This window comes from Colius striatus, chromosome 1 (assembly GCF_028858725.1).
Source record: "Colius striatus isolate bColStr4 chromosome 1, bColStr4.1.hap1, whole genome shotgun sequence".
Lineage (NCBI taxonomy): Eukaryota > Metazoa > Chordata > Aves > Coliiformes > Coliidae > Colius > Colius striatus.
The window spans coordinates 21893913-21966001 of NC_084759.1; the positions used below are offsets into that span (position 1 = coordinate 21893913).

Below are 72089 nucleotides of genomic sequence, written 5' to 3' on the forward strand. Positions count from 1 at the left end.
TCCTCAGCTCAAGAGTGAGAGAGAACTTCTGGAGAAAGTCCAGTGCTGGGACACGAAGATGACCAGGGGACTGGAGCATCTTTCATACGAGGAAAGGCTGCGGGAACTGGGGCTGTTTCGTCTGGAGGAGACTGAGAGGAGATCTTATTAACATTTATAAATATCTAAAGGATAGGTGTCAGGAGGTTGGGACATCCCTTTTTTCTGTAGTAGCTAGCAACAGGACAAGGGGTAATGGGATGAAGCTGGAACACAAAAAGTTCCACTTAAACATAAGAAAAAACTATTTCACCGTGAGAGTGACAGAATCCTGGCACAGGCTGCCCAGAGGGGTTGTGGAGTCTCCTTCCTTGGAGGTCTTCAAGACCCGCCTGGACATGTTCCTATGCGACCTGATCTAGGTGACCCTGCTTCTGCAGGGAGATTGGACTAGATGATCTCTAAAGGTCCCTTCCAACCCCTACCATTCTGTGATTCTATGATTCTATGATATCAAGATGGCAATTCCTTTTTTCCCTTGCCTCACTGGGTGACTTGCTGGTGATCTGGGTTAAGAGACCAAACAGACTCAGGTGGCGAGAAAGGTTGCTGAAGAGGATCTGTCTTACAAAAGAGACCGAAGGAGCTTGTACGATCTAACAAAGCACAAAGTGTTGCCGTATGTGGTGGTTCTATAAATACATTCAGGGATGTAGGATAAGTATCAGAGAGTGAGAACTACATGTTAGAAGATGACATTAGCACAAGATCAGACAGATATGTCTACTAGTAGAAAGTTTCCAAGTCACCTGTGAGAAAACAAAACATCCAGATACACCACAGAGGTGGAAAAGGCCTCTTGGATCAGCAGCCACGGCAGGCTCTACTCTATCTTCAAACTGGTTAGTTTTTCATTTGTTCCTTTGTTTTCAACTAAGTTTCCTGCTCTTCTCCCATCCATGTCTGTATTGCATGACTGGGGGAGTGCTGTTCCCTCTCCTCACCATCAGTTTCCCCCTGTCTGGGCCGGGTGGGCATGCAGGGGGGCAGCCCAGCATGGCCAGCATGCCGCCCTGCCCCGCACTGCCTGGCCTCCTCCTCACACATCCTCACGTGAAGCTGTGTGCTGTGATGTGTGTGGGGGCCGTGCCTTGCAGCAGCACAGCTGCCTCGGTGGGTGAAGGTGGTGAGCCTGGATGGAGTGCCCAGCATTTGCTCAAGCTGGGCAGGTCCCCAGTTTAACTAAAGCTCTCAGTTGCCAGGCTCCAGAGAGGAAGGCTGAGCCATGGAGCTGCCAGCAGCGGAGGGGATGGCTGTCTGCCCTGAGCCCTGGCAGCATGTGGCTCCTTCAGGCAGGGGAGGAGGAGTATGCGAGTCACAGCTCTCGGCTCCTCAGTGGGGGAAGGAGCCCGGCCCCCAGCACCTTGGTAGAAATGTCTAATTGGATACAACAGGGGAAAGATATGCATGCTCAGGGACCTTTCTACACAGGCATAAATTAAGGAAAGCCAAATATTTATTTTAAATGTCTGTGCCATATGCTGATGAAATGCTAAGCTGCACAGAAAAAACCCTCACTGTAAATAAACTTCCCAGAAGCACCTCACATTCACTGAGTTTCATCTCTTGTAGCAAACTAACAAGAAGAAAATAAGATCGTAGATTCCCTCCTGTAAGAAATTCAGACAAGCTTAGGATGACATGGGCCAGTGCCTTTCAAAGAATCATCTGCACCCTCAGGAACACCACAGGCTATTTTTTAAGGGTCTGCAGAAGGTATTTAAGAAAATCAAGCTTGCTGTGTTTAATTCACAATACAGGGACCTTCAGCCTCAGTAGAAAAAAATGCTAGGGGGCTGCAAATAAAAAGCAGATGAAAAACACTGTTTTATGCTTTTGGATCAAGAACTGGGAGTCAGAGGGACAGTTTTGCCTCCTCTACTGATCCCAGAATCTCAGGTGAGTGACCTCACTTCCACCTCTCTCCTCAACCTTCTTCCACCTCAACTCGCCACAAGCATTTGTGGTATTTCCTCTCGTGTGCCCAAAGGGTACAATAAAGCCCCAGGACCCTACAGAAACACATGGCTATTAACATCCCCTTACTCTTCTAGCCATCCAAAAACACTCTGGGCTGCATGCGTCCCAAAGTTTGAAGACATTTCGAGATGGGAAGTAAGCTCTCAGGAATTCAAATGTGATGATCTAAAATGCAGTGTTTGTAGTGGCCATAACAACCTGTCCCTGGAGAATAGTGTGTTTTCAGGCAGCAAGGGTGGGCGACAAAACCAGGCGGCAGCGCCTGCAGTGAGCCTCCTTTGTTCCCTGAGCCACTTCCCCCCTCTTACATATGTTCTCCTCCCTGGCAAAGACGCAAAGATCACCGTTTCTATCAACACGCACACTGCAGCGCTGTCAGCAGCTCCTTAAGGTTATTCCCTTTTTCTTCTTGGTTATATTTATAAACCTCGGGCAGCGTTGCTATGGTTCCTGTCTCTGCCAGTCCAATTGGTATTCAGCGTGGTTCCCCTCACCTTCACCATTTGGGTGACCTTTACTTCACAAGGAAGATCTCATGCCATCAGCCCGTTCAATTAGACGTCGCGCAACACGCTGTGCACCACCACCAACTGCTCAGCAAAGGAGGGCTCTGTGGAACCGCTTCATCCGCAGAGGCAGTCTGAGAGATGGATAAACAATGGTAATTATTTCAAAACAAATTGGAACCAGAAAGTGCAACCCAGCAGTGTAACTGCGAGACAAAAAGGAGAGACACAAAAAGAAGAAATTTTAGCTCTCAGTGTCTTCAGTTCTCTGGTATCTTCCTCTAGGGAAATAGTTTTTTACCTTTCTTGCTCTCCAAAGTCAAGTTAAAACAAATTCTTCCAAGAGAGTTTCTTTTACATCAGTTGAACAGCCTTTGCAAGGGACCGCTCATGAATGGGAGCAACACAGCTGTAAACTGGCAATAAGAATTTCTCTTTGCCAAACTAATATTCTAAATATTGTATTTAAGGGACATGCAAAGCTACACTGCTTGCTGCACAGCCAGCCACACAATAGGGATGCATGATGCTTTCCTCCAAAAGCAAGCATACTGGGAACAGGCTCAACAGCTTCACGTACCAACCCCATGCCAGGATCCCCAAAACCCAATGGGCCCAGCAGCTTCATGTACCAATCCTATCACAGGATCCCCAAAACCCTAATCCAGACACTGAACAAAAGGCCCGTGGCTCCCCCCTTACTCTGAGAAAAATGTGCCTACTAAACAAAGAAGTCACAAATACAGAAAAGACAGAAAACAGAACCTGGATATGACACAACACGACCCTAACTCTGCCCATGCAGTACGCATGGAAACATCCCCACAATTTGCCTCTTCATAACAAAGCCAGAACTTTCCTTGTGGCACTTCTACAATGTTAAGTGTTCTTGCAACAGGCAACTCGGCTAGCCAAGACATCTCATCCCTTACGCTTTTTATGACAGTTGGGGCCTTCTTAAGAAGAGGAAAATTGCCTGGATCTTTCCAAGGTCACCTAGGTGCAGACATGTGTAGGAGTACGTCGCTGTAGCTGATCAAAAGACAGCTCTGTATCATGCAAAAGGAGCTCCTCTATTGTAGGTACTGAACAATCACATATGCAGTAAGTGGGTCAGAAGAACAGGTCACAATCAGCATACAAAACCAGGCTGGGTTTAGAAAGCAGAGAGGGTCAAATGTCCCTGTGCTGTGGGAGGCAGGAACGTCACATACTGCTGCAGCTCTGTTAGCTAAGGCTCGTGTGGAAGTTGGGCTCTGAAACGGGAGCTTGAGGCACTCGCAGCCACGGCCAATTTCTCACACAGCGCTCTCACCAAACACTTCACATGAGCAGGGAAAAACACCATGTGCCACATTCTCAGAAGCACCTCTCTGCCATTGCTATTACCAACATGAGTGGATTTATGCAGTCTGCTTTATCCCATCAGCAGGCTGCTGAGGCTACTCCTGCCTGGCCTGGCTACAGTCAGCACCTGCAGCAGCGGCCGGCGGGCTTGCACACAGCGAGGCCTCAGCTGCCCACCTGCTTGAGGCCAGCGTGTTGCTTTAGCACTCCCAGACTCCCTGCTTGCTCCTCAGCAGCACAGGGTCACCTGCGTGTTCATCATGTACCTACCTGTCACTACACAGCCGGAAAATCTTCAGTCCACGATTTGATTTGGGGAGGCTTATTCCAAAAACAGACAAAAAGCGCTTTGCTATTTCCTCTGCTGCTTTCATCTCCTCCTGCCTGGATTGTAAGTCTTTGCTTGCCTGATGGAGGGCTTCTTTACAGCACACAAGCACTTTCATCTTTATCATAATCAGAACAAACCAGTGCACCTTTGCTATTTCACAGCCTCTTTTAAACTGGGAGTGAGTTGAACTTTATATGCAAAGATTTTACCGCTCCTGAAATGCCCTGATCAGCAATTTCCCTTGCTTGCTCTTTCATGTTTCAAGCGTTATGAAACACTGGAAACTATACATTGTTTCACAAGGAAGTTAGTGAGAAAATTCAGATAATCAAGCCCGTTCCAGGGGACTTGGGGTCTCTTTTCCAAGTTGGAAAGCTCTTTCCTAACAGAAGTTTTGCTCTTGAAAGTCTTCTGGTTAGCAGGCAGCTGATGCTATAGCTTCTCTGGAGCCTGATTATACTTACAGCCCAGAGGCAAGTAATAAAAAAGCCTGCCTGGCTCTGTGAGGTCTGAATCAGGTGCTAACACTGAACATCTGCTGGGGCCTCTGTTCTGCTCTGCTCTCCTCTCCCCCACCCTCCTCCCATGTGCTGGGCATTGGAGCATTCTCCACTTTATAGCTTGTGGCAACAAAAGGCAAATTTAAGACAGAAAGCATTACTGACAGTGTTATCCAAAAAAACCCAGCCTCTGCTTTAACTGCTCTCCATTGAGGACTTTGGCGAGTCCAACACCACTGCGACATGCTGAGAAGATCTACATTGTATGGCAGCCTCTGGAAGCAGCAGTGAAGTGCTCACAGCCCAATCCCAGCGGGACAAACAGACTCTACATATATGTTTATTACTTCATACGACCAGATTGCTTACTGTACAAAAATTAACAGTGCCACCCAAGAGGGCCTTCACAGATGTTTAGACAGCGACATGTAAACACAGCTTTAAAACATGTTTTTCTGTAGTTTAGGTACAAACTAAAGCACCACACATCATGTGTGTACATATACACATGCACACAAGTGTATTTCCATACCCAGACTGAACAAACTGTGGCAGCAGGCTGTGATGTGCTCCAACGCTGCCTTCTGAGGAATCCAACGTCCCTACACAAGGGTTTCCACCAGTGTGAGGTGAGTTGGACTTGGGCTGAGCTGTAAGTTCATGATTAGGGCCTTGAGTTGCTGCCACTGTCGGCCCAGCCCTCCTTCCCTGCTTCCTCCCTCTGCACCCTGCTCCTGGCTCCCCTCTTGAGTTAATAACCCAAGATGTAAGAGTCAGTTCCCTATCCTGAAAAGTCTCTTCAGTGAAGGGATGGTTGCTGTCTCCCAGGGTGTCTGATCTAGCAGGCTGCAATGCTTGGGCACAGCCTTCGTACACAGAAACATCCAGTGCCTGGAAAATTGTGTGTCTCTGTTCTGCACCAGCAAAGGATGATGGACCTGTACAAGAAAAACATAGCTGGGGTAGATATCATGACCTTTAGAGAAACAACCACAGCACCTGAGTAATTCCTACTAGAGGGAATGCCCAGTACAATGAATTTTGCTTAACATCCAAGAGGGAAGTTTAACACCTTAAGGCAGAAGGTCCATCAGAGCTAAGGACTGATGTTTTTGCTAAAGCCTGTGCTTTCATCAGCAGGAAGGACACTGCTGCTTCCAATATGAAACTGAGAAAAACAGTACTTAACGCATTTCTAAGCAGCAGCTGTTGAATCCCAGCACTGCTCCTGGGCAGCTCAACAGGGTAAGTTATTGACATTCATGTCTATTACCTTCTATATCTTGTTTGTGTGTACTGAGCTCCTCAGGCAGCAATGACCTTTCTAGTGAGAGACCCTGAAGTGCTAATCTGGCATTGGCTACAAAAGATTAGCATAGTTTTCCTAATTTCTACTGCAGTAAACAAACAAAACAAACAAAAACATCGAGCGAGGCTGCAGCCTACACCTTTCATAAGGAAGAAATGACAGGCTGTAGCAAAGCTTTTTTTTTCCAAAGTTTTCTCTCTAACAAAGGTCCAGCTGTTCCCTGGGAAGAACAGACTGACCCTGGTAGGATTTTTTCAAAAAATTACAAAGTCAAGATGGCTTCTGGTGCAAAATAGCCAGGAAAGAAGCATTCATTCTCCCTGCAGGTGAAGAGGGTAAAAGCTGGTGTTCTTCCTGCACTAACCTCCCTGTCCAGGAATGTAACACGCCCTAACACTAGGCAGCAGAGATGCTCTGTCCTTGGAAAGAAAAGAACAGCAGCTGTGTCTCAACCAGTCTGGGGGCCCCAGAAGACATTTCTCTGGACTACAACATGGAAACACGCTTCTGAAGCCCTGGCTCAGTTTCGTGTCAAATGCAAGGTTGGCAGAGTCTCTGTGGTGTTTCTCCATGCAAATTGGAGCAGCCCTTTGTAATGACAGGATCAATCTGAGACATTGTCTTTGCATAAAAAGAAAGAAAAGGGAATACCCACAGACAAAGCAGCAATAGCTAAACAGCTTCAAAAGTCACTCATGTCATCAGATAGATGCTGCAGAGCTGTTGTGCGTGTAACCTGACAGTCCTTGCCACTGAACAGTAAACACATTTGAGCAGCATTTCCCTTAGTGGTTCACATGTCATCGCCCAAGAGACCAGCCTGCTGAACTACTGGCATTACTGGGAACTTCCAAGAACTAGCAAATCAGGATATACTCTCATTCAAGAGCCAAGGTGCTGTTGGTTTCTTACTCCAGTTTGCCATATCTGGCTATGCCACCAGGAGGCTCAGCAGAGAGCCAAAGGGCAGAATACCTACCAGACCACACAGCAACTCACATCCACCAGGATACTTTGCGCCTAGCTCACAAAATCACCTAAAATTTGAAAACCTGCTGTAAGTTCGACTTTTCCTTCTCATTCCTACCACAGGAAGCCTTCATATGTCAGACTTGCAGCCTGAGTTAGTGAAAAGCACATACAGACAGCATGATAGTTATATTTTGAGAGAGGGTTGTCATGCCAAAGTTTATAACCCAGCCCTTCTCATCCCTGCACATGGAAAAGGAAGAAACAAGTAAGAATATAAATGAGATTGTACACATTATTTCCCCCTAAATCAGTAACATTTACACATTTTTGAGAAATCATCGTTTAAACAAAAAAAAGAATGACTACAACATAAACAGGTGCAAATCCCATCGGCTAGTAAAGCCAGGAAAGAGTTCATGACTAATCAGAATAAGTGGAAGTTCACAGCTACATATTTTAAGGACAGTTTTCTGTTTTAAAGATGGTCTTGTTATTAGTGTTTTTACTGTAATACAGTCTTGGTACTTAAATAATTACAATAATAATAATAACAATAACAACAACATCTAGACAGCACAGGCGAAATATAGGATGAGACATAAGCTTAAAAGTGCAAGATGAAACTAAAGTCAAAGTGCCTACTGGTCAAACTGTTACAAACTATGTTCAGAGATAAACCAGACTGAGAGTGATCAAGGCCGTTTTCTTTTCCTCTCATTTTCACCAGAAGTCATCACAGGCAATATCAATCCAGTCAAAAGTTACATCAATTCCAAACAGGTGTACATAAGAGAAGAGCCAAGCCCATGTCTTGATGGGAACCTGATCCTCATTTCCTCTGTGTAAGGTCAATCAATCCACAGGCTTTGCTCTGAACATCCGAGCAGAGAGAGAGAAAACAGTAACTTCGATGCCACATTCAAAGGAGGTAGAGTCAGCAGCTCAACAGAAATGTAGCACTTAAGAGCAGGGGGTACCACAGGCCCTTGTTAGCTCCTCTGGAGTCACATTCTCCAGCTGCTCTATTGATTCCAGCCATGAAAGATAACTATGAGGAGGTTAAGTAATACTGCTCTTCATAGGAAAAATAAAAAGATTATCCTCAGAAGTATAATTTTTCCTTTCCTCTTTGTCTTACTTTACTATTTCAGAGATAAAACATCTTTTACAATATGAGCTCATTACTGTGTTCATTCCCTTTAAAGGCAGATGGAGTTTAAAAGATCTTGTCACCAGAAAAGGGTGGGATGGGGGTAGAGGCAAACCTGTTAACAAACCTTTAAAAAGATTTCTAACTCATTTTGCAAGTGAAAGCAACAAAAGCCATAAAACTCTTGCAAAAGAGAGCCGTCTCTGAGACTAAGCGGATCCAAACTCCGCCATCCATTTTTCATACTTCTCCAGGTCTGCAGCAGAAACTGATTTGGAGATTTTCTTCAGAGCCAGCTCAAAGTCCCCCTTGGTAACCGGCATCTGAAGCTCCTCTTTAGAAAGTGCACGGATCTCTTCTGGAGTTAAGCCATTAATACGCCGTCTCATTGCCATTAAAGAGGCATCCCTGGAAATACAGGACAATGTATAGGAGATAATTGCTAGCAGCATGTGCTGTAAGCCTATGAATTTTGATTGTATTCTCTTGCTAGAAACCACTGGCAGGAACACTTAAGAATGCATTTATTTACCACAGAAGATGCGGTTCACATCTTTCTTTGCTTCCACGTTCCCAGATCACCACATTAATTCAACGTAAAGAATGCACTGGCACCAAAACCCATCTCAGCATATGGCAAATGTGCAGAGATAATTAAAACTATAAAACTGAAAACCTTTTACAATGATTCATAGAGATGAAACTTTACAACTTCAGGGCAGGAAAGGGCAGAGTGGGAGTGGAATTGCACTCAAAGACTTTTTTTAAGTAGTCTGGATTTTGCACCCCATCTTCCTGTATTTCAACCTTTTCCCCACCACGTAGCCCAGAAGGATCATCAATAAGTGTTTGGAGTGCAGCCCAGCTCTGCTGCCTGCTCACACACAGTACCTGAATCTGTAAAGGGCAGTGCAGGAGGCATTAGACACTAACATCATGTGGTCCTCCAGGCCAGACACCATTGGTGCCTCTGGGTCCTCATGCTCTACCTGCTCCCTTGACTCCTCCCCAGCTCGGGTGCTGTCAGTGTGGCCCACTGGCTGGGAGAACACTGCTCATTTCTCACACCACAGCCCACATGCAGTCTGGAATTACATTTTCTCTTTCCCCAGGTTTTTCCCAGCAAGGGATAACAGAGGCCTCAGAGAGAACAGGTAATTTAACTATTGCACTGTGTGACACACACCAAGTTTTCAAAACCATGGAGTCATTTTGCAATTTCAGCAAGCCAGCAGGGGAAGAAAAAATAAGTCCCAAGCCATGTTCTTAAAGGATCAGTTTCCTCTGGCAGGGATCCTAATGTTGTAAGGGACATAGGCTTCCAGTAAGTTTCTTCAAATACTTATCCTCCACTAGGAAAGACTAATTTGTCAAAAAATGAACAAAATTGTGGGAAGGGGATGGAAAGAAATCCAATACTAACGCTATAAACTATCTGTATCACCCTTCCACCTAGAAGATTCAGGAAGAAACCAAGACCACGCTGCACATGAGGCTGTTCAAACATACAGCACATAGGAGCCCCAAAGAAGTATTCTGTGAAAGATTCCTTTGTGTCCCAAAATTCTAGCTCTTAAACTCATGGGATTTAAAAACCAAAAAAGCTCCAAACCTGTTTTGCATTACATTAACAAATGCACAGAAACAAGAGATTTGCGCAGAGGAGTTTTTTCTTTTCAGATCCCATAAATCGCAACCATGTCTCACAGAAAGACTCCGTGGTCTCTACATTGCTTCACAGCGCAGTAATACATAGTTCCAGGAGACCTCAAACACAGTCACTGTTAGCATGGCTTCAACTGCAGTGGGCATTGTACATAATGCATATGTACATAATACATATACATATACATAATACATATGTACATAATGCATAATGCATATCACATAATGCAAATGATAACTTTTCACAAAGTTTCCTTTGCAAATTAAGGGGAATGAGATACCTGCAAACATTAGTGATGTCAGCACCAGAATAGCCTTCGATCTTCTCAGCAATTTCTTCAAGTTTGATATCAGGATCTAGTTCTACTTCCCGAAGATTAATTTTAAGTACCTCTGCTCTGCCTTTTGCTACAAAATAAAAACACTTGTTTGAATATTTGCAACAGCAACATTAAAAATATAGAGATATAAACACTATTTAGTTTTTTTCAGTGAGAACTGCAAACAAAAGGGTTTAATATAAGAAAAGAGACAGAAGAAATCATATTAAATTGTGCAATCAGATATAGTAAAATATATGGTTAAAAGCAGTATATTAAATTAGCATGCTCTAGAGACGTTTTCCAAAGCCACACATCATTAAGAACGTCTGTTATATCTCAGGTGACAAAGCATTTGGTCACATACTACCCAAGGGCAGTAAAGCACCATCCTACAAATGTCTGCTTCTTCTCACATCCCATTGGATTCACTCACAGTTCAAGTGTTTGATTGCATATCATTCACACAGTTTCATTAGACCCACAATGAGGATCTTATTAACAGAGCTTCAGACAGCACAAACCACTTAACAATAAGCTGAACTTTAAGCATACGTTTAAGCACTTTACTCAGTTGGGACCCAAGGAAGCTGCTAAAGCTTGATAGAAAACAGATACATTAATATAGTAAGCATAAATTAATACATTTATGATACAAATGTCCTGGTTTCCCACCCTTAGACCTAGATACAGTGCACACATGGTGATAACCAGCTGTGTAAATGAGGACTTATGCACCCAATTAACCATTTTTCTCACAGAGCGCATGTGCACATGTGCATTTGGGTACATATGCTGAGCAGCCTAGGCTTCTGAGAGGGAATCCACATTGGACAGCTTAGGCCTCAAGTGTTCTCTGTACAAGAGTGGTAAAGAAGATGAACGCTTCCTTGGCTTTTACAGTACAGAAAAATATACCCGCTCAGCAACTTTTTTTCCACAGTGCCAATTTTTATGACCTAGTAAAGCAGACAAGCACAACGAAAGAAGCAGCAGTAGGAAAGGCTAAAAGTCTTAAGGAAGTGTCCACACATGTTTTATTTATTGATGTCCCTAATCAAATCTGTTTTAAATTGGGGAGGGGGGGGGAATATTTAAAAAAAAAAAGGTTTTATAAAGCTGCTGGTTTTGTGTGCCTTGCAGAACTGCCAAGAATATAAAGTTATCAGTCACACACAACTGGCACTGGCTGTAAAGTGGGGATTTATTATCTACAGAGTACAATGCACACATGGCGTACCTGCAGAGAGCATCCTGTACCAGAGAACATTCTTGTAACCTTTGCTGTGGGGCTAAGCAAGGCCTTGCAGCCTTTTGAAGATGAAACATGGCAGAATACATACTTCCATTAAATCCCATGATATACAGGTCAGAATTTTTTTTTTTTTTCAATTAAAATGCCTGACCACATCAAATCCCACAGTACAGTTACAAATGCATCACTTAGACTTGCCCTTCTTATTTACAGAACTGGTGTAACAGAACTTAGGACTGGAAACAGAACTGGGGCACATCTCTTACGTTGTCCAGGGTGTAATACACTGTGTCAAAATCCAATCTGGTTTAATTATAAACAAGAGCAAGGGCTGATAGGATTTTAAACTAATTGGTCATAAAGACAGGCATCCTGTTAGGAGCTGTTACTGCTTGTAAGCTGCAAAGACAAGCTGTAGAACTATTAAGCGTCCTTATACCTGCTAAACTCAATCACAACTGCTGTCACCATGAACACGCATCTTGTTATCTTGAGTGTTCATGCAGGGAGATGAGGCATCCACCGTACCAAGAAGAAAGGAAGCTATGCAAACTGCAAGTGATAGGAATCTCAAAATTAATAGGACAGGTGAATGACAGCCAGGAAAGACAACACAAGACGAGATGTCTTAGGGCAGGAAAGCAATCAGCCTGCTGCATTCCGAGTGACTCAAGCACAGTCATAAAGGCGAGCAAGCAGTGATTTACAATGAACTAAGCCTGTAAGTGAAAATTCATGGATCCACTTCTTTGCATTTGTCTGCAAGGCCATGGAGTGCATTTGCAATATTTCTGAACATGTCCAAAGGCTGCCTTTGATGATCACTCAAGGACTGACTGCTAAACATTTAAAATAATTCCAGGCTCATTAAAACTAACTCTCTTTCAAAATGTATGAACCCATCAATAGGCTTGCAATGAAATGCCACAGTTCTTTGTTTTTAAGCCCTCAAGCAAGTAGTAGGTTTTTTCTTTCTCTCAATCTCTTTTAAAAATAAAGCAACCCAGACAAATGATTAACCCCAGAATTTCACTGCTCATCACAAAAACATCAATATTCCTCTCAAACCCAATAGTTCTGTAGTAATCCTAAGCTAGTCTTTTAAAGGCCATTTTAAAGGAAAATGCTCGTAGCAAACATACCTGTGGGCAAAGGTATATAAATCCTCTTCTCCAATCTCCGTCGGAGAGCTTCATCGATATCCCAGGGAAAATTTGTAGCAGCTAATACCATAACCATCTTGGAAGGATCATCATTTTCCAGAGCACCACCTACCCCTGCAAGCACAACAGTTTAGAGCAATTTCATTCCACTGCTCTTATTGATTGAGATACTCGTTAAGAAACACAGCATAGACAACTGCAAAAGCCTGGGCAAACCTAGGCAACAGCTCTATTACAGTCCTAGTGTCCCTTTCCAAACTTCTCACAGCTCAGGTGTGACAAGACCATCACTGTTACTGAGAGGGAGACAGTTTATGCTTTTGCTGAGTCGGGGGAGGGCTTTCTTTGACAGTGGTAATAGCGCAGTCATATGTAAGCATAGCCCTACCAGTCCCACCAAATACTTTTGCTCTCTCTGTATAGGAATTACTCCTTGGCCTCCTAAACAAGGACTGCAAAGAAAATTATCATTTTAGGGCAAAACGTTGCCTACTCTGAGTTCACCACAATGAACCTGCACATTTGAGGACATTATAAATAGCAGTTAAGCAATAGCTGCAACACAGAGGTGGTATCAAACCACTAGGCCATACCGTATTCCTCAGATAGTCACCCTCTTTATGTGCACCTCCACAGAACAAGAACTAGAACTGACTAAAGGGGTAATATTAGCTGCCACCACAGAACACAGCCAAACTCAATCTCACAATGGAGTCCCCAAGCTGGAGACTCTAGCAAAGGAGAGAAATCTGTTTATATTGCATCAAAATTAAAGCCTGTTATTACACTGCATAAATATCCATTACCTGCTTCTCCTAGAGTCTGTGCCTCTTAAATAAATAAGAGTTTTCAATTCACCATCAAAACACTCATTTTAGAAAAATTGAAGCGGAATAGCTTTTCCAGTTATCTGCCATTGAATACTCAAAAAACACGCTACTCTCACGCTCTGCCTTATAAGTCCCCTGTTCATAAAGCCAGGTTTTCCCCATTGCTTAACTTCTTACATTCCCATTCATAAAGATACAGCAATCCCAGTCCCAAACTCAGATCTAAACACTTGTTACCGTCCATTTGTACAAGCAGCTCTGACTTGACTCTGCGACTCGCCTCGTGTTCGTCAGATGTGCCTCTGCGGCTGCAGATGGAATCTATCTCATCAATGAAGATCGTTGTTGGAGCGTAAAACCTCGCCTTTATTCAAATGAAAACATGACTATTAAGGCTGCAGCAGCAAGCACAGGCCCTCATTAGACCATGAGCCAGTCCCACTATGCATATTACATACGCATCTTCCCTGCCTGCCACAAGAAAATCACTGAAGATCTTGATTTGCAAACTGTCTGGCATATGCTGATGCTTATGCACTTTAAATTATATGGTTTTCCTCAGCAACCAGTCTCACAAAGGGGAAAATGAACACAAACAAAATATAGGAAGTTTTAATCTCTAAGTTTTGGTGCTGCTGAGGGGTAAAACACAGGAACAGATGGTTGCTTAGCCTATCTCAACAGAGACAGGTGTTAACTGAGAGCATTGTGTAAGTGCAATGAGGATCCCAAAGAGGTGAACGACTCTTTGGTATAGACATGGAGACGTCTTTCTCATAGCCTGTACAACAGACTGCACTCACAACTGAACTGAGAGGCTTGTGTCCATCATTCAAAACAGAAACAGAACCAAACCACATGTTGTTTCTAAAATAACAGTCCCAAATCCCTTCCAATTTCAAATACAAATCCTATGGGCTTGTTATCCCATAACTGAATAAGAAACAAATTTCTGCCAGGGTCACAACTCTGGTCTGGAAAATGTCATTCTAAATGTTAGCGATGAACCACTTACTTCTTAAACCTCAACAACATACCAGAAAAGGATGAAAACACAGAGATTATGTTTTTCTAAGTGTTTGAGGGGCTGTTGATTCAATGAACTCCGTGCTTCCAACATGCTACTGGAGGGCCAGGAAACCAAGAGAGATGTCCTTTCTCACCACAGCCGTCCCCAGATCACACCACCGAGGACATACCATTTCAAAGAGGAGGCGCACCAGCTTCTCAGACTCGCCCCTGTATTTAGATGTCAGGGTAGAAGAAGATACATTGAAGAATGTTGTTCCACATTCTGTAGCAACAGCTTTTGCCAGCATTGTTTTGCCAGTGCCAGGAGGACCAACCATCAGCACACCCTGAAAGGTAAAAACAAAGGTAATGAACAACAAATAAAGACACTTTATAATTGGTACTTTACACTACGTCTGTATATAATTGTTTAATAACATAAACATCATCAGTGGAAAAAAAAGCAAGAATCCTGCTTTCAAGAACAGAATTGGAATTGTTCTGTGATTTCTTCTCACCTCTCTACTGGAGACAAAAATCACAAAAGCCAGTAGCTGTTGCTGCATCTATCCCCTGGGAAGCAGCCAACAGATTTACAACCTTGCTCTGAATTGAACAGAGCTGGGACTTGAACTTAGGCCTTTCCCAACTCACAAAGGGCTGCACAGACCTATGAGGGCAGTGAATTTGTTTTGGAACAAAGACTTCTTCATGAAGAAAACTTCACAGAATCCAACATACTTTAGCAGAAAGTTGTGTTCTCTCTGTAGAGCATTTTTCTGTAGAAAAACATTTTGCCAAAAAACATCCTGACAATGTGTATGTTTGAATCCGGTTGGTCTTTACGCACCGTGTGCGCACAAGAGCATTCACTGAATACAACAGTCTATCATTCCGCTTAATCTCTCCATCTCAGCACTTCTATGTCCATACTACTGCATTTTATCAATTCCTGGATGAAACACCATCATCACCACACTGCTCGATGGCAGAAGAGCACATCTATTTCTGTCTTACAGATAAATAACTTTGACCCATGTGGACTACTGCTTGGACCCACAAAAGTCTAACGTGAACCTCGGTGACTACTCAGAATGCTTTAAACCTGACAACTACAATTGTTTAGTCCCAGGTTGGGTTCCAAATCATCTTTCTATCTGTGGTCTGAGACTAAGGAGCACACATCTCTGCAGCTCAGCACATTTATCTACCACTACATGATCAGATTTCTAGTTAGAAACATGGTGCTGTCAGGACCCATGTTAATACTGGGACTGGTTAATTGCTCTTGGAAATACACCTAAATACAGTTTCCTTTGCAGATAGTCTTTTGAGTCCTTTTAGTAGCAGTGCTGGAGAGACACATCACACCGTTCAAGCCTGCATAACACTTAGAATGGGGTACTGTATTTTAAGCATGACAGTAGGAACGTGTAGTGCTCAAGCAGCTTGGGGATTTTTTTCCCCTCTCAAATACAAGATCTTATTGCACACTAACAAGAGTTTCCTAAAGTAAAGTTGTACTGTGCTGCAAGGATAATCAAATTAGCTAGAATTAAAATTGCACATCATAATGTGCTTTGCAATTAATAACTTACATAAAATGCCACAGCAATAAAATATCTGTTAAATGCAAGCCACATAGTAAATTAGATTTCATCTGTTCCTCACCAAAAATTACTTCAAAAAGCACAAAGAATGACATGGAAGAGATCTATAAAAACAAATCAAGCAGGAAAGCAATTATTCAAAAATGTACTCTTCAAAAGCAATAGCCTCTCTGTACTCCATTTTCCATTAACTCTTAATACCTTTATTGCCATTTAACACTTAGCTAATGCAAGCTCAACACACATTCATGGGTAAATTAAGTTAGAAATGTTCACGCGCCATCCATACAGCTAACAGTCCAATGTCACTCCTCAGGCTGCCCAAGGTTTCCTAAGCTCCAGAGCAGCAAGCATAAAAAGTAAATGGACTCTTTTCCTCCCCATGAACATTCAGAAATATTTTGTGATTTGAGTTGCTGCATAGTCGCACTGATACTATAATAACATTGCAAGTACAACCCTGGAGTCACTGGGTATAAATTACTCAGCCTATAATGTGCAGGTCACAGACGACTTAGTGTTCTCTGGAAGTTTCCAATGTGCTTATGTAATATTTTACAATAAGCCACACCTCAGTTCAAATCACACTTGCCCCCTGTGTTTGCTGCAGGACCTGGTGATACACGGGACTAACTTCATTTTATGGACATTGCTTTGGTCCTCCATTATTATGGAAGGTCAAATTCTGGCTTAACTGAAGCCAGAATATGCCATTCACTGCCGAAATCAGAGCTTTGCACCTTTCTAATTTATAGTGAGGATTACCTTGCACGTGATTCTGGTGGCATTATATATGTGCATAACACAGATGCAACACAGCCACACCATGTGTAAAGCCAGGGGAAAACCAAGCTCTCTGGGAATAAAGACAATAAAAATATCAGTTAAAAAAAAAAATAACTTGAGTCTCAGCAAAACAAGATGCGCATGGCTGCAAACAGAAACACATAGGATCAAGTTGCTCTTTCGCTCTGCAAACTAGGAGCCTGCCACTTACTCCAGTCCTTGACAAACACAAAGACTTCTTTATTCTTCCTCTAAGGCTCTGTTAATCCAAAGTATTCCAATAAGAAGCTGAAACGCACCGCAGGGAGTAAGTGTTTTGATGAAATCACTGCAGGGTTACTTCTTGTTGTTGTAACAATCACTAGCAGAGCAGTGGGAAGCTCAGTGAGCAATCGGGCCTTCTTGGAGCAAAACAGTTCAGAGAAAAAGAAAGTGCAAGCCCAGGGACACTCAGAAACCCGTGGCTGCAACTACACAGCACCTGTGTTGAATCAGGGAGGACAGCTGGCTCCTTCATACAAGGCACTGTCCTCTGAATGCCGGCACAAACTGTGAGGGCTGCCTTGGGAATTGTTCTCAGGAGAGTCTGAACATCCAAAAACAGATTTGGCTGCCTTTTCCCTGAATGATTGTCCTGAATGCCAAGGCTGAAAAAATGCCTGCTGCTACACTGATTACTGCAAGAAATACTCTTCCCTTCAGAAGTTCTCATCCTTGTAGCACAGTCAGAGGTCAACAGTAGGGAAAATACATGCTGTTCTGTGTGAAAAATAAATCCAGGAGAGTTACAGCTTCAAAAGTCACCAGGGAAAAGGCTAACAATGAAGACTCTTCATAGACTTGTCAGAAATCAATTTGCATTTCAGAGTGAAGAGAGGAAATAATCTTAGAATTTTGTTCCATGTCTGCAACCACCTAGTTTTCAGAGGGGATACTACTCAGTAGGAAAAGATAATCTCACACAAAGAGATGGAGGCTGTAACTCTTTAAAAGACTTGGATGTTGCTTCTTTATTCACTGTCACCACCCTTTGAGACAAGGCCACTGTCACTCTTGAGGTTTCCTGCAGTCTGCTGAGATACCTGTCTTAAAGACAGATGGCTACTACATCCTCTAGGCATGTTAATAGGCCAAAAAAAAAAGCAGCAGCTCTTCACTCCCTTAAAACTTTTGAAGCCTGGACAGACAGCATCTGTGTAGTGTATAATCAGCATATGAATCAAATTCCTCTATGTCAAAAGGAAAAGAGATTCAGCTGTTCAAAAGATGCTAAAATCTTACCATACACTTTTAACCCATGATATCTAGGCTCCATCCAAGCTGATAGCACGATTAACCTTAAGGTTAACCTCAGGACCACTGGTACTGACCACAAGCACTTGAAACCCCAAAGGCCAAATATCCAGGGGCCAGGTTTGGGCTGACTCTAGGTTTGCCCTGTCTTCACAACACACAAAAACATCCATGAACAGCCCTCAGGAAGCAAACTCCCAACTCCTCCTGTCAGCTCACACTTTTTCTGATTCCCTCTCTTTACTGTCTGTAGACATAAGCCCCAACAATTACAAGTCTTTCATTCATCAGTTCCTGCAGGACTTTGTTTTCTAAATTAGCAGAATAATAAAAGTGATGTGGGACTGCCTCAGGCTGGAGGAGTGAAGCTTTGAGGGTCAGACCTAAGTATAAACCAGAGAAGTAGAAGGACCAAGCAGGAAAAGACAAGGCAAGCGTTAGTAGCAACACATTTGACCTATGCTGCTGAACCAGTTTACTAAACCACTGAAACTACTAATGTACACAGCATTCCCTATAAGTGCCACGGCCTTGCAGACTCAGAATAGCAGACGAGTTGCAACAGGCTCGTTTCCCCAGTAGTCCTTTTCAGTAATCAGAAAGCCCTTGTGTCATGACTAGTTATTCCCAAAACAAGTGCCAATCCACCCACAACAAAAGCAAGATGATCTTATTTTCAGTTTACAGAAATGCTCAGCAACCTCCCCCTTCATTTTTAGCTCTAAGTAAGGCCCAGAATGGACTCCCCTCTGGTCCATCAGCCAAACTGGCTGAGTCTTACATCCTTCCTGTTGGCCCACTTGCAGCTTTGAATTTCTCCTGCCCCTAGCAGTAACTATGCCCAGCTGCAGGAGTAACTGCAAAGCTAAACCATCTCTCAGATTAGCCCCCACTCTCCTTGCTTCCTTGCACCATCCAGGCAGCAGTTTGCAGTTTGTGTAAGAGATAGGTGGCCCATGCAGAATAAAACAATCCAAGGACTGCTTTCCTCTGTGAAGTGTTGAGAGTGGCTGGCCACCATAATCCTAAGGAGAGCTATCTATGAAGCATTTCTGCTTCTATCAATATATCCTATATGTTTCTTCACATGCACAGGCTGACATACAGAAAGTATCATAATGTCAACAAGCTATGACTGAGAAAATACAAAAGAATTATTATTTACTGTAAAGACTGCACACACTTCCAGCTGTTTATTTCAGTGCACTCTGTATGAATCATCCATCATAAGATGATTTCATGAACAAATTTCTGATCTTTCCCATTTGCCTTTTCAGCCTTCTGCTACAGGCATCCACACCCATTACAGCAGCAGACATACATAGTTACAGCGTGCCATTTACTAAAACACCAAATGGATTCCCACCTTCCAAGGTCTTCTGATCCCTTTGAAGAAATCAGGCATCCACATTGGAAGAACAACAGCTTCTCTTAGTAATTTCTTGGCTTCTTCCAAATCCGCTATGTCATCCCTGTGCAAGAGGAAGAAATTTGTTTAAGATTTCCATACAATGTTTCTTCTATTTTTACAGAAGAAAAAAAGTTTTTCACTTAGTGCCATCCCTTTTAGCATTCTGGTACAGTCCTATAATCCTGTGACCTAAAACTGAATTCAATTTCAGAAGGCAGGTAAAAAATTATTTTCCACTCAGGTTACCCAGAGCTGCTTAATTAAAATTGTTTGGGACAATGGGAACACCAAAGGTTCTCTGGAGTGTACTTTCCTTTCAGCAGTACCCGTAATGGATGTCTACACATGATATTTGTTAGCAACAAAAGCTCAACTGTAATCAAATTAATAAACTGTTAAAACCAAAAGACCTGGTTTTGCTTATCTGTAGAAGACTATGGCTTCCTGTTTTAAGAGTTAGAAGAAAGATAATTTATCTCCTCCTCCACACTAGCAAAGAGACTTGAATTAAGAAAACCCTCATACCAATGAATGCTTGGATTCCTTGATATAATGTCCCTTTCAAGAGCTTCGACCAAGTCTTTGTCATAGCCCACTCCATCAAATTTTGGAATTTCCCCATCACCAGGTTCCAGAGGTGTTTTCTTTCCCTAGAAATGAAAGTCATACAGGCTCATAAGAACCTTACTCTTTCAACATATCCTTTCATAGCAACCAACAATACTGTCTGGTTCACCTCTTTAGAAGCCACAAGAAGATACAATGCCATCTCAGCCATGGTCAGCAAAACTAACATGTTCACATCTCGCATTCAAGAGACCCCAAACACCCGTGGCTGCTTTCACCATACCAGCACTGTGCTTCCTTCACAGATAACAGCTCATAGTGATAAAGTCCCATCAGAGCTCACTACACATTACAGGGAGTGATTGGTTAGATTTAAAGCAGCAAACCAGACTTTGTTAATAGTGCTAAACCCTTCTTTGGGCAACTGATGGGCTTCCTGGCCAGCCAAAGGCATGGATGCAGAAACGGCCTAACAAAGCAGGCCGTGTCACAACTTAATGCTACATTAACTCCTGGCTGAGTTAATATTTAGAAGATGCTACACTTGCCACACTGCCTGCCAGAGCTAAACAACTAGTATCTCATCCTCACTGAAAAGGAACACAAAAGTTGCTACATCCATTGTCTTTGATGGAGGAAAACCATGGAGATTCCATCCTCGTGTTTAGTTGTTCTTGCCCAACAATTTCTCCTTTCCTTAATTGCAAACTATTTCCTCCTGTCATTCACAGGCCAGCTCCATAAACGGTTAAAATGCTTTTAAAGGCCCTATTTAATGAAGAACTGCACCAAATGCCATGAAGAAGCGCCCACATCAGCCAGGCTTCTTTGAACAATAATTTCTGCAGCACAGAAACACTCACTCAGTGACTAAGCTACACATTACCTCTACCCTAAACAGCCCAGAGTTTCTGGTTAATACTTCCAGAGTGCCAAGAAGCTTATGGAGGTGAAGTAACATTTTCCCTTTGGAATATCTGGGCTCATGCTCCTCCTGTCCCACTTGAGAAGGAAGCTGCTCCCCCTCGCAGCTCAACAGCAGCGTGCGGCAGTGCCTGAAAAGCAGCTGCTCCATTTTAACGAAGGAGGCTGAGCAGGGAGCTACTTTGGGACTCTTAACGCAGCTTCTAAACACTATCAGCAGCAAGTTAAAGAATCCCAGCTGGCTGGACAAAAGCAGCCTAGGCAAAGGCGGGCTGGGCTGGGAGGCAGCTGGAGACAAACAAATAACCTCGCAGTGGAAAAAGGTAGCGATTACACCCCTCCTGGTTGCCGTTTGCCCACGAGGCCTGTGACGGAGCAGTTTATCTTCCCACTATTTTTATTTCTTGCTTCCAAATGAACTCTGTGCTGTTTGTTACTCTCAGATCAGGTTTTAGTTTTGGGTTGTTTGTTTTGGGTTATTTTTTCAATGGAAATAAGCTCACAGTTGTCTTTAGACAAAAAATTGGTGCCAATAATGTAAAAATCCGATATAAAAAGGAAATGGAGGAAAAAAAACCCTGTAGAGATTGGAATATTTCAGGAGAAAATGGAATCCAAATGTAATCATAAAGAAGGGAAGAGGGGAAAAAAACAATGAAATGAATGGTATTTGCTGTCTTTGTTACACCCTTCTCTCTTATCCCTCTGCAGTGCACTGGTTTTCATAGTGGAAGAACAAATGGGACGGTTAGTCTCTCCTGGGCGAAACAGTTAAGGCAGGCTTGGGAAAGCGGGAGGCGGCAAGGCGGATGCCTGCGGCGCGCTGTGGTGGATGGTGACCCGGCAGCTCCAGCCCCGTCCCCCAGCCTAAAAAACACTAACAGGAAAGAAAGGCACGGCCGTGAGGCGGGCGGCGGCTCCGGCACGGCCACGGGGCGGCAGCACGGCGGGGCCAGGGCCGGGCCTGGGCAGGAGCACGCCGGGGCCGGGCCTGGGCTCGTCCGGCTCGTCGGCCGCGGGGTGGCGGCGGCTCCCCGCGCCCGGCTGGCTGCGGCGCGCAGGCCCCATCACCCCACTGACCGGGCCCTGCCGCTCGCCCCTTGCGCGGGCGGGTGCTTCCCCGGCTCGCTGAGGGAGGGAGAAGGGCAGCCGCGTGGGAACTGTGCGTGCGGCAGCACCTTGGCTATCATTTCAGTGATACTGTATCGTTTGGGGTTCGGTTTGGTTTTGTTTTCAGTTCTGGAATTAAACCCAGATTATGTACAGTTTCCACATGTAATGAGATTATTCATGTCAGTCCCCGGTTGGTCCAACATGCAGCCCTCAGTGAGCAGACGTCAGAAAAAATAATTTTTTAAAAAGTCACCTGAATCCAGGCAGGAGGATTAAGCATAATTTTTGAAGTCATATCCTCATCTCTTCTGGTGGTATAACTTTTTATAAAGCTGCTATGATGGCTTCTCTCTCAGAAGTTACACCAACAGACAGAGCTGTACAGTGCTGTTTCCTGACCAGTCCTCTTCGCAATCCCATCACGTAACCTCCTCACGTTTAGAAATTTGCTGGGCTTTCCATCAGGAAGAACTATCAGACCTGCACTAACCCACTGGAACAAAAACCTTACTTTGAAAATAAATCTTCTTCTACTCTTGCACTAAGTTTTCGCATTAGTTTAAGCAACTATCTTGTTGGTGTGTCCACCACCCTGATGTACTTGGAGCATATGTGTGCCCTGTCTTCATTTACTAAACCAAGCAGATTTTCTCTTGGAACGTAAGCTGAACACAATTACATGTTCACTTTGGCAATCCTGTTTTCTTCCCCCCACTTCTCTTTTTTTTCCTAATGTTAACACATATTTCCTGAGCATGGCTGTAGAAATACATGCAAAATACTCCAGCAGCTGTCTCATTAGAGCCTCCTAGAAAGGAATACGTATCTCTTCTCTCTGTGGTTAACACCTCAAAGAACTGGGCCTAGGATTTAATTTACATGGCTATATCCCACTGCTACCTTACACTCACCCTCATATAGATCAAACACATAGGATAACTCTGGTGACTGAAATGGCCAGAACTGGGTCTTGAAGACATCTTGCTTTCCTGCAGACTCTTCCCACTACATGTGAACACGGAACAAGTGCCAGATGCACTCTCTGGCCCTTCATGCTAAAGACAAAGGTGGCACCTGACTGTGTCTCACTCCGGCAGCCAGCCCTTCCCATCACTGGCAGGAAAAGGCAATATGCCAAATGAAAGTTCAGTCTGATCTAATTTCTGTTATGTCCAAATCTTTCTTCTCCTCCGCTGCTAGCTCTCAGCTTCTAGCAGAAATTCTTCTTGTAGTCTCCAAGTACTGCTACTCTGCACCACTGAACATTATCCTATTTCCATTACTCCAGTGAAGAGTCATCCAATTCCTGTACAACAGCCTCATTTGCCTCTTCTGGTGATGGTGCTTCCCAGCTCACTGTCATCAGTGAATTCAGTTAGCGCATGCCTCTTTTTTTGTGCCAAGGTCATTAATTTAAATATAAAACAAGAGTAAATTTCTAATCCTGAGGAAATCCATAAATTATTTGCCAGGTGACTGACATGTTCTGTACTGATTATTTACATTCTCCTTGCTATCTAATTCCTCCCCACCTTACAATTCTACACCATGTATTCACTAGATGAACTAATTCCTCCCTGTGTGGCATCCAGATAGATTAATTTCTTTCTCTTAAGAAATTAACTACAACTCTAAAGAAAGTGCTGGCAAAGGCTTAAGAAATCGTATTTCACCTTATTCGACTTTCACACTTTCTACTTAGTCCCAAGTATTTCGCTTTTTGTCCGTTCTAAATTTGTTGTAAAACTCTGCCTAGTTTTGATAAAATTAACAAATCCAGTTGTCTGGATCACTTTTCCTTTCTAAATACAGGCACAATCAACACAGTTCACCATTCACATGAGACAACAGCAGACCAAATAAATGATACTGGAAATCTCGACTCCGAGCCCTGCAATTACACCTACTAGTTCTTTCAGCGTTCTCAGATGGAGAGTATACAGCTTTCCAATCCCAATGCATGGAGGTCTATGCTTTCACCTCATCTCACATCCATATTCCTGTGATCTACCTTACTTTTGCTTCTGATGATGAGCATCAGAAAAACCAAGTAAAAATAAAAAAAATTAAGTCCCATATCTCCATCAATTTTAATGTTCACTGATATGGCAGCACAGCCCTTGGCTATTTCATATCCTTTGCAGTATCTACTGTCCTCATCCACTAGCAATCTAAAATAATCTAAAGAGTAATCGTAAAAAAAGTGTTCTAGTTCTCAGCTATGGTATTACACAATTTCTAAGACATACAGATAGCACTCAATGCTGCCTCTTTACGCTGAACTACTGAACAGAAGCTAAAATTCTCGGAGATGATCCAGCAGAAGGTACCTTGAGAACCAGCCTAATAATTTCCAGTGGAACTAAGAAGGAAGAAGCACTTGAAAGCAGCGGTTCAGAAAAAGGAACACGGAAATACAAGGGTTTAGTGGATAAACACCATCCAGCGGGTTATTGTTCAAAAGTATTTTATATAGCACTACAAAAGGTCACTTTACAGGCATAGTCAGGTTAAAACTCTTTTTCTGAAGATAGTTACAGTGAGAATTAAAGGATTATATGGTCTTGGAAGGAGAATCAGTGAAAAGAGGCATCACATGTAAAGTGAGACAAAACATTTCTAAAACATACATATTATAGCTGTATTTGCCTTGAAAAATATCACAAATAAATATGCATTTTGCATGGTGGTATTCTAGCCAGGACAGTATACAACCTATTACGCTGCAGCCAACATCTCCAGAAGTGGATATGGCATCCAAGTGCATTACGTGTTCTAAGTAGTCCTAGCCAACGCCCCCAAGCCCAAGAACGACAGAGCTGAAGCACTTCTTTTGAGAAAAGGGGCATCTGGTTACCTAGTTTGAAGCATTGGCTTTGCCTTAGTATTTTTAACTGGACACAAAGAGTTACTGAACCTGTTCATGGCCTTATTACTTTGACTGGGAGATAAGCTCCTTGTAGCTTTAATTGAGAAACTGAAGAACATAAACACTTCCTAACTAAGAAAGGATACAACTTCAGGGATGTGTTGTGTGCATGCCTGTGTGTGAAATACAGTGTTGCATTAACTTCTCTCATTTCCCACTCCTGGCTATTTCCCCTCTCATTCAAAATTGTCTTCAAAATAAAATCATGGATCCCATACAAAAATCATTATGCAACACATGAGAATTTGTAACCTGGTGTAATTTTTGTATATATACCCCAAAGATAGGAAAGTAACCACTAAGCAACTAGATAAAGGCAAAAGCAGGAGCATGGGTGTTGATATTTTTTGAAGACTAGACAGATTTTCCTTCTGCCATCTAGTGACCAGTTTCTTCAGATAAGACAAGTGGTTTAAATTTAACATTAAATGGAACACCTTCATGACTCTTCTTCCATCTGACAGCAGAAGTGTTGCTAATCGCATTATTCCCAGAGCCAAGTATTGTACAAGTCGTGTTGTTGTGGGCTCCTTATAGTAAAGCCCTATAATGCTCATCACCGGAAAGCTCTGAGAGCAGAGTTCACTCTCTTTAGAGCTAAGACTTTGAAAGCTGCCTTACACAAGCACATCTGGTGAACCTGTCACAAACCACAACTCCAATTCCCTGCATAGCTGTCAGAACTGTAAATATTTTCATAGATCTTCACAAGCTTTTTATAGCTTGTAGGATGCGCACTTGTTATTTTAAATCTTACTGATCCAGGGTAGAGAGATGTCTAAAATGATTAAGCTTGATCTGTGCTGTCACTCAGTGGCTCTGATGAAAATGAGTCTGGCCCTACCTACTCACAGCAATAAGGGCTGGGATTCCTCAATATTTTTCCTGTGTATCAGAAAAGTAATTCGTGATGGAAAAAGTGTATCTTTGAGTTCTTTCTGTGCTGTGAAGAAGCAAGCTGTAATAGAAAGGCCACAAAGGGACTTAACTAAATTAATTTGGAATAAAACTGGCCAAATATTTTCTTATTCACCTATCAAGATCTGTACAATACTGTGTGTCCCCATAGGAAGGGGATTCTGTCTGTCAAGAAAATGAAGTCACTTCAGTACATTCTCAACTTGTATCATTTATACCATAGATTCCTTGGGTTACTGGCACTGACTGCACAGTTATATTTAAAAATGCAAGTGTCTCAGAAATAGCAATTTGCACACAAGACATTTTTTCAGCCACAAAACAGTCCCACCCTTGACATCACTACTTGAGAGTGAATCACTGTTTCTCCTTTTCTTTTGCTTCAACAGAAAGAATCAACTTACTTTCATTGTTTTTGTTTTTAAAACAAGGCCTTTCCAAAAAGCATCTTCCCAAACACTATAATAAATACAAAATCCTCTTCATATACTAAAGGAAGTTCAAGTTGCTAAGAGCTTGTTTTTACTACATCTTCCTTATGTGATTTTTAAATATATAACTTCAAATAATTTGTCACAGGTTTACCTAGCATCAATGCATTTGATGAACTGTCTGGACTTCTAGGCACACCTGAATTTTACTATGGTATGGCAGAAGCAATGGTACTGTGGAAGTTATTAAAATCTAGAGAAAGGCTCTGGTCTTACTTTTGCACCTTCTACATGGAAATCTTTACAAAAGAGCTGAATTGGATTCCTTTAAGAAGACAAAAAAAAAGTGTGGTGGAGAAGGAGGAGAAGAGACACTGACAGAGTCGAAAGCCTAAAGCCTAACTGAGATTATAAGAAACCCCCAGCTTCCTCCCTATCAAAAATCTTCTCAAATTACGACAAAGCAAACATGTCAGAATATTCCTCAATTTTTTGGTATCACTAAATATCCCTGTGATACATGCTTTGTCCGTGAGGCAAGTTTTCTTTTATGGGATTATTGTGGCTTTTTATCATTGTCTATATCAAATGACTAAAACTAAGAATGCTTCCCTTCGCCACTTGTTGCATCAGAACTCCCCTCCCACCACCTCCTTTCCCACTTCTTACCTTGTCATCTCTTCCTCTAGCTCTAGCTTCCCTTTCGCGGCTGCCTGCAGACCTGTCGCCCTTGGACACCGCATGTGCTCTGCCCGCAGGCCCACGGGGCTGCAGTCCTGGAGAGTCTTTCCTCAAAGGTTTTGCTTCTCGGTTGGGACGTTTTATCTGAGGTGGAGCCCTAACAATAAGCAACCACAACAAAAACACACCAAAAACAGCAAAAAAGAGCAACATTAAAAAGGAAATACTCTAATACTTCATTGATTCCCTTAGTGCATTATTACTAAAGCTGACAAGCCCCTAAGTCTTATCTCCCTGTGTCTGCAAATCCACCAACATATCTCTGGTTGAGTCTGGCACTCAAGGGAATTAAAAAATACAGAATGAAAAGCAAGGTTTCAACAGTGGAAAAAAAAAAAGAAAATTAACAATACTATTAGATCAGTGCTCCTAAACAATCTTAAACCAGGACACATGTAACAAAAGAGGAAACAATTTAGTAAAAATCTTCAAACTGTAGTTTTCTCTGACTTCAAACCAGGGGATTATATTAGGTTACATTCATATGCACAAGTTCTACACAACCAGATGACATTCTTGGTAAAAAGAAAACAATCTTCCTACCTCTGACTTCATTCTCCTGTGTGAAAATGTCAAAATGTAAAAATTGCCTAAAGAGCAAAACCAAAGAGAACCAAATTGCAATCATCTGTACTTGCGTGCATCACCCACTGTGTCAAAGAGAATTCAGCAGTGGCAGGAGAAGAAAGAATTCAGTTTTAAGACGAGGTGTCACGGTCATTTTGCTCTAGGGATTGGATTTGAAATACAGAACTAAAATAAACAGCCAAGAATGTCATCCAACTTTAATTATAGTGTTTCCTATTAAATCTTGTGCTGTTTCTTGTTTTGACTAACTCAAAATTTGCCTCCTCCAAAAAACAGTTTCCTAGAATATGGCTTAAAGAGGACATACTTAAATGCACTGCTGGATACAACTGCTACATTTCGCTTTGTATACAATTTCAAACTTAACAGCACAGAAGAGGGGTTATTTTTCCATTCTTACTTGCACGAGATCTAAATTTAAGCTTAAAAAAAGCAGATGAACTATTGGGCCTGTAGCCCTAAGAAAGATACAAGAATAAACACATCCTGCACTTCATGTCATATTACCACTAAAATTCTGATTATCATTTCTACTGCTCACAAAAGTAATCATTGTAAATGTTATTTTACAGTTATATTCTTAAGGTTTTTTGAAAAGCAAAGATCTGTTTGTTTGGTAATCACAAAGCACATAAATTTACAAGTAAACTTGGCATTTGTTAACCTTTGTCCCTCTGCTTAAACATTAAAATTCTTTGCTATTATAATGTTAGAAGATGGTTGGCATGATGCTACTCTTGCTTTGAACTGGATTCGTTACTTCCAGGAACTTGTATCCAGCTCTATTATGGTGAAAGTAGAGATTGCAAAAAATGCCCGAGCATCTATTTTGAGAAAACTATTAGCTAACTAAAGTTACCTTAAAGGTGGTTATAGAAGAGAAATACCACATACACCAGAACATGTTTAGCAATGAAACTAACTGATGGATTAAACAGAGGTCACATTATCAGTAGCTAGGGAGTGATTTCTAACCACCATGTCCTTCAAGATCCTTCAGTTCTAGCTCCTTACCAACTCCTTTGCCATCAAGGAATAAAAATGCCTAAATAAACTGAAGTGGGAAAGTTTCATCTCTGCACATGAGAAAGGCAACTGTCACCAAAAGCCCACTTACCTCTCCAGCAGACTCTAGTTCCAGGCACTTAGCTAGTCACTCCTACCAGAATAAAGGAATGCCTTTCTTTAGAACTTTGATGGTAGTTTAATTACTTTTTTCCCCAATTAATTATATTTATTCTTTCTTACAAATGACTAAGGAGTAAATGAAATGTGATTTTCACAGTGCAAAGGCATCCAAAGAAGAACATAAAATTATGGCAACCCAACTTTATTCCACCCACTCTGCTTGAGCCTCTCGTTACCTGTGTTCCACTGGAACAAGAAGGGGCCAAACAGCAGGATCTTTAAAAGGCTCATCTTGACAGCATACAGGGATTTCTGCAGGTCTGTCCATTTTAAAACTCTCTAAAATGTTGACAATGCTCTTAACTTGTTCATATTCTTCAACTAATTCTTGTCGGACCTTGAGAAATACAGACATTATTTACCAATTGTTATGGTTAAAACTATCTTTTTTAAAGAACATAGAAAGTACCTCAAAACATACGTTACCCTCAAAAGCAGTTACTCTCAAGCCTTTCCATTCACAATCTCCAGATCTATCAGGCTGACATTAGATCTCAAACATCAGCATAGAATCATAGAATCATTTCAGCTGGGAAGAAACCTTGAAAATCACTGAGTCCAGCCTTTGTCCCAGCCCTCTCAACCACTAGACCATTTCCCTAAGTAAAACATCTACTGCCTCTTAAACACCTCAAGGGACGGTGACTCCTGCAGCTCCCTGGGCAGCCTGTTCCAATGCCTGACAACCCTTTTGGGAAATAAATTGCTCCTCATATCCAGTCTGAACCTCCCCTGGTACAACTTGGACGTCCTTTTCTCTTGTTCCATTGCTTGTTCCTAGGGAGAACAGACCAATCCTCACCTCAATGTCACTTCCTTTCAGGTAGTTTTAGAGAACGATAAGGTCTCCCCTGAGCCTTCTTTTCTCCAGGCTAAACAGCCCCATATATATATATATATATATATATATATATATATATATATAAAAATAAGATGTGCTCCAAATCCTTTACTAGCTTTGTAGCCTGCCTCTATATCCTCTCCCAGCACCTCCATGTCTTTATAGAGAGGAGTCCAAAACTGGACACAGGATTTGAGGTGCAGCCTCACCAAAGCTGAGTACAGGGGAATGATCACCTCCCTGCTCCTGCTGACAACACTGTTCCTGATCCAGGCCAGGATGCCATTGGCCTTCTTGGCCACCTGGGCACACTGCTGGCTCATGTTCTGCTGTTGTCAATCAACACTCCCAGGTCCCTCTCTGCCTGGCAGCTTTCCACCCACCCCTCCCAAGTCTGTAGAACTGTGGGGGGTTGTTGTAGCTCAAGTGCAGGACCCGGCATTTGGCCTTATTGAAACTCATGGAATTAAACAACTGAGCATAAACAATTGAATCTCTGTTGAGTTTATCTCCCTGCCTGTCAATGTCATGACCAGACATGATTGCTAACGAAGGGATTGCTCTTCCAAAATATGTCCTGATGCTTAGATTGATGTGGGCATGTTGACATGTGTGCACACATTCACACACTTTTATACTAGTAATGTTGCTGTTGGCAGACCTTTAACACATTTGATACTGTTCTGGCATAAAAGAACTTCTCTGATTACAGTCTCCAAGGTCTTAGTTATAAAACTGACTAAATCATTAAAATTAAGTTTGTGAGGGGCACAATATCATCATACAGTCAAAGTACAAGCCAATTCTTCAATTAGACTGCAAGGATTAGAACAGAAAATGGGAACTTTAACATTCTATAGCATAAGTTCAAATGATAAGTAAGTGAAAGAAAAATGAGAGGAAATTATGTCTTGGGAAGAAATTGTGTTGTAGAATTATGCAGATGACTGTTTAATTGAAGTCTCTATTGCCACTAGTCAAGGAATTAAAACTACTGAAATAATTTCAAGATTATTTACTTGATATTTGTTCATTTAATTTTTCTTCCAGAAAGCCTAGGAAAAATAAAATCTGTGTGGAAATTTGCTAAGTTTAAAGTGGCAAGCTCAAGTTTTGTATGCTAAGGTCACTGATTCTTAGCACACACCAGCAGTCAAAAACAGCATTGTGCATTCTTGCACAGAAGCATAAGGTTTCAGTGTGTTAGCTTCATATGTGCTAGGATTCACCTGAGTGCACTTGTACTGCATCTTACCAGTCTTCCACCTATCACTCAGTGATGCTATCCATCCAGTAGGATCAACCTCCATGCTTACTTTGTTCTTTACCTGCTTGAGGGTCAAAACACCAAGATGTCACCTCTTCACTGAAGTGTTATTGCACAGCTAAAATTAACTCATGCGTTGTTGTGAGTACCTGGAAATCAATATTGGTGCTCTGCAGCTAGAATTACCTTAGGCCAGCATGGATCTTGCCTGGTTACAGGCTTGCGGCTGGAGCTACAGAGACATCCTGAACCCTTCCATTCACTGGAAAGGCACAAAGGCTCTACAAGCTGTCATGGAGAAACACTACAGAAAGGTGCTGTGGTTTAAGCACTACTGGGAACAAAGGACAACACAGCCCCCTGCTCACTCCTCCCTCGCCTACACCCCATAGTGGCATAGGGAAAAAGAAAGGTAACAAAGGACCTTGTGAGTCCAGACAAGGATGGGGAAGGCTCACTCACCAATTATGGTCCTGTGCAAAACAGACTCAACTTGGGGAAGAAATCCACCACCAACCAAAAAAAAAATCCCTAACAGAATTTGCAGGCTGCCACCAGGCACACAACTAGTGAGGCTACAACTAGTATACACAACAAGGCTGAATCAAAAGCCTTCAGGATCTCAAGTCAGCTTACAAGAAAACCAAAGAAAGACACGAAGTACCCAGCTGCATGCCTGTCATGTGTCTATGTGGAAAAGAACTGGGAAGAATCTTGCCTGGGAATGCTGCAACCAGGCTTCACTTTGTGGCAAAAAGAGGAAGGTAACCGAGGACAGTATCAACAGATACCAGTGAAGTTGCCTGAAATCCAGACTCTCTGTACATATCTTGAGCAGATTCTGGGTAATTGAAAGGACCAGAAGAATGGAGGTCTGCACATCCAGCCTGTCTGCTGAGGTTATAAATAAAGCAACAGCAGATCAGGGAACTACTACTAAATAGCTTCACCTCTTATGACTGTTCTTCCTAATGGTGCTTACTGGTGAATAAATGTGGCCACTAGCCTGAGACTTTTCTATCTCCCTGTGTGCTTGTAAAGCAACCACAATGAGTACGCACAGGCTGCGGTGTCTTGACAGTACACATTCAGAAGCTCACCTCTTCCAGACTAATTTTCACCTGCTCATCGCATTTCTCTCACACTCTCATTTCTCCTCTCAGAATAGCATCTTTCTTCACACACCCTGCACTACATATTCAAAACTGCAGCAGCAGCCTCCACTTTTGGTGGGGTAACTTCAAGACATAAAGTGCTGACATAAGCATTAGTATGGTGTATAAAAGTCTGAATGATTAAATGGTCAGCACTCAGTTAAAAACCTCTTTCTGGAGGCTACACTTCTCCTAAAATGATACCAAGTGCATCCCACAGCAACATACTGTTCTGCTCTGCAGTATTTTTCAGGAATTTTCCCACCACAAAGACAATATAGGAGATTTCAGCAGCACTGAGAAATTCTGCTCTGGTTTAAAATTTAAACCTTCTTTAAGAAGAGGAATATATATGACTCTTGTTAATGTGATATCAGCCATGACAATGGCAAAGTGAAGGGTAAATCCCCAAGGCTCTGCACAAGTTCCTGCAACACTGCATTTATTTCGCCAAGAGCTCTACGTGCAGCTGTACAGAAGGAGCCTTAGGTATGGGAAGAACTTGATGACTTCACAGGGCAAAGCAGCCTTCTTGCTTGTTCCAGATAGAGTAGCTGTATCTTTCCAAAGACACAGGACATCCTCGGGCAGGATTGCTCTGGTAAAGACAGTCCATGCTTGACATGGCACACCCAGCTCAGCTTTTCTCCCCTTGCTTTCTCAACACGCAATCAGGAGACACATCTCCCAGTGAAAGAACTTCCAGCTGAGTTAAAAATGTGATTGATTACTTAGTTCCTTCAAACTGTCTAACACTCATTCCTCCTGTCCAAAAATAAATCCAGCCAAACAGCTGCTGTGAGGTACAAAGGAATGATACAGCATAAATCCTCCAGGGCACTGCTCCATGAGAAACAGCCATTTCCTACTCCAGTGCTCCAGGAATACAGCCTCCTATCAGCCTTCCAACATATGTGGAAAAGTAAATGGAAAACAACTTGCCAGCACCAAGGGACTGAGTGATGCCATTTAGCTCTCTTGGACCAGCAAGGAAGATGGTATCTGAAAACTGAAAGTGAACCTTTGATGCCTTGGAAGCTGCAAACAGACTAACAACTGCTGGTCATCTCTTAACCAGACCTAAGCAGAACAAAATCTGAAATACATCTCCTTACTGCTTAGTCAGTACCTGGCAAATTGATCACTAAAAAACCCTCAAGGTATTCAGACAATAAGATCACAAAGGAAAACCAATTTATATAGTTCCTAGAGGCCGTAAAGAAACCAAGTCTGATGAAACGGGTGCAGAAAGTTTCCTGCAGCTCAGAAATAAATCATCCAGATGTGAGCCAAGAAAGGCTGTGCCGTAATTACAGAGGTGACTGTGCAATGACCAATGCTACTGTGATGCAACCTCAGAAAGCTGCACACAGAAAACTCACTGGTCGGGATTCATCTAGTCTCTTTGCCTGCACTCCTGTTCCACCCTTCCCTTGAGTGTCAGAGCCCTCAGGAGGCTCCAGAAAGCTTTTAGGTTTTTCACGTTGAAAGGGTTTCAGGAGGTCTGAGTTAGCAGCTCATCACAACCAAATATTTCATCTCCTCATTTTCTGTCCCCAACCATACTCCGTCACTGCTCTTCTGGATTCAGTCCTGAATGCAGTAAACCAGCCTTGTTAAAATGGCAGAAAGTTAGCCTAGGAAAATATAAAGTAAAAAGAAAACAAAGGACACTTTTGCTGGGCTAGAAAGCTGCGCTGACTCGCTACCCTGTGATCAGGTGAATCCCAGGACAAAGAATGGCAGAGTGCAGGATGCAGAGGACAGGAAACTAGTGCAGCTAGAGGTAAATATAAGTGAGGAAAAGCTTGGCCTCTCTGGGCCCAGCAGGATGTTAACTGGGTTCAGCTACCATGCAAAACTTCCAGCTACCCAGAGCAATGCTGTGGTGCGCCACCCATCCTTACCAGCCACATCACCTCCAACATAGAAGCAGCATCATGGCATTGTGGGTTATTGGAAAGCCCACTAAAAAGCCTTTCAGCCCAGAGAGTGGCCTCACAGCTTTGTTTTGACATTCCAGCAACCAAGCAGAACAAACATACATCCTAACATATCAGTACAAAACACAATGACCAGGAGTTGAGTTCACTTTTTCTTAGTGGTAGTTCCAAAAACCATTTCAGGCAGTTCCTCTGTATTTCAGAGTCTGGCAACTGTTGCACCTTTGACATCACCAGTTTTTATTTGCTATGCTGGAACTTGTATTTCTACACAACTTCCGTAGCAATGAACATGAGTATCTGTACCTTGGTAAATACAAATAATGTGGGGTTTGTGTTTGTTTTTGGTTGCTTGTTTTTTTTAAATTATATCATGCTGTAACAAAACCAAGTTTCTATAAAAGTGTTTCTGAAATCTGAAGTTATTCCCTCCAATTAGTGTTAGTTATTCAACAAGCTCCAAATGAAAATAACAATTCCCTAAACCATACCCAAAAAAGATGCCCTGTAACCCATTTTGAACCCGTGGAGTCAAAAGTATAGCTCCTGTAATCACTGTTCTTCTGCAGCATATTCCTTAATTACTCACCAATAAAGTGTTAATAAACCAGGCATAAAGCAAAAATAACATAAGCACAGACTGACTGAAATGTGTTTAAAATTTAAAGAAAAAAATAAAACTCATGCTTTACTCTTTAAGCAAGACTCCTAACCAGCTAACCCTGTGCTCCAGTGACCATGGTCAGTATAGCTGCCTTGCTGGCTGCTGCAAGGACTCTGCAAATTGCTGAACTTCTGCCTCAGCTTTGGCTGAAGCTCCTGTGCTCTCAGATATGGTGCAACACAGAGCACACGGTTATAACATGAAGCAGGTTTTGCTCAACAGCCGCTGGCCTTGTCGTAAAGCCAGTACTATCTCCCAGGGGCATGCTCTGCTGTCATTCTGCAGCTGCTGAACTGTCACTGAAGCAGCTCTTTCCTACAAGCCAGCTGTCTAGTAAAAAGACTGCAGCAGCCAAGAAACTCTCTCAGAATAAACAAGGGCAATGTCAACACAAGTAAAGTTCACAGTAGCAGTCATGAGAGTAAACCTACCTTTCATTAAGTAGCAAAAGAGATGAGTTGCTGCTGACTTTGAGTCTTTCCCGTCCCAGTCTGTATTTACATGGATGAACATGCCTATATGTCAGCCAAACCTCAAAGCACAACAAAGAAAGATAAGGAGGATAGGAATGGAGCTACATTCAGCCATCCAAGAGCAAGCTGGGAACTCCCTGGATGTAAAACAAATAAGGGTCTCAAGAGCAGGTCACCCCAAACTGAGCTAGTTATCAGAAAATCAGTGACAATGAATTTTCCAAAGAGTTAGAGGAATTATTACATTGTTACACTGCTGCTTTGGTGGATCCCCAGGATACATCTTTTACCCTTTTCAAGTTCTGCAGGTTATGCCAGACTAATAAAACAATCCATCTATCCCAGTCTGTGCTGATTTTGAAGTCCCAGAATCAAGTGGAACTGAGCCAGTCAGTTGTTCTCAAGGGAGCAGATGATACATGTTCACATTCCTCCTTCTCCAATCTAACAGCACCAAGCACAAGGAACCTCTGAAATCACAGTGCCTGGTTGCAAAGCTGAAGCTGTCCAACCGTGTGACATGAAATACAAGCCACCAAATACTTGCACAGAATATCATTCTGTCGCAACCAAGCTGTAGAAATTTGAAAACAATGAGACCTAAGCAAAGAGAGGTAGATCAAGTGCGTTTGGGAGTCTGACCCAAAATCCCAACCACTTCTGGTTCCCCTCTGTTCTACATTGCTCAATAAAATGCTGGAAAAAACCCATGTACTACCCAAGGCAACAAAATAGATCCCCCTCGTCTGCCCAGGATAGAGCACTCGCTGTACAGAAGTGAGAAGGAGGGTTCATATAAAAGGTATGAGTTAGTCAGCTGCAGAGCCGTGGCTGTAACTATTCTTTGAGAGATTACTCACATAAACATTCCTATTTTAAGAGGGAACATGCATGTAAACCCCTGAAACTGAGTTTACTGCCTCAGAAGCACCCCTAGGACAAAGACCTTGTTCATGCATGGCACAGAAACAGAGTAGAAGGACATGCTTCCTACTGCCAAGTCCCTTCAGTATTGGTGTCTCAGGAACCTTTCAGGAGATTCAAGGTCGTGAATGTGCATGCAGTGCAACTCAAAGAAGAACTGGTTTCAGTAACAGTCTTCTCCTTTGAGCACTTATCTACATGGACACTCACACTGTGGACCACTCCCGACAGTAAAAACTCTACCTACCCTGTGTCTGCTAAGGATTGATAAACTCTGCCTCAAACAGGTACTAGTAGTATTATCCTCCTCAAATTCCTCAGAGAATGGAGAAACTGAAGAACCTAAAGAACATCTTAGTTCCATACACCAGAGGAGACAGAATTTCAGATAAAAATCAATTGCATTCATCCCCTTAACCATTAAGGGCTGCTTTGCTTCTCATGCCACTTGCAAGAGGTATATTGGTATGGGACTCTTTTGAATTTGCACATTACTGGTACCAGCAGATCTGAATTTTTTTAAACTTACATAATATGTATGGCATAACTCTTTCATGATAATGATATTTTAAAAAATCTAAATATTATTTTAATTTGGTGAATGAGTGTTTCTTGTGATCCAACTTTTGGTTTATTTTTTTGCAGAACAGGCTGTCTGTCAGACAGCTACTGAATGTGACTGACAGTTTGGATGTAGTTGCTGTTGGAGCTGGAAAGCAGTGCTAACATCCAGATCATCAGACTCCCTGTATCAAAGAGTGAGAAACCACAACAATCATTTATCAAGAGTGAGTATTAAAGCAGGTCTACCTCTGTAGATCTCAGCAAACCATTCAGGTATAGATATAGAAAAGCTCATGGTTCCAGGGCTGTTATTGTTTGCTCTCAGGGCTCTATCATTTGTTGCCAGTGCTATGGGTAGTCCCACAAGTGAATGAGAAGGCAAATAGCCTGGAGATGAAATATAAATTTACTTTTTTTAATCAGGCATCTTGGTGTTTGCCCCTGGGCCGAGGCTGGCACCAGTAATGGCAGAGCAACCTTGTGACAAAGCTCATCTGCCATGCTGCCTTGGGAAGTTTCAGAATTACCACAAATGCACAGTGTGACAGACACAACCCCACCTGCTGCTGATCTTTCTGGGGACAGCTCTCCAAAGCATTTATGGGACACTGTCAGGGCCCATTCTGTTTTTACCAAAAAGGGATAAATTTCTGAGAAATTATGATCCTCTGCTAAGGAGCCAGCTGCCTTCTCTAGAGAATAATCATAAAAACTGTTAATGGTCCTTTTGCACTTGAGGCTTGTCTCCGATGCACAGTACACATACCATGGTGCACAGGATTCTCTGAAGCAGTTCAAACAAGACACAACATCATGACACTTCAAGTAATCTTCCCAAGACAAGAGCTGTTAAAAGTGTAATGGAAGAATCAATGTCATCAGAGGAAACACTAAACACTGGAAGCAAAGGCAACACAGCCAAGTAGCTGCAGAACAAAGAAAGTCTCATTTCTACTTTCATGTCAGCGATAAGTTTGGCAGGAACTAAGGACGTGCATGGGGCATGAACACCTTGTATCAGCATGTCCTGGGGTGAGAAAGAGCTTGAATACAAACACTTGTATTCACTACAAGTATCTCCTTCACAATATTCAGCTTATGATGTCTCCAGGAAAGCTAGGCACTGTCCCTGCTTCTTGTACCTACACATGCATCGTGGACAAGCTCTAAGTAAGCAGACAGACTTCTATGCCTCTATGATAAACACCTATGAACAGTACTGTCATTACAGAATTATTGCTAAGCGTGTTGTAGCTATCAGTACACAAAATACTCCATGTTGGTGTCAGATGTTTTGAACACAAAATCATAACCAAAGCATAGGCTGCAATAAAAAGGGAAAATTTGCTGCTGTTTCTAAGTGACATCATTTAAAAGGTGTATGTCAGCAAGATGAGGCAACACTTTTTTCTGTACTGTCCAGTGATAGGAATAGGGGTAATGGACAAAAGTTGGAACAGTAAAAGTTCCACTTAAGGAAAAACTTCTTTACTGTGAGGGTGAGGGAGCCCAGGGAGGGTGTGGAGTCTCCTTCTCCGGAGGTTTTCGAACCCACCTGGACATGTTCCTGTGTGACCCGATCTAGGTGAACCTACTTAAGCAGGGGGATTGGACCAGATGATCTTTAGAGATCCCTTCCAACTCCTACCATTCTGTGATTCTGTGTGACCCTGTGATATTTAGCAAAACTCTTCTTGAAATCATCTCTTCAGCTGCTTACTACAAAGTGATATCTTTATGGAAGCTATGATCTCCTTTCAATACATAATATTTATCCAACATAAATTCTTTATTCTGGAATACACCTGTAAATGTTTATTCTACAATATTATTTTTTTGTGGGATGGAACACATTATTTACAATGAAAAATGGGATCACAAAACATAAGGAAGACTTAAATAATGAAAGAGCTAAATTAGGGTTCTTACAGTTCACCTGCAGATTATTTCCTCAGCCTCAATAGTACTCTGCTTAGCAGGGAGGTGCATGTGTGCAAAATATCTTACTTGCAGTTTTAGAAACCTGACCCAAATTTACACATTGTAGCATTAGAGTTAAATGCTACTCAGACAACTATTCTAGTGATGCTAACACATCCACTCACATCTCAGTTTACTGGACATTAGATGGTCAAAAGCTAAAACAGGAAAAGGAAGTTCTCAGCAAAACAGTTTTTCCAAAGTATGCAATCACACACACAGAGACCAGCCATTAGCTAGACATCCTAAGTGAAAACAATAAAAAAGCAGTTCAGTTAGAACAGAAGAATTCCTTTTGAATATGACACAAAAAACTATCAACATAACTATCCCATAACTATCAACAAAATACTGTAAAAGAAATAATGTAAATTTAACTGAAATATACATCCTCTACATCTTAAAAGGTTTGGGAAGTACAGTGTGTTTTCCAAACATCAAGTAACAGAACAAAGGCAATCTTATTTCACCTTACCTGTTGCCATTTGCCTTTAATTGCTGGATCTCTGATCGACTGGCAATGTCTCTGGATTTGCTGGATGACACCCTGGTAATACACCATGGAAGAGTCATAATTCCCAAGGAGTGCATATTCTCTCCCTTTTTTGGCATTATCACAAATCTCTGCCAAATTCATCTTCACTCAGAAATCTAAAAGAGAACATAATCATCAGAAAAATGAATTGTACATGCTGTGGAGTAATTCAGATGAGACACTTCAGTTTTGTTTTTCCTCTCATAGTTAAACGGTGTCTTTCAATCCCCTTTTCCTGGGGTCTTTTTCAACCATTTAGCTCTGGATTAGCTGTTTACTACTAGCCTTAGGTTTGAGAGCATGAATCGTAACTCTTTTATAGTTATGAAAACCTCAACTTTGGCTCCACTCTTGTTAAATTAATGCAAGAAAATGAAATGCCCTGCCCACACTGAACCTAACAAGACAAACTTTAATTCGTAGATCACCACAAAATATTAGCAGCCATCAACCCATGAATCACAAATCACACGAGGCATTAAATTGCTTTTTATACTGTTGTATTACATATGTGCCTAAATATGCCAACCAGCATCAGGGAAGTCTGCACTTAGCACTTTCAAAAGCCCTCACCCTAATGAGATTACAATATGGTTGAATGATAGCTCTACTATAGACAAAGTTGAAAGCTTCATTCTGTTTAAATATTCTTTCAAAGTACTCCTACATTCACATGCTGACTTGGATTTTTTCATTAAATTTAACATGTCATGTTGGGATTTATGGCAGAGTTCGCTACCCAAATTTAAGATTTCTTAAAACAGCAATTCCCAAAGTACAATCTTCCCCTAGTCCCCAAAATTATTTAAGTTTTACAGATTTTCCTAACTTTTGTATACAAGTAGTAAATCACAGCACAACTTTAAGGCAAACATACAGTCCAACTCTTCCCAATAACCATTCAAGAAAGTTCTATTAAATCCACATTAAACCATAAGCTATGCTGTACAGATAGGTTTGTCTTTATGGTTTGAGACTGAAGCAGTGCCTGACCTTTATCTGAATCCCACATGATCCAAGATCTAGGTCCTTATCACACAAAAAGAGCAACAGTTCCTTTCCTTTGTCCTCTGACTCAGGACAGGTGGGGTTCCTGACATTAACTCAGATATAAACCTCTGGAAATTAAAAGATTTTGATCCATGGCTACACAATGCAGAGAGCTGCATTGACCAAGGGGGAGGAGGCTGGGTTGGGAGGGTCATCTGCTCACGGCATCGAGGGTTTGGCAAGACCAAGGTGGTGGAGAAGAAAAAGGGCTGGTGAGATCCAGACAGAGAGGGAGACAGAGCACGGCATGAGGCCCAGCACAGCACTCAAGCTGCACAGCTGAAAACAGCCTGTGATAAGGGTGTGCATGTGGTAGGAGCAGGTGGTAGCAGAGAGAAGCCAGAACAGGGAGAAACAATCTTTTACAGCCTAATGGGTTATAAAAACGTTTGTAGTTTTTATAGAACAGACAAGACAAGATCAAGATAGCACTAAGGAGGATGTATCTTGTGCCTTTGTATTCCCTCATGCTCAACAAAATTCCAACCTCTAACAATAAGTCAAACATATATCATAGTTTGATAGAATCATTTAAGTTGGAAAAGACCATTAAGATCGTGGAGTCTTAACTATTAACACAGCACTGCCACATTCACCACTAAATCCACATGACCTTCATTCTAATCTCCTTCAATGCTGCCTATAGCAAACACACACTCTGTCTCTCAAGGTAACAAATTGATAGTCCTCATCACTGCCTGCAGCTGCACACCAGGTCTGCTCTGCCACCTCTTAGAATCACAGAATCGTTTCAGCTGGAAGAAACCTTTAAGATCAAGTCCAACCTTTTTTCTAGCCCTATCAACCACTAGAGCATTTCCCTAAGTGCAACATCCACCAGTCTCTTAAACACCTTCAGGGACAGTGACTCCAACACCTCCCTGGGCAGCCAATGCCTGACAACTCTTTCAGGAAAGAAATTCCTCCTCATATCCAACCTGAACCTCCCCTGGCCCAACTTGAGGCCATTTTCTCTTGTTCTATTCCTTATTACTATTGCTTCTTACTTTAGCAGTCTCTTGTATCTGTTTATTACAGCTAGTTCCCACCCTGCAAGTGTTTGTTTAACACCATTTTTCCTTAAGAGGGCTGACACTCACATCCAGCTCCCCCCAATCCCACAGGAGAGTCCCGCTCACCAGAGGAGCCAACCTCTTCATCTCCAGTGGGAGCTGGGCCAGCCCACAGACAGGAGGCAAGGCAGAGCAGCCTCACAAATGTGTGCTCCAATCAGAAGAGTGCTTAGCACACAGAACTGGGAAGCAGGAAGCAGAAAATTTACATAGTCTTAAAACATCAGCGGGAAACCAAATGAGAGTCTCCCCCTTCCTTCAGTAACCAAGATTTTGAGGGCTTGCTGGTGACACTGAAGAGCAAAAGAGTGTGACACTGGTGGCACACTCAAGAGCAAAACCTCAGTCTCCTCCAAGCTAAGGAACCCCAGCTCCCTCAGCCTTTCAACATAAAGGAGATGGTCCACTCCCTTAATCATCTTTGTGGCCCTGTACTGAACGCTCTCTAGTAGCTCCCTGTCCTATTTGAACTGAGGGGCCCACAACTGGACACAATATTCCAGATGTGGTCTCACAAGGGCAGAGTAGAGGGGGAGGAGAACCTCTCTGGACCTACTCCCACAGCCCTTCTAATACATCCCAGGATGCCATTGGCCTTCTTGGCCACGAGGGCACATTGCTGGCTCATGCTCATCCTGCTGTCCACCGGGATCCCCAAGTCCCTTTCCTATACACTACTCTCTTAGAGTTCATTCCCCAACCTGTACTGGTACATGGGGTTCTTCTTTCCCAGATGGAAACTCGACACTTGCCCTTGTTGAATTTCATTAGATTTCTCCCCTTCCAAACCTCCAGCCTGTCCAGGTCTCGTTGAATGGCACCACAGCCTTCTGGTGTGTCAGCCACTCCCCCCAGTTTAGTATCATCAGCAAACTTGCTGACAGTGCCCTCTGTTCCCTCATCAAGATCATTAATGAATATATTGAATACTATTGGTCCCAGCTCCGACCCCTGAGGGACTCCACAAACCTTTTACACACATCATCACTGGTATCATTAGCGCAGAATAGCCAAAACAAGTCAAAACAAATATGTCCAAAACTGGGGGGAAATTATTTTTAGGAAGGAATTCCTTCCTGGGCTGTTTTCTATACAATCCCGCTCTTTAATGCCAGGGGTCAGGAGGAAAAGGTAGCTAGAACTAGGTGGGGGCTTTTCCATGTCATGTACTTGTTTTTTATTATCTGTTCTACGTTATATTATAGAGTTCACACAACATTGCAAACATTCAAGGAACCAGAAACACAGAAGTCATAAATAATGCTTTTGTTGTTTGGGATTTTGTTTAAATATTGGGTTTTCCTACCATATCACAGCCATGTATTTTAAATAAATACACAGCCAGGGACAACTGTTGTCAGGTCCATTTAGAACAACTTACACATTACTCGTGACACCAGTTTTTCATTCTATCATTGCGTGGTTCTTTCCTGCACTAGACCGTAACAGCTCCACAGCATGTCAAGATATCCTTGGAGATTCCTTAGTTCACGGATCATTGACAAGAAGAGACATTACAGACATTCATGTCTGTATAGCTGCCACACATGGGGTCTTAAGCCCACTTGTTAAAAACCCTGCAGCAGCTAGGCTAAAAGGTCACAGGGGATATTAATCTCTATTCTTTGGAGCATAAGCTGAGCTGATCCCTATCTGAGGTCAGGAAAGATTTTTTCTCCCAGAACTGAAGCAGTGCATAATTGAGCAAGATCCAAAAGGCAGTCTCTAACATTTAAAGCATTATACACACACAAACATAGCCACAAGCAGATAACAGTAGATGTGTGAATGGTGGGCAAAGGGGCACAGCTTGTTCAGCACATGATTCTAAACTTGTGTGTTAACACCAGTGGGAATGCAGGACTGCCTCCCTTCAGCCCATCTCCCCCTTAACCTCCCCACAGTGCTACCAGAGACAATAAATGCCCTCCTCTATAGATGGGGTATGTGGCAGAGGTTTTCCTGATATTGGACATTCAGCCCTGCAAGCGCCAAAATGAAAGGCGTCTGCTGTCTTTACACATTTCTTTTATTAAAGCCTGTGTGTTTTGACACAATCAGTTACACAACTGCATCCCATTTTCTCCACGGACACTTGACTCTTGCACAGGATGGATGTCACTCAGCAGATCAGCAGATACTCATTTTTGCTTTACTCTCACTGTTTCAATAGTCACTTCAAGCCTTATTTACTGCCTACTGATCAGACTTTTCTCCAAATCAGTCGTTAATTCCCCACTGATAGAGTTATAACATACTCATTTTTTTCTGGACATGGGTCTTTCTCAGACCAAAATTTTACCCCAGCGGTCTTAAAATTTTCGACAGCTCTCTGAGATTGCTGGACATATGGTCTCACGTCATAGCAGCTGTGCAGTCTTGCTGACTGGACAGCTGAACATCTGGAAAAGTCCGGACATACACATATGAAGACTGGTTACTAATTCTGTTTCTCATAGTCTGTAAAGCAGCCATGCAACACAATGTCGGGCATCTCAAAATGCAATGTAAGACCTGACTAATGTCACATGAGAGACAGCCATGGTGTTAGGCTCCAGCTTCTGAAATCCAGTGCTGAGCTATGACTGTATGTTTTCCACTTCTACAGAACAGAGCCAGGACAGCCCTCTGCCACTGCACAACCCCAGGGCAGGTCAACTGCCCGACAGAGAAAAGCGCAGAGGCGAATTCCAGTGTTGAGAGGTTTTGATTTCTGGATTTATCCACTTCTCATGTCTACCCACTTCTATTACCAGAGTCTAAGCAATGAACTGAAGTGGCTCCTTTCTCAAATTCTTCTTACTGCTTAGAAGCTTTTCCTCACAATTAATCTAAACCTGTCCTTCTTATTTTGAGGTCACATTGTTTTTGTTAGCCAGCTTTGACCAGTTTTGAACAGCATATTCTCCCTCAATTATGTTTTCACTTAAAATAGTACAATGATCCTATTTTCCCTTTTCTCTTCAGAGATAAAACCCGGTAAAATAGAGACATATACCAATCTGACAAATACTTTACTTGGAAAAGCATAAAACTGCAACACTAACTGGAATATTATCAGAGGGAAAAAAAAGGCATTTTTTCCCTGCATGATATGCTATTCCCACTAGAAGCCTACAGAAGTCTATTTCTGACTGAAATACAGATTGTGTTTATTTTTCATGTGCTTGACATATTTTATTTGCTTTTTAAGTTATTAAAAATGCTATTATTCAAAAAAATCTAAATAAGTCTTGCCTGCTTTATTAGAAAGATTATCCCTTTTATTTTGGACTTGGGTGCAGAACAACTGGTCTTCATTTCTAATAATTATCTGTCCCTGTTCAGAAGCAATCCTGATGCTGCAGACAATTATCAGGCATTACGTTTGCATGACAAAAACAATGTTTTAACTGATCATTGTCAGATAAAACACAAACAAACAAAAGGCCTGCCAAGTTCCACAGCCAAATCTATCTTTCCCTGTTAACTTGGCTTTGTTAAACTTGCAGCTGTGGTCCCATGGACTGGTGTGGAAGCTAACAATCATGACCTCACGGGATCACAACTCTTGTTAAAAATATGTAAATAAGAACGTGGCTCAGTTCCAGCAGATTTGGATTTAAACTACATTTAAAGGACTTCTTGAATCAAAGCCGAGACGTGTGCTACACCAGTGTTCTTGTTTTCCTTTTGCCGAATGCATCAGCAGTGACAAGAATGGCTACAGCCGCAGCAGCCGCAGCGGGGGGGTGCAGCAGGTAGTGTCATTGGATTGTTCACTCCCCTTTTGACATGTCACTTCAAAGCAGTGCACACACCAGATAAAACATGCACACACCCATTCCCCGTGGTCCAGGAACCCAGCACTAAGGGATCTTTCACTTAACTGCTTTCTGTTAATTGGGTTTTGGATTCTTTGCACTGAAACTGTTTCAAAATAGCAGATGTGGAGCTAATGGGGAAACGTGTATGGAAGTGGGATGGAGAAGAAACATGCACACAGGCCTCAAACTGGTTTTGTGTGCAATCTTCTGAGAGCCAACTTGAAACACAAGAGTTCAATGTTACTTTAAATGCAAGTGAAAAAAAATCTTCAAATGAAGACATTCACCACAAGTTAACAGTAAACACTAATGCGTAAGAATCCCCTCAGCAATTGGGCAGTGGTTTAGTTAGAGATAATACACTACTGCACCGAACAGAAAGCACTGTGCAGAATGAAATGGCCATTTGCAAAGCTTTTGAGCTACAATTTTCTTAAGAACTAGAAAGAAGAGAATCAGAGGTGGCTGTGTGATTCCTAAAACTGACTGCAAAATGCATCCATCTGCAGAGCACCTTGTGTACCTGCTTCAGGCATCCCCATACAGTCACATGGCCATTATTCACAGTAGCGAGGTGTTCATCAGCTAGGCCGGCTATCAGAAATAAAAACAGGTAACACAAACACTGTTGGGCACTCTTGGGCTTGTGATTTCATGCACATGTAGTTCACACAGGGAGAGACTTCTCCATCATAGCCTTGCTGGATGCAGGCTGGCTCCATGCATCTCTCTTCTCTCCAGCATGGTCTCCAGGGCTTCTGGCATTTGTACCACACCAAACCTGAGCCACTGTTCAGAAGGCACCAGCCCTGAGGTGATCAATCTGTTCTCTGACAGGATGCAGGGCTCAGACACCTGATTCTGCAGGGCCTGTCTGGAGCTCAACAAAGTGGAATTCGGCCCAAATCAGTAACGCCTCTAGCCCTTTGTGGAGCCACTGGCTTCTTTGCATATCAGCTGTGTAAGCACTTCTGATAGAGCAAATACACCACCAGAGCCTCTCAAGATGGGTCTGTTCAGAACCAGCTTGGGTTCAAAGTGTTTATTAGGTCAGGCTCTGTGCCAAGCAAGGCAGTTAAATTGCTTCTGCACCTGGCTGTGGATACAGCATAGCTGTGTTCCCACAGCGCTGCAGCTCATGAGCCCTGCCAGACCATAGGCAGCTCTACAAAGATTCAGCTCTGGTGCTGCTACATTCCTGGCACAACCAATCTGCAACCCAGATAAACTTTCCATGAATAATTGCAGGTTTAATGGACTCGCACACGTGTTTATAACCCTGACTCATAAGGTCAGAATTTAGGCCTGAATACTTTTCCACCTTTTGAATTCCCCTCTGAATTCCAAAGACTTGGCTGTTCAGAACTCTGAATGTGTATTTTGAAATTGGAATTTTGCTTTTTTAAATGGTTCCAAAGAACAGTATATACTCTTTAAAATACACATTTATGTGCATATTGCTGTTAGTGCTACAGACATCAAGTCTTCAGAGTTTTAAGCTTGTTCCCAGAATCAGATGGGGTTTTTTTGCAATTAGTTATACTGAAAACCAGATAAAGCCCTATTGTTATTTCCTTATCTTCCATTTACTAGCCTGTCTTGTAAATGTGATTAGCTCAGGGTGGGATCCATTCTTCTCCACTACCTGCTCAAAAGCCAAAGTCGTTGGGAGCAAAGCACCCTTGGAAGCATGCTGCAGCAGTAATGTTTGCTTCTGCAGTCTGTTAAGTACCAGGAGCTGCAAGAAGCCTAAGCCTGCCTTGGATGTATGTGACATAGGGGTGAGGGAAAAGAAAAAAAGAAACAACCCCAAAACCTTCAACTGGAATGAAACTCAAATATCCATTGGAAAGAAACCCATCTCTGTGACATCTGAAACTATATTAGGAATAGATGGTTAATATGCATATACAGGGAGTACTAATGCACTGATGCTTTTAAGATACAGATTTTAGGGAAGAAAAAGTAACTTCCTCTAATATACCAATCATAAATATGTGCATTTTAAATACAATATGGAACAGAAACTGTAATTTTATTTTCCCCCTATGCCTGTTGCAGAATACAAGATAAAGGATAGCACTGTCATCAGAAGAAATGGAGAAGAAAAAAAGTCAAATGCCAACACTGATATCATGACAGGAACGTGGGCACGATAGAAATGAAGCAAAATTACTTTAAAACACTGTGTCTGCCTATGTGAACATCGCCTCGTGAAATAAGCACAACAGAGCCTAAGTATAGTGGGACACCTGAAACTGCAAACAACAAAGCAAACTGATTGGGGAAACTTTCCAGGACCACTGGCTCCTGGCTCTCCTGTACCGTTGCCTCATCCGTATCCGTTTACTCGGCCTCCAATCTCCTCTGTCTTCAGCATAGTCCTCCCCTTTCATCTGCTCAGTCACTCCTCCAGCTGATCTCCCCTTCCCATCCATCTATATTCCCACGTGCCCGTCTCCTTGCAGTCTTTCTTTCCTCAACCTCCGGGACCCTCCTTTATTTGCATCCGCACGCCATCCAAGCCATCCTTCCTCCAACGCACCTCCCCAGTGCATTCACCCACCCGCCTTTCCCTCGTACACCCCCCGCCCTGCATTCGCCCATCCTGCCGCACGCCCCCGTTCTGCAGCCGCCCACCCCGGCCTGCCGCATAACCCTCCCGGGCAGGCACATCCCGCCCCGCGTCTCGCCCCTCCTCCAGCACACTCCTCCTGCCGCACCCGCCTCAGCGCCCATCGCCCCTCAGACAGCGCGCTCCCCCTCCCGGCCCTGCCTGTGGTAAAGGGGCATCCCTGACCCCGGTCCGCGGCGCTCCGGCCTCATCATCCCCTCAAGAGGCGGATCCGGAGAGACGAGTCGCCTCGCCGCCCTCGTTCAGATCGAGCCTCCCCTCCTCACAGCGCTCTCCTCTGCAGGGGCAAAGCCGTAATACCCCCCCTCACCCCCCCCCCCCCCCCCCCGCTGCCGAGCGCGCTGGGGTTTGTAGTTCCCGCCCGCCGCCTCTCGCCTCAGCGCCCAGCGCCCGGCGAGGGGCGCGGACTACACTTCCCAGCAGCTTCCGCGGGTGAGGGGCGCTGCGCTCCGCCAGCCTTTCCCGCTGCTACCCCCCCTCCCGCCGCCTCCCTCAGCGCGGCGGGACGGGCAGCGGTGCCGCGAAGGGAGGGCGGCTGGTGGGCCGAGGTCCGAGCCGCCGCCCGCCCCGGGCAGCGCCGTGACCGGCCGCCCTGCCATTACCTGGGAGAGCCGGGGTGCGTGTCCGCGGACGGGAGCGGCGCGGGGAGGGGGGCGCAGCCCTTCAGCTCTGTCAGACCGGGGACGTGTTGGGGGGGGGAAACGGCGACGGGCGGGGGAGGGGGTGCGCGCGCGCGGCGGCGGGCGGTTGCCATGGCGGCGGCGGCGGGGCGCGGGGAGGGGACGGCGGCATCCCGCTACCCCGCCCCCGCCGGGAGGGAGGCCGCCGGGGCCGCGGGCGGGGCTGCGCCCGCTTGCTCCGGGCTGGGTGGTGAGGCTGCGGCCTCTGCGCAGCGGCCTCGCTCTTGTCCTTGTCCTGGCAGAGGGCAAAGGGAGGGGTTCCTCTGGCGAGCTTAAACAAAGGGAAATGCCGTTGCGTCCTCGGGGATGGCTGCGGGTGTTGCTTGCTCACGCTGCGACCGCCCGCCCTGCGTTTTGGCAGCCCTTGAGAGATCGCTGAAAGCAGACAGAGAGCCTCCCCTTTTCTGCTCGCTAGGGCGAGAGCAGGAGCTGAAGTGTCGTAGCCCTTGGCGGGGGAGGAAAGTGGCGGTGCACGAGCAAAACGCCACGCCGTCCCGGCTGGCTGCCGAGTGCCGGCTGTGTCGTCTGCGCCATCAGTGTTTAGGTTTTAGTGGACGAACACGCTCAGAATGCAAGCTTCATCTGCTTCCACTTCAGCCGAGGAAGTGGGTAGGAAAGGGAAAATGTCGTTTATCCTGCATGGGCGTGCAGAAGGGGACTTGACACCATCTTTGCTAGTGGGTTTCATTGCTTTTGTGTAACAGTAAAGGAACAAATTTGGGGGTTTGCCTGTACCTTGGACCAAAGTGATGCGTGGTGATCATGGACAGCCTGACAGGACAGCACTATTCACATTTAACAGGAGCATCCTGGTCCCTGCAAGGAGAGCGATGCGGTTATAAAGCTCTAAAGGTGCTGTTTCATAGTTAAGGAAAGCCAGCCTATGCATGTATTGCCACCAAAAGGGACAACGCCACCTTCCTCTATGATTGTTATTTATGCACAATAATGCTTATGTTGCTGTCTGGCAAGGCAAGCCTGGGATCTGATCTGGTAGATAGCCAGTTAATGCCTCTCCAAAAAATTACCAATATACAGCTGGATCATAAGTCACTGCAGGCGCAAGAAGGCAGCTGAGATGAGAAGGCAGGAACAGCCCACTGAGATCCCAGCAGATCCTAGCTGCCTTTCTGTGTGTAGCTGCTCCACTGCAGTGAGTCCTTAATGCTGGAACTGCCTTGTGACAGCTCTAAGAGTGTCCCACTGGTGATAATCTTGCGATTGCTCCCAATAATGACAACCGATTTCTCTGCAAAATGCCAATTGTAGTTACCTTAAGGTAACAGTATCTCATAATCAGGTTCTCAAATGGCCCAAGTGAAAGAGCAAGGATTGAAACTAAAAGCTCAATATGCCTCTTAAACAATACAGCATGTGTGAATGTGTCACTCGTATATCTATAGATCTTGCTTCCCTCAGAGTCATGTGGAGATTCTTATGCCTTTGTGAGTATTTTAGAACTGGGGCCAGAGTCATGATGAATTCATAACAGCTGCAGCTCCGCCTTCCCCTTTTTTCCAGATTTCTTCCAACTTGCGTGCCCATGACATCAGTTCCTACTCAAAAGCATAGATGCTGTGCAGACCTTACAGAGCCCAAGGCTTCTTAGGGAGAGCAGATCATAAGCACCCTGCTCCCAGCACTGCCATAATATCCCTTCCCATGAGACTATATACCTCTTATCACATTGGGTAGCACATTAACTGCTTTGTCTGAGGATCGTGTCCCCCAGCTAGGAAACCGTGACACACAGAAGGTTGGTTATTTCGTCATAATCTCTTACTTGGTTTGGGATTTTTTTTGTCCCCATAGCCTTTTTTAAGCAATGCTTGAGCTAAGTGGGGCTGCTTCCTAGTGGTAGAGAGTACCTATACTACTGCTGACCTCACTTTGAAAAGCCATTACCCAGCACCAGAGAAGTACCAGTGTCCCTCTTCTTGCACCCCTCAGAAAGTTTGGTAAGCATTGGTCTATACAGTTTGCCAAGGTCTGCTAAGTGATTGAGTCAGCAGGAAGAGAAACATACCTCCAGGTTCCTAGCCCTGCACGCTAGGTATAGAAAAGGATCATAGGATAATTCAAGTTGGAAGGGACCTCAAGAGGTCATCTAGTTCAGCCAAACAATCAGAAGTTAATATACATGTTAATAAGGCAAAAGAATGGTAGCCATGAGCATGAAATTTCATAGCCTTTCCTGTTGCTGCAGTCAGACAAACTCCAGCACATCTGGCTGGAGTGATGCAAAAAACAGAGCTTCCCGGACCATCCATTCTGCCTATCTACTAAAGATTCCTAGCTCGACAACAGTCCCTGGATTAGAAAACATTAACATTTCTAATCTATTTTAATACAAAGTATGATATTAAAGTCAACTGATAACAGCAGTTGAATCAAATTTGCTGGACCTTGTATTGAAGCGTCTGGGACTAGCGCATGTGTTTCATTCTACTGACTCTGCTGTGAGGCAGTAATCTGTCAAAGAGAATGTAAGATGTTGCTGGAGTGGGGGACTGACACCTTAAGCCACTGAAAGTTGTTCTACTGTGAGCATATTCTCACAGCATACATCTTTTTGAGTTTTTTGGTAGAGGCTATAAAATTAGCAGTTCTGGGTAAGACGTGATGGTGTTGGGTGTTGGCAGCTGTGGTTAGGCAAGCTTTGGCTGTGTTGTTGGAGCAGAGCATTACTCACAGCCAGACCTCAGAGACTTACCATGCCCCTTTCCAGTGCTCTGCAAATCTGCCAGCAAAGCTGACTGTGTGCCCTCTCTCTCTGATTTACTTTAGTCGGTTCAATCAGAAGCAGATATAAATTAATGTAACTCTTTTGCTGTGAACATTTAATTTGCTTCAGAAGTGTCACTTCAGCTGGAGTAATTGCAGACACCATCAGATAAGTTTAAAATTCTTCACTCTTAGGGTCTGTGTCAGATTAACAAAACTGGTTTCTGAATTGATTTGGATATCATTACGTAAATCCCATAGACTGTGCCTAACTCAGATGGCTGGCATGGGCTTTTAGCACGAAGTAGCAGAAAGCTTAATTTTTAACCTCCTCCCACACACAAAGTTCTGCAGGAGAAGGCTGAAAACATACAAGATGTCTATGAATTATGAACTGCCTTTTGCTTTGGTCTTCACTTCCCCTTGCAATTATATTTGACTAAAGGAATTATTGTGCCTTCATAGTAATCTTTAATGTTCACATGCAAACTTTACTCTTTTCCTAAGGTCTTACAGGCTACATTTAGAAATGCTGTAATAAGGGAAGGTGAAAAACAATAGCGAAGTAATAGGGAATAGGTATATGTGATATATTCATGGACATTAACCTTCCAAGGGAAGTTATGCACAACTCAGTAAAGGCTTCAGTAGGCACACACTGTTAGTTTTCATACACACATAGTAATTGTTCTTTTGCATGTTATTTTTATGGTATGATATTTATCAGTATGACACATCCACCAATTTCTCTCCTAGGAAAGAACATCAGAGTCAGAACCTTGAGAAACTGTGATGGAGTGGCATCACAGAAGGATTTAGTCAACGTCTTTCACACAAGGTACATCTCAAAACGCTGTGAATTGTTACCAGAGAACAGGTCAAGGCAAAGCAGTTAAATTTCAAATGGGATTTCAGTTAAGCCAGAAAGTGAGAATTGGAACAGACACAGCTGTTTGTGTTTATCTGGTCAAATGTAGACATCTATCTTGTAGAACTTTGCCTCTGAGTTAGCTTTCCTCTAAGCAGAGAGTGAGGTAGGCACTTTGGGCATACAATTCCCACTTTGAACAAGGTGGACTGTGCCCTGAATGCATTTATTTTTTTTTCCAGTGTTTATAGCAGCCCTAGCTGATCAGCATAAAAATAAATGTTTGCACTGTAGATGGCTAAAGGTAGGTGAGAGAAGTGCCACCTAATGTGTTGCATTGTTAGAGCAGCTTTTTTCACACGCTGTTTAGGTGCCCAAACCACTAGAATATCAGCACAGGTTGATACATACTAATGGTTGGCCCTGTGATTTTGGTTTATTAGGCATGTGAGTTCCACTTCTGCACTATGAGATACTAAAAGATGAATTGGCTTTAACAATCCACTCCTGCAAACATATTCATCCAAAAGATAACTACATTTAAAGAGCATTCTTTAACTAATCCTTTCCAGGACCGTTTCAAATGGTCCTTTCAATAGTGCTGTAATCAACAGCAATGAAGGTGGTTAAGATGTAGGGAAATGCACTGAAAGTTTGTGTTCTAGTGTGTGCCTAAGTATCGAGATTCATCTGGGCAGGAGGTGAGCACTCTGGAGGCCGTGCATCTGCATTAGAAGAACAACTTCAGTCTCTTTTCCCTTTCTGGTCCCCTAATACAATTACTGTAGGGAACATGCAGTGGTTTCCATGTGAACAACTTAATCTGGTTTATATTTTGAGAGTAAAATTTGGATGTTTTTTTTAACTTCACAATTTGGGCTGTTTGGGTGATGTGTGTTTTGTTAATGTTCATTTGTCTAATAAATGAGAAACATCATTGTGTCAGTAGAGTGTCAGTGGCATAGAGAACAGCATCTCATAAAAGAACAGACTTTGGTATCACAGCGTTGGTTAAACATATTTTAAATTATTATAACATCCCAGTCACATTCCCAGGGGGAATATTCACTGCCCACGTTTGAACCTCTAACTTGGATGCCTAAATTAGAAGTCTTTCCTCCCTAGATGCCTTGCATAGTTGAAGGAGTGAGAGAGGCTCCTCCAGAGAGCAATTCAGACTATCTTAGTTAGGCTTCTGCTCTGAATTATCATCTGGAGGAGCCTCTTCAACTTTGAATGCTGTTCTGAGCTATTCTTTGCATCTTTTCCTTGGCAACAAAACAGACTTAACTGGTCTCCACCCCTCAACACTTGTTCTTGCCCCCTGATTTTGAGTGTCACTGTCACTTTTGCTAGTACAGCTGTTGATGTGACACTGTCAACTAGGTTGGTGAATCATCTGTGTTAAAAGGACCTATGGGAAAGAAGGTGTTACTTTTAACCTTGATAACGTGGGATCTGGTTAATCGCGTCACCTTGTAAACGGGTAAACCTGTATCCCTGAGCAAGTGATGAGCTTTGGCAATAAACAAAAATGAGAAACAGAAGAGAAATGAACTGGGACACTAGTTTGCCCGCTGTGCCACCAAGAGAAAGATACATTCAAATTCAGAATGTAAGTTAAGGAGACTGAGTCTTGTATCTAAACATTGTTCTGTTCAAGTACATGATGCTTGTATCATCCCAGTTTCACAGATATCGTAGAAGTTCATTACAGTTTGCGTGACTAAGAAAGAGATAATCTAGCACTGTATCTCTGTTATTCATGTAAAAATGGTCATGATTTAAATAAAATAACTTACAGAATTTACCACTGTACCATGGAAAGGTATGCTACACTTTATGAAGAAGCCTAAAAGCATAGTTTGGCCCTACTATAGAGAAAATGCAATCAAGTTTGAGTAGCTTAAGAAGTTCCCTACCAAGATGTGCTAATGTTTCAGCAGACACAGTGGCTGCAATTTGCCTAACTTAAATGGTTTACAGTGCAGACATCTGCACACAAGATGATTGCCTTAGATTCTTTTCAAAATCTTAGTAAAATCTGTCCTTTTAGGTGGTGCTTCATATGAACTGTATGAGATATTGGTATTAGATACGGACTGTCTCTGTTTGGCCAGCTGAATCTCATCCACAGGTTACACGACTGTTCCTTGTACATGGAGAAATGCAGACTACAAGAAGCCAGGTTCAGCTGCCTCGTGTATTAACCTCTAAAACCACTCACAGTCAGCTGCACACGTGATGGACTAAGACTCATTTTCTTATCGTTAAAAGCCATTGCAGTTCAGAGGGATTTGGTGCAACTAGTGACCACCACCAGAACACTTACTGTCTCTGGCAGTTCAGATATTTTATGTCATTGCAGAATGACTATCTTGTTTTGAAACAGCATTCTTTTAAAATGAGTTTATATTAGGAATGGTGGCCACAAACCCAGTGTGGTGAGAGAACTGTTAATAGTTTTGAATAGTTATTAATTTTCACATGGTGTCTCATGATTCTATGTAAAGTTCAGTAGTTGTCAGGTAGGCTTATTAGTAACCTGTGAAGAGATTGTTTAATTGTATGTATCTCTGACCTTCCATAGCTCAGCCTGGCTAATTGTTTCATTTAGATGAAGTACTCATCTTTTTCTGATCTTCCTCCATGAAAATAAGAATGAAACCATTCCTGAAGAATCGAGTAAGGATGAAACTAAAATCCACAAGGAAGCATAACTGAAACTACACTTCTATATGCTGAGCTGGAGCTAAACCTATATATGCTGTTGCCTTCTCATGCGCATTTCCTCATTCAAATTTTTCATACAACCTTAGGAAAAAAAAAAAGGGAGATGTGTGTTTCATTTCATGCTCAATGCATTTTTAAATGTAATGAACTTACAAAATGAGCCTGTTGTGATTTAACCCCAGCTGGCAGCTCAGCCCCACGCAGCCACTCTCTCACTCCCCACCTATTGGGATGGGGGAGAGAATCAGGAGAGTAAAAGTGAGAAAAGTCGTGGGCTGAGATAAAGACAGTTGAATAGGTAAAGCAAAAGCTGCACGTGGAAGGAAAGCAAACTGAGGGGTTCATTCCCAACTTCCCATGGGCAGGCAAGTGTTCGGCCATCTGCAGGACAGCAGGGCTGCATCACACCTAATGGTTATGGGGGAAGGCAAACACCATCACTCAAAACATCTTCCCTTCTTCTACTTCCTCCAGCTTTATCTGCTGAGTGTGACACCATATGATATGGAAAATCCCTTGGATCATTTGGGGTCAGCTGTCCCAGCTGTGTCCCCTCCCAGATTCTTGTGCCCCCTCACAGCCTCCTTGCTGGTGGGGTGGGGTGAGAGGCAGAAAAGGCCTTGTCTCTGTGTAAGCACTGCTCAGCAGTAGTTAAAACATCCCTGTGCTATCAACACCGTTTTCAGCACAGATCCAAAACATAGCCCTGTACCAGCTACTGTGAAGAAAATTAACTCTGTCCCAGACAAAACCAGTGCAGAGTCTTAATTCTCCACATCCTTATACAGTGGAGAAATACATGTTACCTTTTTCATTTGTTTTCTGGGTTTCTGTGAGATACCAAAAAATCACTCTCCTACTGAGACAGTCTTTGGGACCTCTTTGCCTTCTGAAAGCAGCTTCCAGCACCACTGTTAAGTACGGTGCTGGCTGATATGGGCAGACTCCCTGTGCTATTATTTGCAAGTGGCTCCGAAGTGTGTACCCACCCGAGAGCGAGCAATTTTCCATCCCAAGGCTCAGCAGTGCATGTTGACTCAGGGATGCTGCTTAAGGCTACTACAAACTGCTCTGTCTGTGTCACACACCCTGGATCTCCTACCTGCACCTCCTGATGCCCCTCCTCTGCACTCTTAAGAGCCTGCAGGGAATAATGGTGGAAGACAGCATGGGTCTGAAGGAGACAAATGTAATGTTCTTGGCCCTACTACCATTTAGGGGGAATCCTAAGAGTGAACTATTCAAGATCCATGCCTTATCTTCTGTACATGAGGTGGGCCTAAACAGGTCTCCATAGAAAGAGCTAACGAGCAGAGGGGACCATTGGGTGCTCAGGCTTTTTCCCTTGACCTCAGGACATAATGTAGACATGTCTTAAGTACCCAGTTTTAGTCCTGTGGTGGGATGAGTACAACATAAACACATAGGTTCATCCAGGGTAGCTGGGTACATAGATTAATTGTATACAGACTTTGAAAAGACAAGTGGTTAATATACATCAGAAGCACCTTAGTGTTTCACACATTCTGCTGAAAGATTCTTATACTCCTAGTTAGTAGCTTTACCTGCAGCTTAGCAGAGCTTTGGCTAGAAATAAACTTTTCCTTCTAGAGATACCATACACTTCAGTGATATTCTCAGTAGGAATGGAATGCAAAAGTGGAATAGATGGTATTAGTTGTTGTCTAGAAGCTTTCTATCCGCTGCATAGGAAACCTTCAGTACATTCTTCGTCACACCATATGGCGTGTAAGTTTAATGTGATAAAATTACTAATACAGAACAATAACTAACGTTATGATTATGTGTTATGGGTGCCATTTCATATGTGCACAGCAAATAATTACAGTTGGAATGAATAATGGAGATTTGAGTGTTCCATCTAGGACTATATTAGAAAGGGCACAATTTGTCATTAAGGATGGTAATTGTCTCATTTGACTTTAGGGATTCAGTAAGTAGGTGTCCACTCCAAGCCAGTCATTTGTGACTGCATCTGTGACCAGCAGAGAGGAGCAGGCACTTCAGAAGATAAATGACCTCTCCAGTCTTAGACAAATATTTTCAGAGGAATGCATCTCAAAATCTCACACTCAGAAAATCTTCAACAACATCTTTCAGGGGCAAAAAAGAGAATACATCCAGGAAAACCTGGTCATGCATTGTAACCTTTCTCAGATGAATCTCTAAGTCTATTCTCTGCTTCAGTGGATGATCACTAGCAGTGAAACTTTTGATTATGTTTATGTAAGCCATTTTTGACATGTTCTAGTGATGAAAGTTTCACCATTTCTCCAGGAAGTCTATACCAATGCTTTATTTTCCTTAATCCTGGACAGTTGTCTGGTGGTTTAGTTTCAACTTCCTTTGCTTGTTCTAAGACACAAACCCCAGTTTATTTCATCCTTTTCTGCAACTACTTATTGCATATTTAAAGATTCCCCTCACAGTTTTCTCCGTTCTTGTCATCATCTGTGTCCTGACTTCTTGACTAAAGTGCTAGTAAAGTGATACTAGTAGGATTTAAGTCCCGTTAAGCCTTCCCTCACCTACTCCTCCATGGCTGCCGATAACCTCAGTGGCCCACTGACTCCATGATGGCACAGATAGACCTTGCTGCACGCAACACCATAACGCTGTTAGTCTGTCAGCCCTGGCTGACTTCAAGTGAGCACTCCCAGTTTGTCCTGTCCTTTCTAGTAAATCACGGAGAGGAGGTGGTTAAGTGTTTGCTTGTTCTGTCACTCTTTTATGGACGCTAACTGGTTCGCAGCTTTCAAAGACATGATGCCCGCACTCAGTAGCGAAAATCTGGGACCTTGTTAGTCCGTGTTTACAAGGGTAATGTGGTGTTTAAATTATATCTGACTTTTTTTTCCCCAGTTGCCATTTTCACAGAGCTTCCGTGCTGTCTAGCTTGTTCACAGTGATATCTTCATAATTTCCGTATTGCATTAGACAGAAATCCAGACACTTTGTTTGTGTGTACTGAAATATGCTGAAGGATCTTGTGAGTTACCTTTAACACAGAACATCTCACAGGGCTATAAATTATACCGCAAAATTATTCTGAACATGTTAATGTAAAACATATTTCTCTTTAGATGAGTTCATAAAGAGAGAAGAAGGAAGATACTTAGCTCCAGACAGGACTTGCAATAGAAATCAGTTATTTCTGTGCAGCATCTTTCCTTTGAAATATCACTAAATGACTTCCAGAGAGAGGAAGAATGTAATTTAATGATCCCTTGCACAAGCTCGAACACCTTTTATCAGAGCATCTCAAAGAATTTCAGACAAGTCTGAAAGTCTGTTTTTCCCCAACTATTTCAGTTGGCCTAATAAAAGATATTTTGTCTTCCTACACACGTTGTATTGTTTAGCACTCAAAGCATTATCATACTTGTTTTACAGGTAACGAAAAAGGGCACAAAGCATCCACGTAGTTTTATTTCAAACAATGAATCTAAGATGAACTCTGTGGGGTCCCATTTTCACCGAGTCTCCAGGACTTGCAGAATACATGTTCTCAGATTACAGGCACGCATGTGGAGCAAAGTCTTCGTCCCACTGACATCAGTGGCAGAATTCCCATTGATCTGAATAAGGCTGAAATTGCATCCTAGCCTTTCTAACTGCTGCCTGCCAAAATCGACTTCAGACCTGTGCATCCTTCCTGTGTTATGCATCACCATTAGTAATGAAGGCACTGCGGTCCGCGCCGTGTCTGCCATTACGTCCTTGAGAAGTGATCAAGACAAATCTAAATGAGGAATGAGAGACCCCAGCAACAGGAGGGGCCTCTGCACAGTGAGTGTACGATGTGTGATTAAGAGTCTCCTTGCCGTTGCTGCAGATGGACCCAGCTGCCCGCTAGGCACGCACTCAGTGCTGACTAAAGGAGCCGGACGGAGAGCAGTGTGAGTCAACTTGGCCCGACCTGGACGTGTGTTGTCCTTGTTCACCAGTGTCCCAAGTTGGAAATGTGTCACCAACACCACCACAAAGACTCTGTCAGTTCTCCGCTATCATGTCTGACCTTTTCTAATTAAAGAATGGTCTAACCATTTAGAGAAAACCTAGAGGTCTCTCCCAGCTTTTGCCCGATTACAGCTGGGGATTTGGGCACATAGGACCAAATGCACCCAAAATAAGTGTTGTCTGAAGGAATTAGAGTCTCAGAAAATGATCAGTGAGGCTTTCTACTGCAATGTCCATGGAGTGTGCAGTATCATCAGAAGACGTATTTTACAACAAATAAAAGTGCTCAAAAATGCAGGTTAAAAAAAAAGGAGCATGAAGGGAGAAAATGCCTATGTATGCAGTGTACAGATGTCATCTGCTGCTGATGGATGGCTGAATATGGTCCTGGTGAGAAAAAGAGGATTTATTTATTCTCACTCCCCGTATTGTCCATTTGTCCCTTGCTGCAGGGGTCTTCTCAAGCTTGATGGAGGTGCAGCCACCTAGTACACTGTACCTTAGTACAGTCTTGATTATTTTCTAGTAAAACGCTCACTGAATCCTCTGACTGTTGTGCTACACTGAGAACAGAAAGCTCTTGCTCATCTGGCATTTGTTATCCACAGCTGCCTTTCCTCTTTCATAGGTATTTCAGCTTATGGATAAGCTAGAGGAAAAAAGAGAGTTTTTCATAATGCCAGTTTCAATTTGAAAGCTAAAGAACACCAAATAGCCAAGCTCTGAGACTTAACTTCTATGCTTACAGAAACATTCTCATGTCTTTTTGACTGAATTAAATGTTGGTCTTTCTGTTACATCTTGCATTAGGAGCTGCTTGCAGTTCTTCGTATATGATCATTCTCTCATCGTGCTGGAAAACAATATGTGGGAGTTTCTTTCCATACTAGATCTTTGTGGGTTACTTGCTAGTAAACTAATTTTACATGACTCAGATTTAAATAATAAAAAGGCTTAACTCCAGTCTGAGAAGAGTTTATTGTCCACAACTGTAGCCTAGAGACAAACTCCAGCACCTTTGGGACTCAGCTGAGGCAGCAATTAGGCAGCATTTTATTGTGATGCAGTGAGTGCGCAAAAGATGAAGCTGGACTACTCTCAAGAGCTTAGAAACAAAATTGGCTTCCTGGAGAGAGAACATAAGAAATCTGGCAACCTAAAAATATTTAAAGAGCTTAGGACTCCCAGGGGAGAATTTCAAGCTATTGAAGTGGAAAAGACTGAGCATTTGCTAAGATTGGGGGGTGGGGGGGTGGGGAAGGGTTTGGTGTGGGGGGATACATGAAAAATGACAAAGTGTAAGGATTTTTTTTTCTTACTTTAGCGTGTTTCAAAGGCAAAAACATAATAAACCTGAAATCAATCAGTAGCACAGACTTCAATGCAGTGTTCCAAATCAAACAGCCCTGTCTTTAAAACAGGAGTCAAAAGAGATTTTTTTTTTCATTTCAGATTTATAAGGGATTGAGGCCAAGAAACCATTAGACGAGGTGAAAGGTCTAGGCTAGAGGGCATCTTGAGCAAGTCTAATGAAGTCATGGTTGCTTCAGCGGCAACATTCCCAAAGGGTTTTGCTGTGTCTGTCACCATGTCTTTCTGTTCCTCCTCTGAATCTGGCTCCCTGGGCCCTGTGGTTACGTGCCAGAGCGTGCTCCTACAGGCACCCTGTGAAGCTCCCTCCTAGCAGCCTTGTAGTGTGTAGCATCCCTGTGTCAAAACAAAGCCATACGAAATGGGATTTATCTCGCCTGTCATTTGACGTGTGTCGCACATTTACCTGTGAGGTAGTCATGCCTGACTCCCTGTATTGTCAGTGGGGAGCAGCACGAGCTTTCAAGGCACAATTTAGATCAACTGAGTATAAATTTCTATCATTTGCTAAAAGTGCCTATTTCTTTCTGACTTAAAATGGCATCCTAAGGTGACTAACTCACAAATGGACACCTACAGTTTAAACATCTACATTTGTTCAATGAACTCTACCCACACAACCAGCATTACACCAGTGCAGACTATATATTAGAGGTTTCTCTGCTGTGTTCTGGCTGTGCCTTCCCACACCATGTATCTAGGACTAAGATGAATTAGCTGAAGCAGTTTGGCTTATGTCCCAACAGTAATGAGAGGGCTAGAGCTTGCAGAGTATTTACCTCATTGTAACCTCTTCCCTTTCTTGCCACCGTTCCTCTGTATTATGCTGACACACCTGTCCACATCACCACTCCAACCAGGTTTAAGGGCTGAGGGGCACTTATCCGTAAGAAGGGAGGGATGGGAGACACTACAGAATGTGAAGGGAAGGAACCATGCAGAGGGAGAGAGAGCCAAGATGCTTAATGTGCTGTGGTAATAGCAACCCAGTGCAGTGTGCGGTCCTGAGCTCTGCATGTGTAATGCAGTTGAGGGACAGATCACATGAGTTCTCCACCTAGGTCCTGGGGCAAGAGCATCTGGGACTGTGCTGCAGGTAGCGAGAGTGCCATGTATTCTGGCTCTGGGATGAGATAAACCCTGCCACAGTCATCCTAACGGTGCCTACTAAACCCCCCTTGCCTCTGTCGTACAGCTCTGCTCACATGATTTCGCAGGTCAGAGACAAGCCCATCAAATGACAGAAGAAACTCCAAAAGATCTCTGAAGTATTTCCACGCCAAAGGGCAGAGCTAGGTGACTGATCCAAGTGGAAAGTCTTCCTCTGCTCTTCTGTACCTGAGTAAACATCATCTGCACAAACTTTTGATGACGTTGACAGAGCTAGGCTAATAGGCAAAACTAGTCAATGATTTTTAAATAGTCCCCTGATGAGTACCCATTCAGTGCTGAACGTACTCAGTTCCTCCTCATAGTGCTAAGGCTTTGCTTTCATGTATTTCATGCCCCAGGTTTCCCATTCAGGTGTTCTGTAGCTGGTTTGGATGCTCTCTGACTGCCATTTGCAGGGCAGACAAGGTTTGCTGCTGTTAGCAATAATGCAGCAGTGTAAGGGCCCGGCGTCAGCAAGCTGCCCAGTACTGCAGGCCTTTGTTGAGCTCTACACACAGCACTGTACATATTGTAGAATCATCCTGCTCATCCTGCTCTTCATTATTGCTAAATTGCCCAGAATCCATCTCTTGTTTGTCAGAAATTAGGCACCTCTGGTAAACAAGAAACAGCAGGGGAAAAGACAGCATTACCCTCTCTGAAACATACCAGCGTAACTGCTGAATTCTGGGTACAACATTTGTAGACCAGAAAGCAAAGCACTGGGTGGTATGCAAACGTAACAGCAAACCCAGTGTTCCCTGGAGAGGCTGAGCTGTATCACGCACGGGCAGCGTGGAGCGGTTCTGGATGAGCAGAGAACATGCGTATCTCGGTGTGCTACAGATGACAGTGACTCTGGTATTGCAGAGTTCAAGGCCTGATGCATATTTAAGGCATTTCCTGCTTCATCAGTCTCTGCTAGGAGCAGAGAGAGATTTTCTACAAATATAGAAAAGATGTAGTGTTAAATGCAGTCAGGTCTGAGGGAGAGAGGGAATCAGGCCTGAGGCCCAGGCCACTGTCCTGTCAGTGATGAGTAGCAGTGCACACTGCACGGCACCCAGTGATGCTGAAGAGGAGACAGTGCCGAGGACCTGCTCAAATACACCCATCCCAGACTTGACCAGTTAACGTGCTTTGTGATGGAGATCTTGCTGCTTTGCTACAATGATGCAGAAGTGAAAGAGTGTGATGGAAGTCAGGTTCTGCTGTGCATGGGAATGCACAGCCTCGGCTACTAAGGGAAGTGGGTATACCTTTAGATGAGTTTTGTTGCTGACAGCAGCAGCGTGCTGCCTCAGAGCCAGGGTAGGAATCCAGAGCCACGTGCACAACTACAGTACACCCTTTGTTGCTGGAAGAGCATCCACAGACAAAGCACAATCTGCAGCAAGATTTGAAAGAAGCAGGTATAATCCGTTGTCATATTGCTAGGTGACAAGAAAATAGATGTTTTTATGCCTACCAAGATGTGACTAGCTCGTCAGTTATGTAACCCACTCGTTCATGCTGCTGTCTTCATCTATGAGTAATTTTTCTGCCAAAGACCTTACACAGCCTCTTGGCCTTGGGAGGTACGAAGAATCTGGGTTATATTGCACTAAACATGATGCTTACCTATAGAAAGGTCAGAGAGTTTTCCATGAACTCTCCTTGTGGATATACATTTGATATTCTTAGATTAGCCCAAATTCATGCTATGCAGCAATTTAAAAATGAACAGGCTCTTTAGAACAGTCTTAAAATTGATGTTAAAATTGCATATTTATTAAATAGTTCACTCAAAACACAGCTTATTTTATTGCAGAGACGTGATAGGGGCCAGACGTGCAGTGCCAGGTCAGAAAGGATTACTTTAGGACATGCATCATACCAGTAGAGCTTTGTGCTTTTGTTGAGATGGACTTTGACCATCTCCAAGTATTCTACAAACTGAAGTAGCAGGCACACCTCTGCCATAAGATATACCAGTATTACTCCCATTACCTAAAGGGGCAGCGATTTGTCTCATGTCAGTGGCAGAGCTTGGACTGGATTCACTTGTCCCGATTTTTCGCTCTAAGCGCCCGTGTTGTTTCTCAGGTGTTACCTCAGCCTGCTCTTAGCTGATGAACTGTGAAATGGGAAGCAAAGTAAAGCCTAATGAGGCCAGCGTTCATCTCAAAGTAGATCAGTACTGATGGAACTCAATAGTCAGGAAGATTAAGACCTGTGCATTTTTGGGAGGAAAGAGGTCCCATGGACAAAACCAACCAAACTGAACTAACAAACTAAAATCAGACTGTAGCCAGAAGATTAACTTCTGATTGTAATATCTATTTATCTGCTCTTCGTAGTATAAATGAGTTTGGTAAATGGCATTACTTTCTTTGTTTGACAATTACTTTGTACTTGGAAACCTCAGCTAAAATGAACCTGTTGTTCACTAGGTGCTCTGAAAACATGGTGTATGTCCTAGAGCCCTGGGACACTCCTGAGCAGCAGATACACAAAACCTTGGCAAGGAGACTGCAGAGGCAAGGGGACTTGCTTCAAGATGCAGAAGTGAGAGGGCATCACATGTAACACAGCCCAGGTCTCTGGATCCCTGGACACCAGCTGTTTCTCTGCAGACATCTACATGGACAGACTTTCTTTCAGAATTACAGGTTTCAGTGCATGATGTAGAGGGAGAAGAAACAAAATAAGATCCCTTCCTGGGCAGAGAGGAACCCAGACAAAGTCCTTTGAGTGCCATTCTGGTGGGGAGTACTTTTTTAGCTTCTGTCATATGATCTTCTTGTAGAACTGAGTTCCTTGGAGCATCCCTCTCAGCTTCTTCTCTGCCATTCTCCTGATCCTCAGCTTCCCTTGATCCTGGGAAGAGGCAGATGTCATCTGGACACTCCTCGTGGAAGTGAGCTTCTCTCTGGGACAGAGGACTGTGTGCTTTCTTTGGAGAAAGAGAGGGCTGTGATTATTGCTCCCAGAACAACTGGAATAGCTATTTACCCACAGCAAGAGGATGTTATTTTTGGGCAAAAGGGTGCTGTAATGTTTTCCTGTTACGGTAGTTGGCAGCATTTCTCTATAGCCCAAACAGTTATTTCTTAATGGAATCTTTACTCATTGCTGTAGGTTTACTAGAGGGAGAGGACATAAACAATTTAGGAATTCAAACAAAATAATACTGACAGTAAGATAAGTTTAAACCCTGGGAGTCCAATAGTGACTGAGCAAAAGAACAGGAGAGCAGGGCCCGGAAGCAGAAGCCTGAGCTGAGGGGAAACTGGTGGCCAGGTGCAGAGAAGTGGTGTATGTATGGTGATTTTTAAAGCATAAGCTACTTGGAATACATACATCACTTGCAGCATTTCCTGGGTTTATCCAGATGTTTCAACTTACTAAATTTGAGTCATGGCATGGGGAAATGGGAACCAAATGAGTTATCTGAGACAACTGCACTTGGTGGCTCAGGTAGCTGAGTGAGCTGTTCAAAGATGTGAAGGTGCATTTCATGGACATAGCTAATAAGTTAGGTAGCAACCTGCTTGTCCTACAGAACTGCTTATGAGCTGTTCTACGACCCTGATATTCCTCTCCTGTTAACATCTTGTCTCTAATCCTCCTTTCCTTTAGAAAAAAGGTTATTGGAGAGGCTGCTGTGGTTTAACCCTGGCAGAACTTGTCCTACCTTGTAGCACAAACCTGATGCACAAGGGAAGAATGAGCTCTTGCTTCAGGGAATGCCATGAGGCTCTTGTTCATCTGGTTGCCAGTATTTGTCCCCATTTTCCTGTATGACAGTGTGAGCACCAGGTCCTCTTCTCCACAGCTCCCTGTGCAGCTGCAGCACTGGCACTTCACCAGACATCCTCCCTCAAGCTAGGCACGCACTGCAAATACACTCTCCCATCAGGCAGCCAGCAGCTGTAAACGGCAAGGAAAGCCATTTGATTTGGGGCATCATTTTATTCCTTGGACAAAGTGTTGCTCATGTTATGGCAGTAGTGGCTGATACAGCAAGCCTAGAAGCTGCTATTGTAGCTATAACCATGGTGTAGCAGATGTTAAATTTAGTGCATATATAGCTGGATGGTAAAACAGCAAACACCTTAGGCCTAAATACCACAGGAAAACCCCTCACTTACATGTGTTATCAGATGTGTTTTCCTTGTGGCACCATTCCTTAACAGATGGTTCTTAAACCCCTTTTCTCTGTGTTCAAAGGGGCAGAGGAATGTTTGCATCCCATCCCAAGGCAGCTGCCTGCCCTGACCCACCCCCCATGGCACTTGGTGAGGTTTGCAGGGTACTGCAGAAGCCCCCTGTGGGCGCACAGCCCTCATTGACTCCTGCCAGGGGAGTCCATGCTGCTGTCAGAACGGCCAGCTTTGCACTTTCCATCTCAGCACACACCCTCCACCATCTCCTTCTGCCAGCCCCAGCACTCACAGCCAGTTCACCAAACTGAGATGACTGAAAATTAACCATACCAAAAGGGGGGCAAAAAAAAGACAGGAGAATTGTACCGAGACCAATCAGCCTCCAGTGCCACTGACCCTGCAGCCAAAGGAGCACAAGTGTCAGCAGAGAGTAGAGAGCTGCCTTTTGGCCAGAGCCCAGCTGTATAGTTCAGCTTAGGCCAGTTGTGAAACTGCACATTTGCTCAGCCCCCGAGCTGCTGCCCAGCCCCTCCAGGCCTTGCTGTGGGGGTGTGTGCTAGGGAAACAGTAACATCTTTAATGAATCCAAGTACTTCTGAAGTTCACTTCTTAGACCTTGAAGAGTTAATGTCCATTTTCCCAAGCAAGAAAGGAGCAGATTCTTACTGCACATGCACTGTGAACACCCTGTGAGGGTGATTTAATGTTACTGCATGAGAGTAAGTGCCTTGAGACAGAGCTGGGTCTTGTTCTCCTCCAAAGCAGGAAACATAGCTAATAGAAGAACAAGAGGACAGCTATGCCATGGTCTACACCAGGAAAAGTGAGTACACAAATTAACCTTCCTGTTTGAAAAACGATACAAGTTTTGGATGTTGTTTCAGTAGTGTTGCAGCAGTGATGGTGTCAGGCTATAAGCAAGGCAGAATTTAAAGGAAGAGATAAGGTCCTTTACTAGGCCAGCTGACTGCCTTGGTAGAGAGCAGACAGCCTTACAGACACATAAGCCCTTCTTCAGGCCTGTTTCAGATCTGAAAAACTTCTGTCTCTGAAAGCATGTTTTGCTTAGGAAATAGGCTGATCTAATAAACCTCTTTTTCACAGCTCTTGTCCCACTGCTAATTTAAGGGTGCTCTTCGGGCAGAAGTTTGACCTTTTTTAAAAGAAAGCTGTTTTCAGCTGGGCATCCTGTTCCTGACTCTGAAAAAGCAGCTCTCACCCTCGAAACGTTAACTCATAGATGCATATTGTTAAAGGCACGTGAGAGGCAAGAGTGCAGTGCTGGCAGTTACACACTGGATGGATTCTCCTGCCTTCCTTGCCCCCTGCCAGGCACAGCCATGGGCCACCTCATGAAGTAACAAAAAGGCTGCCTGGTGTGCCACACACATCTAGGCTGCCATCACCCTGTTAAGCCATGAAGCTGTGCCTACTGGAGAGCAGGCTCAGTTATTTGTGTTACGGTAGTTGTCCTAAGGAAAGGGCCTTTCCTGAGGGAAAGGGCTTTATTACATAAACTGGGGCACTTATTGACCACTACTGTGATGGGGCAGATACAGGCAAAAGGCAAAACTGAAGCAAAAAATGGCCTAACACATGTTCAATAACCTCGAAGGGGCCTGTAATGTAGCTGTCGCCTACAATACTTGCTGACTAAAGGTAGTTACTGTTGTAAAAGGAACTTCAGCACGGTGTAGCTGTGGCGCAGAAGTGAAGCAGCCTCCTTGCCCCCGAGAACCAGATCCCTCCCCTTTGGAAAGGCCAAGGGATCCCTCCGCGACCTTCCTGCTTTGGGCTGTCGCACTGTGGCTGCAGCCAGTGCTACAGGAAGCAATGCTGAGCACACACCCTCCCTCTGTGCTTTATGAACCTTACAAAGGCAGCCAACACTTGTCTTTTGTCAGCGAATAAAGCAGAGAGCGTAAGACACGGAAGATTTATAGGTACAACGTCGCAGAATTGCGTGCCTGGATTTACCCTCACTCAAATCCCATTTACTTTAATAGGAATGTTGCTGCTAAAACCCTGCATGATGTTTAAAATATTTACCCCATAGGGAGCAGATAATCTGGGAAGTAACAAGGTGCCATTTCCTACCAAATGTGTTCTCTGACTATAACCACATGTTAATGGTACAATTTAGGGCCACGCTAGAGCGAAGCGTGGATTCCCACTTACAGGCACAGTTAAGCTGTGCCTCTGTGTGAACTGAGAAGGGTCTGTTTGCTGTCATGCTGATATTTATCAGACAGGAAAAAGAAATAAAAGAAAATTAAGATACCAAAGCTGGAACATCAGCTTTCCTTGTGTGGCTTACTCTTAATTTTTCTTTTAATCCTCAGAACAAACCAACTTTATTTTGGAGTCCAACTCTGAAGTTTATTAGATTGCTGTGAGTGCTGCAGTGGTGTTCCTCACAGGTGACCAACACAAGTGGCATGGTGGCTCCAGAGACCACATTAGGCATGGCAGCAGTTTGCTTAATGTTAAAAAGTCTGCCTTCCTTTCCAAAAATGTCAAAATGCTGCCTAGCCCTTCATTTTGCCAGGACTTAGAGCATTCTGGCGTGGACATCAGGAAATCCTATTCTGTCCTTTGCAACATGAAGCAAAGACAGGAGATGAGTTCTCCCACCGTGTCAGCTACCCCTTGCTCAGCTCTGAACAAAGGCACATCAGCATAGCACACCTGAAAACATCCAGTGAAGCCACAAAGCCCAGCAGTCCTCATGAAGCCAATCTCAGAACCTGTAGCTCCTCTCCTACCTAAAGTGGTACTTGGCTGACTCTCCTTATCAGTGGACAAGGAGATGCATCTGGGGATGTATGAATGAGTGTGTTGGGAGGGATTAACCACAATCCCTCACCTTGAAATGCCTTCAGCCTAATTTCTCATGAAAATGAGTCTGTGTTTGCATGGGCAGCTGCAGGCATGTGTCTCAGTCTGTGCTTTTCTGTGTGTCTACCCTTCCACCAGTAACTCCAAACCCACCTGGATGAGTATGACCTACTCTAGGTGGTTCTGCTGGGGGTTTGGACTGGATGATCTTTCAAGGTCCCTTCTAACCCTTAAAATTCTGTGATTTGTGAACTCACTGACCAATTTCAGCAATCTGTAACAGAGGAGTAGCAGTCTTCAAGATAATCAAGTTGCTATATGTTCATTAAAGTTAGCAGTGAACTACAAGAGAAAGAACTTTTTTTAAAAGAGTCATTTAATATAGCAGTGTGGCTTAACACTTACTTGCCCCAGAAAATCCCCACCGGGGAGGATATTATGCAAACCCTTTTTTTCCTCCCCACACGTGTGTTTTAGCAGAGCAGGATTCAGCCCTAAAAATTGCTGTTTCTTTCTAGATGGTTTCTAAAGTGGGGATCTCATATATGTTCTTCCATAGATAATTAACCACCAGGCACTGATGAATTCCTTCCGACATGGTGCATGACTTAGAGGAGAGTGTGCCGTAACATCCTGCGAAAGGAAGCAGTTCATTCAAACCAGTAACAGGATCACTAGCAGTGTTAACCTAAGCCACTAGAAGTCATTTAGTGGGATTAGAAAAGTCCATTTGGATGTGGTACACATGGCAGCATCCAAACTGTTGTCATCAGGTCGCTGCATCCAGCTCAGCGTACATGTTGTCATTCATCCATTTTGTACTCTGGCCCCATCCATTTTGTGCATGCTGGTGTGGCAGCAGCGGTGGCACCTCTGTCTCTGGCACCAAAGGAGCAGCCACATTACCCACTTGCCAGTATGCAGGAAGGCATCTTCTCAATTTGCAGCCCTGCCCCACAAATTCAAGAGTGCCAAAGCACAGCTTGAGCAAGTGGGTGACATTGCTTCTTCGGGAGCCTAAAACCCCTTGTGCCCTGACACAGGGAAGAGATGGGGGTGACAGGCGTTCCCTGCTCATCCCCGAGCCCAGAGCTACCACTTAAAACAGATGTCTGTGTAAAAAAAAGGCCCCACACCTGCCAAACCACCAGCCTCAAGCTTCCTTCCTCCTTTCTTCAGACCTCAGAATAACAAGACCATTTGTGCAATGTGCAGCGCACCCTGTGGTTTTCTCTTCTCCCTGAAGACATGCTATCTAATCTCCGTGGCGCAAAAAGATCAGACAGCAAGCCTTACAAGACAGGAGAAAAGAGGGGAATGGTGAAGCAATGTGCACTTTGCTCAGCTGGCTTCACTTTTCAACACAAAAAAAAAAACCCAGGAGGAGAAGCGTGGGTCAATGTTGCAGGCCTTGCTGGAGAGACGTTGGAATTCGACAGAAGGCCCGAGTGCCTCATTTGCACATATTCTGCTGTGCAGCACCTAAAGCACTAAATAAGAAACAAATCTGTTAACTGGAGAGTCATCTCAAGTCAGAAACTTTCAAGGGTTCAATTTTAAACATGGACGAGAATTTGATGTTTTATTGCTGCTTTGCTTTTGGTTCCTGTTTTTGCTAGTGTTGAGAAACGAGATGCCTTAGGAAGCTGCGTGGTGTGTAACACGCAGTATCAGCCTCTATACAAAGGAAGGAAGATGATGTGGCAGAACATTGTTGAGGAAAGATCCTGTTTGTACAGAGAGCTGGAGAATAGTAAACCAGAACAGAGCAGGGATGCAGAAAGACCAGAAGTGAAAGGAAATCAACCTCAAATGCCGATGAATCCTGTTTGTGTGCGAGAGCCTGCTGGAGCTACTGAAACAATTTAAAAATCTGGTTTATTTGTCTTCTCTCAGATTTCCTGTCCTGTAGTGCAGGAGAGGAGAAGAGACAGGGGACACGCTTGCTTGTGTTCCCTGACAGTCTTTTCTCTCATGGCAGTCTGGCAGTCACTGCTGGAGCCAACAACTTCAGAAAAGGTCCTGTCTACCTTAATGATTTTTTGAGATGTATAAAAAGCCGTCTCTTAGTTTATCTGTGAAACAATCAACTGATTTGATGAGCTTCAGTTCCTGATAAACATTTGAGTGCAGATCCTGCGTGTGTAACGCTCACTGGCAGATGCTGGCTGTGTAACAGAGGGAAGCTATTTCCCTGGGATATGTGCCCATTTCAGGTTATGCCTTTTTAAAGCACCGACATTTAAGGTCATTGAACTAAATAAGTCTCTAATACTATTTTTGATAAACACATTGTTTCAAAGCCATATCAAACATCTTGATAATGGAATATCTTGTCTTTGCAACAAGAAGATTAGCCTGTGAGTAATCTGGGGAACACTGCAGCAAGTGCAGGTTTTTTTCTGAATTGATTCTAGCGGTTTATGGTCAAATTTAGAGACCAGTACGTGCACGGCGACAAAACCCTGCACCCAAATACAATCATCTGTAGTTCCTTTTTGCCTGTATATAACCTTCCTGCATTGGTATGAGCAACTTTGATCTTTGATACAGTGACCAGCTTCCTGCAGTAGGCGGAAGAGACATTCTTAGCTGTGTCTGCAAGCTGCGTCAAGAATTTATCAAAGCTGCTGACTCCTGAAACTGAGGAGAGCAATGCCACAGCACATATTATAAATGACCCTTTTCTCCTGGCCCGCTGGCAGTAAACAAGCTTGATGCAAGTTTAGGCAAGGAAAGCATTGTGCCAAGGTATTTATAGATTTCTTTGTGTTGTGACTCAAAGGTGGTTTGGGTGCACCCCATTGAGGCCCTCTATAAAAAAGGCAATGTGTGAAAATGCCTCCTCTGTGAAAGCAGCAATAATTTTAATTGTAACAAGCCAGAGATTCCAACACACATCAGAGCCTTCCTGGACCCAAACAAAGGGCAGTATGATTCTGATCCCAAGGCACCCAAAATGCAGTCGACCAGTGCTGAGTGGGGAGTGAATCATAGGCCTGGGAGAAAAGTAACGGGTCAGGGATGTTCTTCTAAGCTTTGAGACAATCCTGTTTCCTCAGATGATTTCCACAGGGAACTTGCCTGTTTTGATCTTTCTATGATGAATAGTGATGAGTGACATCACTGGATAATTTCCAGGGTTCTAATGGCAAATGCAAAGGGAAAGTAAAGGGGGTTAAATTCCTTCCCTTGTTTTAGATACCTCATGTCCTGCTCCTTCACGGTGTGGCTGGCACCTATCACTGACTGTCTGTGCTGACAGGCTGGGGTGAGAGGAGCTGCCGGAGGCAAAGTTCCTGTGCATAGCTGCAGCAGGGTGAGACAGTTCCGTGGGCTAGCTCTCTGCCAGGTATGGTTGGGTACCGTATGGCTAGGAGGTTTCCAGGCACAGACAGTTAGGTGCCATATGGCTAGGAGATCTCAGGACTGTGAGGGTTGTGGGTAGCTATGGGCTCCAGGCAACAACTCCTGCCTTCCCATGTGGCCCATATCTGAAATGGGAGTAGACCTGTTTATATCAGGTATGTGTTTGGTATCCACACGATATCTCCTAGAGGTCTCCTCCTGTGCTGAGGGCACATAGGCATGTATGCAACCTCAGCATGCACACAGTCCCTTTCACCAGTAGCAGTAACTGACCCACCTCTCTACAAGGCAGCAGTGGTGCTGCAAATTTTAAATCAAAAAATGCCCCAGCATGCTCCCCAGCCTCTAAGTGCTGATGTCCAGTATGCTGGGTGGCATCCTGGGAGGGGGGGGACCTGTGCGCATGGGCTTCAGGTAGTCACACCGAGGTTCGCATCTG

At 43.5% G+C, this 72089-nt stretch overlaps 1 protein-coding gene and 2 long non-coding RNA genes across 8 annotated transcripts in view; 1 reads left to right on the plus strand and 2 right to left on the minus strand.

Annotated features, from left to right (window-relative positions):
* Positions 1–4902: 4902 nt before the first annotated feature.
* Positions 4903–48528, minus strand: KATNAL1 (katanin catalytic subunit A1 like 1). Of its 5 annotated transcripts, XM_061993384.1 has the most exons (12): positions 39163–39244; positions 37474–37553; positions 35178–35278; positions 29054–29214; positions 27030–27198; positions 20004–20128; positions 19434–19539; positions 14567–14725; positions 13605–13731; positions 12517–12651; positions 10081–10207; positions 4903–8542 (listed from the first exon to the last, which is right to left on the minus strand). In XM_061993384.1, the coding sequence occupies exons 4-12, from the start codon at positions 29143–29145 to the stop codon at positions 8344–8346; spliced, it is 1239 nt and encodes a 412-aa protein (XP_061849368.1). In that variant the 5' UTR covers positions 29146–29214; positions 35178–35278; positions 37474–37553; positions 39163–39244; the 3' UTR covers positions 4903–8343. The 5 variants fall into 5 exon arrangements, with proteins under 5 accessions (XP_061849368.1, XP_061849340.1, XP_061849350.1 ...); XM_061993356.1 differs by lacking the exons at positions 35178–35278; positions 37474–37553 and adding an exon at positions 48389–48528 and having other exon boundaries at positions 39163–39338; XM_061993366.1 differs by lacking the exons at positions 35178–35278; positions 37474–37553 and adding an exon at positions 47952–48058 and having other exon boundaries at positions 39163–39338.
* LOC133625174 (uncharacterized) lies at positions 48279–59735 on the plus strand. Of its 2 annotated transcripts, XR_009818483.1 has the most exons (3): positions 48279–48402; positions 51947–52028; positions 58206–59735. It is a non-coding gene; the product is annotated as an uncharacterized LOC133625174 (long non-coding RNA). The 2 variants fall into 2 exon arrangements; XR_009818481.1 differs by lacking the exon at positions 51947–52028.
* A 3346-nt stretch (positions 59736–63081) lies between these two features.
* The window catches only part of LOC133629649 (uncharacterized), a 21097-nt gene continuing 12089 nt past the window's right edge, over positions 63082–72089 (minus strand). The window contains exons 2-3 of the long non-coding RNA XR_009821102.1: positions 64972–65207; positions 63082–64230 (exon numbers count right to left, since the gene is read on the minus strand). This is a non-coding gene — a long non-coding RNA (uncharacterized LOC133629649). The remainder of the gene's footprint in view (positions 64231–64971; positions 65208–72089) is intronic.

Coding starts and splice junctions, on each gene's coding strand:
- KATNAL1 (XM_061993356.1), bottom strand. CDS start 39,324: ATGAATTTGGCAGAGATTTGTGATAATGCCAAAAAAGGGAGAGAATAT. Junction 19,540..20,003: donor AGGAATCCAAGCATTCATTG/GTATGAGGGTTT, acceptor CCTCTTGCACAG/GGATGACATAGCGGATTTGG. Junction 12,652..13,604: donor GCTGCTTGTACAAATGGACG/GTAACAAGTGTT, acceptor TTGTGCTTGCAG/GGGTAGGTGGTGCTCTGGAA.